The sequence below is a fragment of the Amborella trichopoda genome, chromosome 7 (assembly GCF_054954075.1).
Source record: "Amborella trichopoda isolate Santa Cruz 75 chromosome 7, AtrichopodaSantaCruz75HAP2 v2.0, whole genome shotgun sequence".
Lineage (NCBI taxonomy): Eukaryota > Viridiplantae > Streptophyta > Magnoliopsida > Amborellales > Amborellaceae > Amborella > Amborella trichopoda.
The window spans coordinates 6,231,287-6,303,375 of record NC_142342.1 but is presented as its reverse complement, the minus strand read 5'-3'; the positions used below and the strand labels follow the sequence as shown (position 1 = coordinate 6,303,375).

At 33.6% G+C, this 72,089-nt stretch overlaps 3 protein-coding genes across 5 annotated transcripts; 2 read left to right on the top strand and 1 right to left on the bottom strand.

Moving 5' to 3' along the window:
* Positions 1-7,580: 7,580 nt before the first annotated feature.
* Positions 7,581-17,138, top strand: PHR2 (photolyase/blue-light receptor 2). Its single transcript, XM_006854409.4, has 4 exons — positions 7,581-8,665; positions 16,067-16,296; positions 16,555-16,653; positions 16,845-17,138. Exons 1-4 carry the CDS (start codon positions 7,676-7,678, stop codon positions 16,924-16,926), a joined length of 1,401 nt encoding a protein of 466 aa, XP_006854471.1. The 5' UTR covers positions 7,581-7,675; the 3' UTR covers positions 16,927-17,138.
* Positions 17,139-50,496: 33,358 nt separating this feature from the next.
* Positions 50,497-59,168, top strand: LOC18444235 (putative protein phosphatase 2C 8). Of its 3 annotated transcripts, none has more exons than XM_006854410.4 (5): positions 50,497-51,067; positions 51,652-52,298; positions 55,714-56,058; positions 57,796-57,901; positions 58,716-59,168. In XM_006854410.4, exons 2-5 carry the CDS (start codon positions 51,789-51,791, stop codon positions 59,030-59,032), a joined length of 1,278 nt encoding a protein of 425 aa, XP_006854472.2. In that variant the 5' UTR covers positions 50,497-51,067; positions 51,652-51,788; the 3' UTR covers positions 59,033-59,168. The 3 variants fall into 3 exon arrangements, with proteins under 3 accessions (XP_006854472.2, XP_020529255.1, XP_020529256.1); XM_020673596.2 differs by having other exon boundaries at positions 50,503-51,012; XM_020673597.2 differs by having other exon boundaries at positions 50,513-50,989.
* A 3,975-nt stretch (positions 59,169-63,143) lies between these two features.
* Positions 63,144-64,915, bottom strand: LOC148781214 (uncharacterized). The gene is made up of 3 exons (XM_088872715.1): positions 64,525-64,915; positions 63,323-63,449; positions 63,144-63,216 (listed from the first exon to the last, which is right to left on the bottom strand). The coding sequence occupies exons 1-3, from the start codon at positions 64,913-64,915 to the stop codon at positions 63,144-63,146; spliced, it is 591 nt and encodes a 196-aa protein (XP_088728841.1).
* Between the last annotated feature and the right edge of the window lie 7,174 nt (positions 64,916-72,089).

Sequence of the window (72,089 nt, the reverse complement as noted above, 5' to 3'; positions counted from 1 at the left end):
GTGAATAAATGTGAGAAAGAAGAGATGAGGGGCTAGAATGAAATAAGCAAGGGTTTTTTTTATGCTGCTTGAAAGAAAAATGAAAAGATAGTCTACCATGTAATAAAATGGAGAATTAAGAGTCTGTACGATATTTTTCAAAAATTTTATTAGAAAATTGAGTGAAAAACCAACGGCCCCATAAAATTGGGTGAAAAACCAGCGCCCTGTAATATTTTCATTTATCTTCTCTTTCAAGTCTATCTACCTATGTTTTATTTCTCATTGCACAATTCTTTTCTTTCTATCCCTCATTGGAAAGGTTTTTATGCTTCCCCTAAAGCATAAAAGATATATACTTCCCCTTTTATCCAGGCGTCTAATTTAAATCAAGTGAAATTTGGTACGTGAAATCACCTCAATAATAAAATAAAATGACCAAATACCCTTGAACTTTCAAGGCATTTTAGTCATTTTATTTTATAGGGAATATTTTTTTATATTGTTTATAGGCACGAGTTCCAAGAGGATTGGACGCCCAAATTTTGGTATCAAAATATTTTGTATAAAAAATTAAAAATAAAATATTATAAAATAGACAGTTGGATAGGAGAAGTATATAAAGTTTATATTGTACAAGAAGCATAAAAGCTGGCTCATATCTCTATACCATTTTTCATTTATCTTCTCTTTATCTTTCTTACTTTTAAAATATATCTTTTAAAATCTTTCTTTATCAAGATTTTAAGGGATTTTAAAAAATAGAAACTCCCTCTCTCTTGCGTAACTCTCTCCCTCACACATCATTACATATCTATGCTATCTCTTGAGCATTATTTCTAAGAATCTCCTATCATATTTAAAAGGCACAAAAAATTTTAGGGGTTTTTTGAAAAAGAAAGTCCCTCTCCCTCTCACTCATGTAACTCTCTCACACACCCTAACATATCTCTCCCTATCTCTTAGGCATTATTGTTAAGAATCTCCTTCTATCCTATTTAAAAGGCACCAAAGACTTTAGGGATTTTGAAAAATAAAGTCTTTCTCTCTCCTCCAAGGTAACTCACTTTATCTCTATCTCCCTCATGTAATATAGGAAATAAATATATAGGAAATAAATTGTCCAGTTTGGCCTAAACTCATATAATGTTTAGGATACATAATCTCCCTGCGCTCTCATGAATTATGGCTCAATAATATAATATAGATATGGAGTTATATACTATGAGACCATTCATCATTTTTCAAGGAGGTCACGATCACTCCTAGTCATTAGATATCAAATTGGATAGTTTAGGATGAATCACAAAGTTCGAGAAATTTTTTGTTGAACTTTAAGTCTAATCCATAATATACTTACAACCACATGATTTAAAAGCTGACTAACGAGAGTGATTGTGACATTCTTGTATTAAAATAAATGATTTATTTGCACAAGTTTTCTTTATATATATATATATATATATATATATATATATATATATATATATATATATATATATATATACTATGCCAAAGCCAAAGAGACCACATAAACAATATTGGTTTACTTAAATTTGGACCATGGTATTGTCCATTTGCTTGAGTTTAGACCACTGTTAACCAAGGTCAAATGTCGCTAAAACTTTAATCAATTGTTGAGTGCAATTAAGTCAAAAGACTCGATTGCTTCTCTTGGCATATTGTCAAGCAAAATTATAAGCTATAGAGACAAAGCATATAATTTTCTCAAAAAAAGAAAAGAACATATACTTCATGATCCTCGTCAAAGTTTTTTTCTAATTAATTGGGGTCGGGTACACAAATTCTAGTCTGGCATACTCCTCTATTACGGATCATACTTTCAGGAAGCCATAAGTCTCCATATATTTTTCTCACTACTTCCATCCATGTCCTTTTTTAGTCTATCCCTTGCCCTTTTTTAGCTTAAAAAATGATATTTACGATGGATACATATACACAAACAACATCTTCACTATCTCAAGTAGGATTCTTGTTTTTTAGGTAATTCAATGGAAATGGGGTTCTTGATTCATATTAAAAATAACTCAAGACGTTATATTGTGTCGTCTAACTGCCTAGTCTTCCGCCCATCCCTCCAAGTTGGATTTTATTTCTCATTGTCGTCTTTACTTATTTTATTTATTTCCTAATTCATATATTTACTTTGATCTTACAACTAATAAATGAATTGTACAAGTTGAAGCTTTTAAATTGCACATCAAATTATTTTGAAAAATAGTTTAATAGGGTTGCAGCTTGTCAAAACATATAAACCCTCACCTCATAACTCATTGAAAATTGTAATTCAAATATTAGACAGCATTTACATCAATCATCTTGGCTTGAACATTATGGTTGTGAAAAAATAAAAAACATTTACATCAATCATCTTGGCTTGTGCATTATGGTTGTAAAAAAAAAAAAAAAGATTTCAACCACCTAAAATATTGTATTGAGCCACACTATTAATTAATTTTTAAAGCGTTTGCGTATTTTTATGGGCTTGTCCTTATGTAGAAGACAATTATGGGCCGCCTCTATCTCAGCTTGCATAATTGCATCTTCTCTTATTACTTCAAAAGCACGTATTTTCCGAATGTGCTTCTAACCCAGCAAGCTAATTTCCCTAATCTCTCTCTCTATCTTGGTTTATCTCTATCTTGTTTATGTCGGAAATGGAAAATTCTGCTTTCAAAACGTAGCCTAAACGTGTCATACAAATATTTCTCAATGCAGATCTTGCCTAGTGTTATCAAATTCACTTTGGATAATTTTAAGGGAAAATTTTGTATGGAACTCCGATTCTCGTATTGTTTCATGGTAGGCTCTCTTTTTGTTTTTTGTTTAAGCAGCATAAAAATTTCAATGCTTTGATTGATTTGAATCAATGCTTCAAAATATTTTAAAAAATATATCTTTATGTATAAAAATATATTAAAATAAAAAATTTTCAAAATAAAAAATAAAAGATAATTTTGTGCTTCGGCCAGAGAGGCCCAAGCAGATGGAAGCGGCCTGTTGGATACTCAAGCAAATTCAACAGAACTTTGCTCCGTCCGGGCCGGGCTGAAAATCAAAGGCTTTCGCAAAGCGAGTATGATGACGGTGATATTCCAGCCATTTGGGTATCATCTACATTGTCACAACGGGGATGTGTATGGTGATTACTGTCTTGTATCATTCCCATATACATCCTCTTCATAAGTACCATTCCCATATGCATCCTCTATATATATCTCGTATATTTTTGGATTAAGAAATCTCTCTTTCTCTCCTTTGAAATGTTAATAATACTCTCTCGCTGTCTATGGTCTTTAACCAAATCTTGGCTTTGAATTTGACCACCGAATTCTAAGGACTACAAGATACTGCATTAGTGAAAATCAAGCCAGGACCTACGTAGACTTTCTACAAATTAATTAATAGTGTGGCCCAATCCAATGTATAGGACTATTTTGCAGTAAAAATAAGTGTCTAGAGATCCGCAATATTTGTATTATTTTTTTAATTTTGAATTTCATTATTCGTGGCGAAAATTGATTTTAGTTCCATCACAATGATTTCTGCTGTCGAAAGTACTTTTTAAAAGGATTTCAAGTGGGGCTCTATTTTGTTTTCATAAATACTATGCCTTATATAAAAGGGTACGGTTTGTATAGAGCTTAAGCTTTAAACAATCAAAGTAAATCGCACCTTCAAATAGTGTCGACAAATGTGGTTTCAATATTGAAAATCTTTGTGATAGCCTGAAAATATATTTTCATCACTAATTATAAATTTTAAAGCTTCAAAAATAGTATAAATTGGATGTATGAAAACTTGAAAATCTTGAAAATTGATGGTCCAATAATGCATTATAAAGTACACTATTTCTAAAACTTGAAATCCCTCTCTTTATCGTGCCCATGTATCTTGAGGTCGAGATGATCAATTTGAAAGTATTTAGACATCAAAATAGCTTCTCCTAATGAAATTTTCGAGATGCGCCTTAATTTAATTGTTTAGTTGCACTTATATAAACTATTTCCTGGATAAAAACCTCATCCAATTAGTTTTTGTTAGGCCTAATTCTTAGAATGCATAAGTTGGGGGACTTCGAGAATGGCACCTCAAATGGGTTGTTGAGAGCACCCATGTGGTTGGTAGCTCTTCGGAAATATTGTGAAAATGACCCAAAATGCCCCTTTTTTTCTCCAAAATGACCAAAGTACCTTTAATTTCCTTAAATGCCCCTCTATCACAGTGCTAATTTCCTGTGAAAAAAACTCTACATTTCACAACTGCCCAAAAAGTCGATACCACTAAAACAGTTAATTTTGCTTTTGTAATTTCTAAGTTATTGAATTTGAGGACAATTTTGTTTCCATCTTTTTGTTTTTTTCATCTTCATTTGTTATTTTTAGGTTGGGTGTCATTTGTATAAGGTGAAAACCTTTAATAATCAAAGTTTCGAACGTATGAAAAGCTGCAGGTGTCGAAAACTATTATAATTGCCTAAAAATCAATTGTTATATTTAATTATGAAATTTAAAGTTAAAAAAATAGTGTATCAACATATCTATATATCCTTACATTTTTTGAAAATAGATGGTCTAGATAATGTGTTACAAGATATACTATTTTTAGGACCGAAAATCTTTTTTTTTCATATTGAAATGACAATTGTAACGTTTTTTTTTGTGGGTTTTAGAACAACCGTTTTTAGTGGATTTCTTGAGATGCACCATACTTCTATAGCATAAAGTCAATATTGTACACAAAAAATTTCTAATCTTTAGAAAATATTTTGATAAGGCTGCAACCCTATCAAAATAACTAAAGCTTCACCTCAAAACTCACTTAAAATTGCAATTATGGCATTAAAAAACATTCCAATAGGTAATATCAACATTGACCATCATGGCTATATATGTATAAAAAAAAATTCAAACCCCAAAAATAGTGTATATTGTAATACATTATCTAGACCATCTATTTCACCAAATAGTTGGGAAAAAGCTTCAATGACTATGATAATAAATAAGTTTTTACGGTTATGCAAGATTTGTACCTTTTTTAGCTTCAAATTTCATAATCCATGTTAGAAATTTATTTTAGAGCCATCATAGATATTCCGATGCCCAAAGTGCTTTCTGGATGAGGATTTAAAGTGAGGCCTTAATTTGTTTTATGAAAACCTAGGCCTTATAGAAATAGGTGTGGGCGTAACGGGTAGACAAATGGTCTGTGGATAAAAATAATGTTTACTTCCTTTATTCCACCGTTATATAATGGCTTGTTGCCATTTGTAAACCGAAATTGGTTTGCTTTCGGTTTTTGAAAAACTGATAAAGGGTAAAAATGTTTTCTTTTTTTTAAAAATATCGTTAAGAAGTGAAAAAAACAGACATGTTAGTAATAACAGAAAGTATTTGATATTTTGATAATAATGGTAATTAAATTGAATATTTACATAATTTTTCCTAAATTTAAATTTGAACGATATTGTTTATTTAGAAGTTTGAAAATTCACCAAGCTGCTTTGCAATCGCTCGAGTCGGCTCGAGTCCGTTCAACATTATAGAGAGGCGCTTCAGATAACATAATCTGGCACCGCCCCAGTACTTTAGAAACATTCACTATAGCGAACCTCGCAAGATTTAAGCAAACAAAATAGCCTGAATCTTGAAGTATTGGGCAATTCGCAATACAATATTGGACCCCTTTTTTTTTCCATTCTTGGTGCTTTCTTGCCTTGATTTAACCATTTGGTTTTTTGTGGACCAATAAAAGGAAAAAAAATTCATGTTTTAAATTAATTTTTTATTTTAAAATTCATATTGGTGGGATGGATCATTCACCCAAAAAATATGTATCAGATTGCTGGATCAACGATCTGAATCGGTCTGAATTAGTGATCCAAAAATTATTAAAAATAAAATAATGTAAAAATTAAAATAGAGGTTTATAGGTTGGGGATTTAGGGGGACATAAGCTTAAAAAAAAGAAAAAAATTATAAATTGTGGGGTTTTGTAGGGGTGGGGGGCGAAGAACCAAGCTGGACCCATACCATCTTGAATCCGGTTTGGTCCCGACCAATTCCCTCATGGATCAATGATCCAAATTAAGAATCACCGGATTCTAAAACAATGATTTAAACTTTAAATGAAAACATCTAAAAAAATGTAAAAAACAAATAGATTGTGTTATGTACAATCAACAATAATAGAAGCAGCAGAAATCATTATATTCATAGTAAACAACAAAATTGAGAAGTGGTTAATGATACAATCAACTAATTAATTAGAAAAAATGTCTCTATATCCTTTATTTTTAAATTTCATTTCTTGATAAACTCAATTTTTCAAAAGAAATCTTCTAACCCTTTGCTATTTTAAACCTATTTTTTAACCTAAATAAATGTGAGAAAGACATATTATTTTTAAACCCAATCATTCCTCTCTCTTTACTTATATACCTTAAACTTCTCTCTTTCTCTCTCTTCCTATGCCTCTCTCACTCTCTCTCTCCTCTTATGTTTCTCCAAACACCTATCTCTCTCCTCCTGAAAACCTCTCACCTCCATGAAGCCTTCTTTATCTCTAGAAGTTTGGGATGATGCCTTTTAGAAAGATATTTTTTTCTAGATTTGTTTGGCAAAAAAAAAAAAAAGTTCAAATTAGCTCAGGGGTTAAAATAAATAAAATCTACAATTTTTATACCCCAAGATATCTTTTAAAATTGTAGGTTTATTGTGAAATGAAACTTAAAAATAGAGGGTATGGAGATATTTTTTCAATTAATTATTGCTCATTATTCCATCACTAAAATCTATAAAATTCAAAGTTATTGAGAGCTCCAAATTGAAGTGATGATATTACTCTCAATTGAAACTCAATATGGTTCTACTTCTTCTATTTTTTTGTTTTGTTTCTTAACCCTTCTTTCAATTCTTCATTGTTTTTTCCTTTATATGCATATGATTTGATTTATTTTATCTGATATGTTTATTCATTCATTCAAAACTTATATCGAAATCTATCTAATTTGGTTTGGTGGGAAGTAAAAATTAGAAAATTAGGCTATACAGATAGTCCATATATAACTAATGACTATTATTTGGAAGAAAAGTGTATTGTGTATCGGGGGACAATTCTACAGTTGTATCGCATGACGCATCATGCACCTATCCTAAAGATGGACACAAGAAGGGGTAGTCCCACAAAGGACTAAAATGAACGGTCAAGAATTATTTTTCAAAAAAAATCATTCTTAAAATTTAAAATTTTAAGTTTTTATATATTAATAACCCTCTTATTGGAGATGGCATGTACCTAAAATATCAGATACAAAAATCCATTTCAAAAACAAATAATGGAGATAGGACGTACATCTACATATGAGTCGGCTGTGAGATAAACCGTGTCTATTTTTGAAACATTGTTTTATGCCTGGCAAAAAGCGGATGTCAATGTTATTATCAGAAAGTTAAGGGCATTTTTGTCACTTTCCGCAGAAAAAATAATCCAAACCTGCCGACCGATTTCCCCGTCCCGGAAGGTTAAGGCCATTTTCGTCATTTTTCCTTGAGAAGGATGCCCCCTCCTCCTTATCTCTGGAAGTTACCAGTGGTCTTGCTGTGTACTCTCTCTCTTCTCTCTCTCTAGGGCTGAAAGCTCAATTCCATACCATTTTGATTCTCTCTCTCTAACAATGGAATCAAACCCCCACAGTGACTCCAACCCCTCAGCCCCTGTTGAAGAGCAAGAAGAACAACAGGCCCAGAACACCCTTTCTCTCTCATCCTCAAACCTCACCACTCCCTATGCCTCCATCTCTCTCTCTCTTTCTTCTCTCTTCTCCTCATCCTCCATTCTCTCTTCCCCCAAGCCCCCCTTCAAGCCCTCCCAAACAGCCTGTTTCACCCATATCCCCCTAAAGCCCTCTGTCTCTCTACAATTCAGGAACCTCAATTTCTCCCAGGCCCCAAAATCCAACTCCAAATCCTCAATCTCAGCTGCTTCTCTCTCTACCCCGCTTTTCCAGACACCCCATCTCTCTTCTGAACCCTCGAACCCAGTTGGTGGTCGTAAATGCTCCATTGTTTGGTTTCGGAATGACCTTCGAGTCCATGACAATGAAGCTCTTAACTCTGCAAATGAAGAGTCTATCTCGCTCCTCCCTGTTTACATTTTCGATCCTCGAGACTATGGCAAATCGTCGTCAGGTTTCGATAAAACAGGCCCATATAGAGCCACCTTTCTCCTAGACTGTGTATCTAATTTGAGAGAGAATTTGAAGAAGAGAGGGTCTGATTTGGTGGTGAGGATTGGGAAACCAGAGAGTGTTTTGACGGAGTTGGTAAAAGCTGTTGGGGCTGATGGGGTTTATGCTCACATGGAGGTTTCGCATGATGAGGTGAAAGGGGAAGAGAGAGTGGAGAAGGTGATAAGGGAGAACGGGGTCGAGTGTAAGCTTTTTTGGGGGAGCACTTTGTACCATATTGAGGATTTGCCATTTGGGCTCGAGGATATGCCTTCGAATTATGGTGGCTTTAGAGAGAGAGTGAAGGGTTTAGCAGTGAGAAAGACAATAGAGGCATTGGATAGGTTGAAAGGGATGCCAAAAAGGGGGGGTGTAGAGCCTGGGGATTTGCCGACATTGATGGATTTGGGGTTGAGCCCTGCCTCAACTGTTTCAAAGGTCAGTCCTTTCTCTTTCTCACTAAATGTTCTCTCTAGAATTGAATGTCCCCCCTCTCTTTCTCTAGAATTGAGTATGTTTTAGTTCAATGACTGCCAAATATCTTGAAATTACTTCTGTTTGAGTTGTTTTTATGTATTGAAGTGCTTTTTCCTTCTGGTAGTTATAGAGTATGTTGTGACTTGTGAGTTAGCTGAGCAGTGTATCTAGTATAAGTTACATTTTGGTTCTAAGTGTGATAGCTGAATCTGTCGATGCAACAATGACATTTGATGCATTGTGTTGTCTCTGGCTTCAAAACACTAAAATTTGTGTATGTTGTAAGTTGTATGTGAATTCATGTACTCTCTCTCTTTCTCTGTGTGTGTGTGTGTAGTGATAGAAAGAACTCATTGTTATAATAGTCTTGGTTTGGCTCTATTTGTATTTATCTCTGCTGTATTTGTAAAATAAAGTGGTCCAATTTGTTTGTCATTGAATTTTAAGAGCCTCACTATTGTTGCAATAATACCAAATTTTTTGTTAATCATTTCTTCTTTTCTCTAAGCCTGACGATGTGGTATTTTGAGAGCCGTTGTTCCCTTTCTCTCTCTCTCTCTCTCTCTCTCTCTCTCTCTCTCTCTCTCTCCTTTCTCACACACACACACACATACGTGCAATGGGGATAATTTTATCTATCTCTGAAATGATGAAGTACTTCTCTGATGTAAATGAAGTTTGTACATATGCATCTTTTTTATGTAATCGTAACAATTTTCTATTGGCAATATAGTATTTCTTATATAGCTCTAAACATTTCGTGTATCACAATCTCTTAATCAGCTTTGGAACTTGTATTGTTGATTGAAGATGGCTTCTTGAAATTCTTAATTCTTGGTTTTGGATAAGGAAATATTTGTAACAAGTTCTCATCATGAGGAGCTCTCTCGAATATCACAACACATATCTCAAAACAAGTGTGCTTCTTTGATGGATATTTATCAGAACATGTGTGATTCGTGTTAGTGTTTTGGATGTTATTTTAGACAATTCTGTACTTTGGTTTGTTTTGGTAATTGTAAGAGCTTCTGAAAAATGGGAAACTTCAGTTTAATCTCGGATTGATTGGGTATGAGTGTCAAATATAGAGTGTTGTGTGCTTTGGGGCAAAGGTCTTCGAGCATGTTTGCATGTGGGAACAGACTACCACAGTCATGTATAATGGCTAGAAAACATCACCATGTGTAGAGTGCTGCTCTGGATGTTTGCATGTGGGAACATACTACCACAGTGATGTATAATGGCTAGAAAACATCACCATGTGTAGAGTGCTGCTCTGGGATATGTGCACCGTGTTATGATCTACATGTTTGAGTGTGTTTGACCTCTGATGGTGGAACCCCTTTGAGTACCCAAGATGTGATACATGCTAGGGTCCTTTCGTTTTCTGAAACACACTTTCAAAACCCTAGTAATTCATTGATCCCCATCTATTTCAAATAAATTTTACTATTATATACGCAAATCAGGAAAGACAGTGCATAGATGGCTTGGGACTTAAACCTTCAATTAGTGTTATGCCAAACGCTTACCAAGGATCTTGAGCAGAGGGAATTTGAACTTTTCCTATATAGGTAAGTCTCTTACGTGCTACACATAACCTTTCTGGTATTGTGTACATTCTAAAAGCCCACAATTTATAGCCCTCTGATCTTAAACACCCTAGAGAATACCCAATTCTCATAGGATGTGGACACACTTTCACACTCATATAGGTGAATTCATCAAGTGTGCTTCGCAATGCAGCAACCCAAGCTAGGTATGTATATGGACTGATTAAGAACAAACATCATTTGCACATCGTCCTTTATAGGTCACTGCACCACACAATCAGGAGGTCGATCAAACAAAATTAACTTTCTCAAGTTTGTGGTACTCCTAATGTCACACAAGTAACTTATTTTTCCCTTTGGATGTAAGATTCTGGATCTCCTAATATACCAGGCAGGGTTCCCCTCTCTTTCTGACTTGTCTTAAGTGGGCTTCAGCTCATCCCTCTTGCTGTTTTCTAGACTTGATTACTTGCATTGCGTTAAGTTTATGTTAATAATGGATTTGCCATGTTCTGGTATTACCAAACAATGGTCCACTTTTGAGTAATTGCTGCACATAACCACCTCAACAGTGCTGCTGTCTGGACTGCCCATTGTAGATTTTAATTTTTTGGAATTTACTCACGTGAATTAGAACTCGTAGAAAGCTATGGTGCACAACTTGCTGTATATTTTTGAGTGGTTTTTTTAAGAGATATGTGCTTTGGATTCATGTGTGGAAAACCATGATACATATTTTCCTAGAAAATATTGGATTTCCATTTTTTATATTCTATGATGATAGATTTGACATAAAGCGCATTCAGAAAGCCTTTTTCAAGAGCTCAACTCATGAACTTTATATGTTGGTGACTCTATGGTATGAGGCCCAAACTCCATGAGTTCCATTGAGGTACTGAATGCCTTAGTTACATGAAGAGCAAATCAGGTAATCTAGGTGCGCAAAGCAAATGACGTTAAAAGTTTGGACAAGAACACAAGAAGTTGGCGTCGATTGAAATCTCGGCAGGTTTTCAACTTAGGTGTGTTTGGAGTCCATTTGGTCCAAGTAAAATTGTCCGCAAGTTAAATGTACACAGGTACCTTGTAAACCAACTAATGAAGATTAGTTGCCTAGTATTATGACAGAATATTTTACATAAGAAAATACGGGATTCCTCATTTTTAAGGTAGACTTATTTGTGTGATGTTTGTATTTTTTTCCTTTTGAGGTTTCTCCTTATATTTGGTGATTACTAAAGTTTAGCCCTTTATTATTCTTTTTATTTTTTATTTTTATAGTCATTGGTTTCAGTGGATCTCTGGAATAAACGCTTCTCTCAACCATAGTCAGCTAGAAATTGTTGTTTGGCCATTTCACCAGTATTTGAGGATACTATTATTGTGAATTCATATAAAATATGTGTCGAAACTTAAGATGCATTTCTAGTACCATAAGAAATGTGTTTCAAGTTTTAGTAGAAACACATTTATAATACTACTAGTTGTTCTGGTCCCAAACCATTTTTTATTTACCCTCCTCCATCCAAGTGGAAAAAAAAGAATATTTTATTAGAAGGACTTATTCACATGTTCCTTCAAGCACTTAAATAAAATCTCCTTTAAGGCGTCTTTGATACTTTTGTTGTATCAAATTACTAAAATACCAAAATCTTTGTCCATAAATTAGGAACTTCGCCCCATAAATTAGGAACTTCGCCTTTAGAGAGGTTACATTGTAAGAGTGTTACTAACATTCACTGTACATGGTGAATTACATTAGTCGTCACACAGTTGTTGATAAAAATTGCCCCTTCATATTGAAAATTAAGTGTGGCATACGACTAATTTAGTGATTTGGCATACTCAAATTCCAAAGTAGCATTAAATACACATAGTTATTAGTGTTTACGGCCCCATTAACTTAATGCATATTACATCAGTATCTTGGTTAGTTTCAAAGTTTCCTTCACAATAAACACAACTATAATTAAATTCAGGAACAGTTAAATGTCTAAATCTTCTTGGTGAAAGATAAAGGCGTCCACAATTTATGGTGAATGTTAATATCAACCCTTAAAAAATTAATAGCATAACCAGAAAATACCTTGAATTTTTACCTCTTCTTTCAAAAGAACATTAGATTATATAAATATCAGTATGCATATCTATAGAACCAAACGTAAACTTCTTGTAAGGCAGGTCCATGGTGGTGTTCAAACCTGGATGTTGTGCTGCAGGTGTCAACTCCCTAGCTATCATCTAGGTGCCTAATTCCATGACTACATGATTGACTGACCGTATGCTACCCTGCTTTGGTTAGTTTCTGTATGAAGTTCCATAAAACTCCATGCTTTTGCGTTTGGGATTAAGCAAATATTTTTTTACTTTTTATTTCACACACAAAGCAGCAGCATTCCTTGTGTACATGAACACCTAAAAAGGCAAGGTGGCTTCCGAAGAGCCATTGACACACATCCCCTAAATCACCTAAAATTTACCAATAACCAGTTTCACATTTTTTGCAGCGGCATCCAGAGAAACCCTAAAATTCTGTTTTGAAGGGAAATAATAAAAACTAAGGGAAGAGTGCTAGGGATGGAAGGCATCATAGTTGTATTAATAGTTTACCTATGTGATACGTGTATTCTACCAATGTTGTCTCCACACACGTATCAATTCTACATCATTGTGATACTATTGTTAGCCAAGACGTGCTAAAAGATGCAACCGGAGCCTTTTTTGTTCTATTATTTCAATACCAATTAGGTACTGTATTCAATGCCCCATGCTAACTCCAAACAGTTATGCTATCAGCTCATATAGGGTGAGGTTTTGGTAAGGCCTCAAATGTATATGGCTGCATTTCAAAACCCTGCCAGGAAACTCATATTTGGTGCTGGAAAATAAGTTGATCCGCCAAAAGTCCATTTCCTCCATTGATTGTGGAATTTGGAACTCCAAAATATTGTAGATTTGGCGGATCTGGGAAGATGGTCCATTCTTAAGGGGTTGAAATCAAATTACAGATTCATTTACATCAAAGTGGAGATGACAGATTTGCAGTGTTTTTTACAGGGACTGGTTTTTCCAGTGAGATTTGGGTTGTGATTGTGTTCAACAAGGCCTTACGAAATGCTATCCCATTTGTGTATGTGAACCATAAAGTCTCATTTGAAATAGACAGTCTAGAGTGTCGCAAGATGGTCCATTTCTAAGGGCTTGAAATCAAATTTCAGATCCATTTACATCAAAGTGGGGATGACAGATTTGCAGTGTTTTTTAACACTGGGACTGGTTTTTCCAGTGAGATTTGGGTTGTGATTGTGTTCGACAAGGCCTTGCGAAATACTATCCCATTTGTGTATGTGAACCATTTAAAGTCTCACTTATCAAACTATTTGATAAATTCTAAAACGAAGTGAAGATATCGAGGGCTTGTTTGCAACATCATCGTCAAAGCTTTTTTCTAATTAATTGGTGCGGGCTATACGAATCATGATTCGTCATTCTGCTCTATTAAGGGTGATATCCTCAGTGAGACCATAAGTCCACATATCTTTTCTTAATACTTTCAATCATGTCCTTTTGGGCAAACCCCTTGTCCTTTTTGAGCTTCCACTTGAACTAACTCGTACCTCCTAACAGGTGTTGTACTGGGTAATGCCACACATGGCCAACCCACCTAACTCTATTCTCTGTCATCTTGTCGCCTATTAGTGCCACACCTAAATTTTTCCGAATGTATTCATTTCGAATTCTATCCCTTCTTGTCTTGGCCCTCATTCATCTCAACATCCTCATCTCCGTTACACTCATTCTATGGGTCTATTGTTTTTTGACCGCGCAACATTTTGTCTCATTGAGCGAAGCTCGTTGAACTTACCCTTTAGCTTCATTGGCATGCAATAATCACATAAAATTCCGGTTACACATCTCCACTTTGCCCACCTAACTCTAATTCTATGTGCGACATCTTTCCCAATCTCTCCATTTTCTTAGATTATCGACCCAAGATATCGAAAGTGCGTTCTTTTAGTATTTCTTGGCCGTCAATCTTAACTACTTCCTCGTCTCTACTCCTATTTTGGGCTGGAATAGACTATTTTTTCCAAAACTAATATACTCCAGATATTATAATTTTTTAGGTTATTTGGTCCATATCTTTTATTATGCCTAATATTATTTAATGTTTTAACTATTTTGGAGATTTTTAAACTATTTGGTCATATGTCTAATATTATTTAATGACTTAATTATTTGGGAGATTTTTCTACTGTTTGGTCATTTCTGTCTAGAAGCATGTAATTTTCAGCAAACTACTTCGAATATTAAGTACAGATGGCTTTTCAAAAAGATTATATGCCTCACCAATTTGAATCTCTTGCTCTCCTTTCTATCCCTTTCCTCCTCTCTCTCTCACTCTCTCTCTCTCTCTCTCTCTCTCTCTTGCTAACTTTCTATCCCCCCTTTCCAATTTATTCGATCTCTTATAGGCTGTGTTCTCACAGATGTTCCCATCTGTTTTTTGGTATAGGAGCTCCCCTAGTGGGTAGACAGTTTTTGAATAGAATGGATGTATTTTTTTGGAGCACCCCGGGCTGTGGGTTGCCTTAGTATCTCTCTCTTCTTCCATTCTCTTTTTGTTTTTGTTGCCCAAACTCTCTTGAGCGCTCAGTTTTTACACTGCCGAGTAGAGCCAAGTGGTTTTCTGTGATTTAGTTATATAGTAATATAATACAGATACCGTTCCTCAAAAAAGATAGACTTGTACGTAAAAATTATCTATAGTTTATCTCATTATGATGGACACTTCCAAACAATAGATAGTCCATTATCAGAACAGATTTTTTTGAAACAGTGAATTATTGGTGGTAACGAGCACATCCAAATAGGCCCTGAGGGTCTTGCTATAAGAACTACTAATTCTGTAGTGTACAATACTTATTCTTATTCTTACTTCTAAGCAATTTTCTATACAATTGTTCACAAAGTAGAGATCTGGACATTTTAAGGAGTTTCTGTACTAGGTTCTACGAATCATCTTGTTAGTTTCTTGTTCTAGACACAGCCACATTAAACTGCCATCTATGTTTGTCAGATTTTACCTTGCTGTTAGACTCGGCCAGATTTCAATTTTAAGGCAAAGAGGGCAAAGAGTAAGACTAGTCTAAGGTTTTGAGCTTATGGAAGTAATTCCTTTGTGTGGGGCTCTGAGATGTTTTTTTGCTGTTTCTTGAGAAGTCATTTGCAAGATGTATAAGAAAAAACAACATATTGAAATAAATACTTGCAAATAGAAGATGTTAGAGTCGTATATGCATTGCTTAAAATGGGATGTCAGGGCCCATTGGGCCTTTCCTTCGGGGGGGGCTCAAATCCAAACACATACTTTCCAGGCCTTTGTATCAGGCTTATGTCTGGTTCATGGACCTAGGGAGGCCCAAGCCCACTCACATGGGCTTGGGCCTTAAGAGCCCAATGGCAAAGAGGCCCACTGACAAAATTTCTGGAAATTCTATGCAGTACCTATTGGAGGACTGCGGTGTAGGGAAGGAGATGTTTTCCACGAGGTCAGTGCTCAGGAATCATTGATGAGTGTAGGTTGTACCATAAGGAACAGAAAGCAAGAGCAGAAATGGAGTGTGTTTATGATCTCTCTCTCTCTCTTTCTCTCAGTTTTGTTTCTTTTGCTGCTTGTATTCTTGAGTTGTTGTAGAGATCTCTACAGATTTCAATGGCGCAGCTATTCATTGTTTTTCATTTGAGCGCTGACTATTATGTACATAAATAGAGATTCTTATGTTTTCAATTTCATTGTTTTTGTCAGGATGGGAAGCCTGCAGCTAATGCTTCCCTTGTGGGGGGCGAAACCGAAGCCTTAGAAAGGCTCAAAAGATTTGCATCCGAATGCCTTGCACAGCCTTATAAAGGAGACAAGGCTAATGGCAGAGATAGTATTTATGGTGCCAACTTCTCATGCAAAATATCGCCTTGGCTCGCCATGGGTTGTCTCTCTCCACGCTTCATGTTCAATGAGCTTAAAAAAGGAGCCAAGAGGTGGGTTGTTATTATTATTATTATTATTATCTGAGTTGTTTTTCTTTTGAATAGTTTTCACTATTGCATTCTTTGAAATACAAAATGCAATGCCACCAATCAAAAAAGGAGTGAAGTTTTGAAATGCTATATTTTATGACCCACAACAAATTTGCATTAATTATTGACATGGTAACTTAGGTTCATATAAGGAGCTTAAGTGTCATTTTGATAATGTCAGATGTTCTCACTGTGTTTTGTGTAACTTGACTTTGGCAGAATGGGTTTTGCCTCTGTGAGTCAAAAGACGAATGAAGGTGCAACTGATGGTGGAATGAATTGGTTGATGTTTGAGCTCCTTTGGAGAGATTTCTTCAGGTATTGTCTACTTTAAATCCCCCCCGTCCCTCTCCCTCTCTCTCTCTCTCTGTGACTGTAGTTTAAGTGTCTCTTTTTGTAGTCTCTCTCGCTCTCTCTCTCTCTCTCTCTCTCTCTCTCTCTCTCACACACACACACACACAAAAACCATTTGGCTACTTGCTTGTTCATGTACTTGTCGGCTTTTTTAGGTTCATCACCAAGAAGTACAGCTCCAACAAGAAAAACATTGCTGCAACCCCTGCAACAGCCTGTACTGGTGCTCTTGCTTAGCTTCCTCTCAACCACTATGGTGGTGAAGGACACTTTTTTTGAAATGGTTGAAATATAAGTGGGTCATTCCATTGTGAAATTGCTCTGGAAAATTGAGGTTATTAATCTCTCTGAACAAAGATTAGTCCCAAAAAACACGAGAAAAATTTGTAGGTGTTTTTTTCTGCTTTCCAACTGAAGCCCAATTTTAATTTATCATTGCTTTTAAGAAAGGCTAAGTGAAGCAAAACAACTTTAAACAACAATATTCACGAAATCGAATTGGAATGGTTAACAGGACATGGGTCAAGAAGCGGTTTAACCATTTTAACCGGTAAACCAGTTGATTCAATTGCTTTAACTAGACAAGTTTCGGGTGGTTAACGAAGTATTGAAAAAAATAAAAAAAAAGATACAAAAATAAATCTATTAATATATGAAAAGCATATAAAGAATGATTAAAATAAAATACATTCAAATGAAGTTTAAAATTAATAAAAAAAAATGGATTTTAACGATTCGATTTGTGTTAAGGGGTATTTTTAAAATTTTATGAAAAAGGAAAAATTATAAAAGGGAATATTAATGACTATTTTTTTTTTAATCTTTACCATAATGTAAAAAAAATAAAGAATGCATTACAAATCAAATTTTTTATTTTTGAGAATTTATATATGTTTGTTTTTTGTTTTTTTTTTTTTTTTTGAAAATATTGGATGATTACCAAATCCGCCTGAAACTGCGAACGACAAATGGGACTTCACAATAGCAAAAAGCCCGGTCATATTGATATTTCAATCTAATCCACTAGAATAGAATTACCATCCGCCCAAAACTATGATTTTAACCAAAACTGTGATTCTCTGGCCACATTGGATTTGAGTTGGAATTTCATTTGAAGGGGAGAAGGCTATTTTGGGTTAGGGTCTTGCGGACCAGAATTGTCTCGAAAACGAAGATTTGAAATGATCCATAATTTATCTGAGTACTCGGTATAACTCACGCATTCATGTACAAACCAATGCAAACGAAGTCACACGAATTTATTTGGAAGTCGGGCTGTTTCCATCAGCTGGCCGGTGGGACAAGTATGGGATGTGTCCAGTGTTTCTCCCATTAATCATCAGGATCTATGCCGTATAGAGTGGCCGGTTCTGATCTAACAGGGGCGGTTAGCGGTTAGATCGTCTGGTTTTACGAACATTGCTGAACATTAAACAAAATACGAGAAGTAGGTTTAGATTTACACCCTTGGGGCCATTTGCATAGGCTGCTATTTATGTGTTATATTGCCATTTTTTTTTATAGAATGAGAAAGTAGGTCAGGGTTGGGGCTCGCAATGCCGTTTGGATCGGCTGCAATTTATGTTATAGTGCCGTTTCTTTTGTAGAATGAGAAAGTAGGTCAGGGCTAGTGCTGGCAATGGATTGGCGGCTTGGCCTGGCTGGGCTGGGTGACTATAGGACTGGCCCTGCATGGCCTTGCTTTCCCTTGTTTTTTCTCTTTTTTTTTCTTTTGAGTCTATCAGGCCCGGCTTGGCCAACCCAGTCTGGGTCAGGGCACCTTTGGTCCAATTGGGGTTGGGCACGAGCCAGCCCTATAGGGACTCCGGTGAGGCTTGGGTTAGGGTTTGCCTAGTTCAGGCCTGACTGGTTACCAACCCTACTTTGGACTGTGCCAATTTTTTGTTAGCTGTTGTTTCACTTATTTTCATGTTGATACATGATGCGGGGCTAATTTTCACTTTGATAGCCGTGCGGCCTCGACTCTTGGCCAGGTGCCGAGGGTCTAGTTCAGCCTACTTTGTGTGCACCCAACCAAAGAGCACACTCCACACTCACTCACAACAAAGGAACGAAGGCAGTGGCCCAAATTTATTTCAAGCCGTACACTTATACATGTGTATTGTTGTAGATGCTCACTAACGGTCTGGGCCTGATTTTATTTCAAACCCATGTCCTTGATTCATGGCGCCTGGCAGATCAACCCAGGTCGGTTGCAGTAACCATCTCAACCTTCTTAGCTGCCCACCTCTTCCTGGTGCAACTTCACTTTGAATTCAAATTTGGCGCTCACCTAGCTTTTAAACTCGACACCCATGGTCAGCGATCAGCCAACCATCGTTTGTGTACTCACATGGTTGTGGGGCCTAAGCCCACATTCACCAATGCTGTGCACCAGCCTTATTCGCTGAGGCTGCTCCGTCGACCAAAGGCTCGATCACCTCCCACATAAGGGGGGCGTTGGCTTAAAAAGCCGGCTGTCAAGTGTGGATACTCCGTACCACCAAGTAGCACAAGTATTCATAGCTTGTTGGATGGTTGGTGGCTTGAGTCGGGGTTCCTGGACCGAGGCCTCAACAAGCATTCATGCACCAAGCTGAGGCCCTAACAAGCCTCCCCCACCAACATTTCCTGATGTCCTCGTCGGAGCTCTAGCTAAGAGCTCTGGACTAGATCCTCGTACTCCCAAAGAATTACATTCCTCTCTTAACTAGCCTCCTTTTCGAGTAATGCTTACCATTTGACAAAGAACTCCACCCTGTATTGTTTTTCTTTTTCTTTCTTAATGCTTGCCCTCCACCCATCGAGCCTATATAGCCTCCACATTCCGCTCAAACTTAGTCCTCACATTAGGTGGTGTTCATGTAGCTTGAACCCTACTATTTTCATCCCAATGATAAGGCTTCGAAGATCTCACATGAAACACTGAATGCACCTTGATCCGGTCTTAAAAGGCCAACTTTCAACGAAGTTAGGTCCCCATGTACCAAAGTCCAATGTCGACTTCTGATCTTGAAGATTTAAAGTGGTGGCAACTTCAACAGTAATAATAATTAAAAAAAAAATCAAGAAAATAGACATACGACAGCTGACTTCAAATCTTCAAAATCCAAAGTAATGGTAATTTAGAGAAAAAAAAGATGAGAAAAAAGGGTATGCACATAAAATAAAAAAATTGAGGGGGGTCGCAGGGGGTAGGAGGGTTTTGGGATATTGAAACAGCATTTTCGAGTGAATTTTTTAGGTGCACCATAATTTGATTATTTAGGGCATCAACCATATATAAACCTTTTCCTATAGAAAAGGTAGGCGGAAGAATAGGTATATGTGTAAATTAAGAAAAGTTCAAATACACGGAAGAATGGGCATGTGTGTAAATTAAGAAAAGTTCAACTACGTTTGTAATTTTACAAATCTAAAAGAATGTTAGCTATTATTATTATTATTATTATTATCATCATTATCATCATCATCATCATCATCATCATCATCATCATCATCATCATCATCAAAGCTTTTTTTCAATTAATTGGGATCAGCTACCCGAATCCTTGTCCATCGTTTTGCTCTATTAAAGGTTATATCCTCAATTGAGGTCAGAAGTCCCCAAATCTTTTCTCACATGAAGGTTAGCTATAATTTCTCAAAATACTATTGTCACATTTTATATGTACTTGAAAATAATCATCCCAAGATTGAACATATGTCCAAATTTTGAAGGGTGAAACCTAAGTGTCGAATAACTCAAAAATCTATGTTTTTTGTTTAATAATTCATATGTGATTCCTTCCTTTTCTTGACAATATTTCATAATTTTATTGATCAAACGAAATTACAATGCAATTACACTAATAAAGCATCCAAAATGATGAGATCTTGCAATTCATATGATGATTCTTAGGTGGATTCTACCACTTTGTATAAAAAACAAATACCTAGTCATTCGCCCAAGAGAGTTAGTGCACATATGTTCTCAATGGAGCATCCTCAAGAGAGAGAGAGAGAGCTCTTGATTTATCATGTGAGTGTTTAAAACGAGAAATTGATTTATCATTTGAGTGTTTAAAACGAGAAATTTATAGTTCTAGGAGAAAAGATGAAAAAGTTTATACAAAGTTGTAACTTGATATTATTGAAACAAGATCCACCTCAAAAATCCAGGAAAAAAAAAGTGTTTTCAAGTTGGAAAACCTTCAAACTGATCATCTTGATCTCGAGATTCGTGGATATAAAAAAAAAAAAATTACAAGTCCTAAAAATAATTAATCTTGTAAAAATTATTTAAACTGTCAATTTTCAAGATTTTCAAGTGTCTATGAATCTATTCAATTTATGCTCTTTTTTATATTTAAAATTTATAATATTTTTAAAATTTTAAATTAATATTAATTTTAAAATTTTAAATTTTATAATTAAACATGAATTTTCAAATCATTATAAAGTTTTGAACTATATCTTCAAATAAAATTTAAAACATGCATTACTTATGTAGTACAAAGTGGGGACCTCATTTAAACCCCATATGCTTTCAAAGAAACTTTCCAATTGGACCAAATAGGTTGGGCCCTCGCTTTAAAGGACAATGAAATTATGTACCTAACTACCTATAAAAGAAGGAGGATGAAATTGTACGAAACCTAATTAGGTTGGAACTTATTAAGTTAGGTTAAAAGGCAATTACTTAGTGATTACGGTTAGATTTATACGGGGACACGTTATTGTCTCTCTCTTAAACTTGCAAATTGCAAAGAAACACACTAGGGCTATGATTCTTAGAGAGAGAAAGTGATTGATTAATGTGAATATTAGGCTCTCTCTCTTGCAAATAACAAAGCCACACGTTGGGGTCTCTAGGCATCCCTGGTTCCTAGAGAGTGAAATATATTGATTATATGTGAGTAAAAGAGTGTGCAAAGCTCCACGTTAGGCTTCTCTATGTTTTTTTAGAGAGAAAAGTAGTTGATTAATGTTAATGATTTTTTAGAGAGAGAAAGAGATTGATTAATGTGAGTAAAAGAGTGTGGAAAGGTCCACGTTAAGGGATATAGGCTTTCCTATGTTTTTTTAGAGAGAAAAAGTTGTTGATTATTATTAATAAAAGTGTATAAAGTGAAAAGAGAAAAACATTATCAGATCCCATAAAAAAATCTCAACTGTCCACGTCATTAGATCGTCACGCCTGTGTCCACATGGCGATGCTTCTTCAAAGATATTAGGGAAATTATTACAAATATATTTAATTTTCGTCTATTTAAAAAAAAAGTTCCGGATTTTCATAAATCTAGCCCACATCTTTTTTTTTTTAATTTTAGGTGTTTTTTTAACCAAAATAACATTCATAATAGCCGTAAAATTAACCCTCTTATATGGCATTTTATATATTGTAAGGAGTTGGAGTATTATTACAGCACTTGTAACACAACAATAATATCTCACCTTATAAACCTTATCCGAAACCATTTTTTCTTATAGTTATGTTTGTATTTACCTCTTATTTATCTTTTTAATTCTTTTATATTTATCTCTTCTATCACTCCATAATTCTTTAAATATTTATCTTTTATTTCTCTCTCTAAATCTTTTTTCTCAAAACATCTCTCTCCGACAGTTTAGAAAGAGAAAGAAGAGATAAATATTAAAAAGAATTAGAGAGATAAATATTAAAAAGAATTAGAAAGAGAAAGAAGAGATAAATATTAAAAAGAATTAAAAAGATAAATATTAAAAAGAATTAAAAAGATAAAGAATAAATAAATACAAACAAAACCGTAAAGAGGAAAAGGGTTTCGTATAGGGTTTATATAGTGCGATACTATTACGGTATTTCGAGTACCTTAATAATACTTAAAACTCCTTACCGCTTATAAAATGTCGTATAATATGAGTTAAGTTTTTACAGAACTTAAAGTACTGTAATGATGCTTCACGGCAATACGACTACTCTTAAAGTTATTTTGGTAAAAAAAACGACCCAAAATTGAAGAAAAATGGTGTGGATGAGATTTATGAAAATTGAAGTTTGTTTTTCTAAATAAAATTAAGATATATTTGTGACAATTTTTCAAGATACTATGATTTGAATTTGTAGTGTGAGTTTTTAGTGAGACTGAACACTCACATTATTTTTGTGCGGTCTCTTAGAGTTTAATAATCTCAACAATGACAACGACCTATACTTGGACCTTTTCTTTTTCAAAAAATATAAATGTTATCTTTTGAATTGTTTTCTCCACTGTCCATTTTAACTTTTAGTGGATGTAACATTCACATATATCTTAGAGGTGGACATTAAGTACATTTTAACTTTTAGTGGATGTAACATTCACATATATCTTAGAGGTGGACATTAAATACACAAGGTACTGGGTGCACCAAAACCGTGTCCCCAAACAAAAATGATGGATATTAAAATTCTTATATGGAAAATTGTTTCATGAGGGTTGGACTGTATTTCTACATGTGCGGTCCAAAGAGTGTAATACATCCATCTCATCCATCTTACGGATGGATGCAAGTAGGTGTTCCATCTAAAAATAATGGAAACTAACGGTCCAAATGTTTTTTTACTAGAATTATTATTTTTAGAATTTAAAATTTATTTTATTTTTCATATTCATGATCCCCATGTTGGAGATTGTATGTCTTTAAAAATTAAGTCTTAAAATCCATCTCAAAAATAGATTTATTAAGAGGTCTGCATTTCTACATATGCAGGCTTGGTCGCATAGAAACCGGGTCCATCTTATATTGAGATTCATGGCAAAATATAAAAGAAAAAACAGTACAATTGGCATACGACAGAGGTAAGGCGCACATTCAAATTTTATCATGGTATATAATTTTGATGTAAAATGTTCTTAGGATTATCTCAAAATCTATTTTTATATCTAATTATAAAATTTTAAATTTCAAAATTGGTTAAAATCAAGTAGATCTATCACATATGAAAATCTTGAAAATGGACGGTGTAGATAATATGTTACAAAATGCACTATTTATGAGACTTAAAATCTTTTTATTTTTCATAGTCATACATCCCGTTGTCGAGATGATCAATCAAAGGGTTTTTCAACATTAAAACCACCATTTCCGATGGATTTTTAAGGGGCATCCATAGTTCTACAATAAAAGGTAGCACCCTTATATAAACTTTTTCCGAGAAAAATAAGTAAAGTGTTTTTGTGAGGACATGACAACGAAGGGACACCTACCATACCAAAGAAGCGCTCATAAAATTATTTCTTATTAATGTAGTAATAGTTTGGTGTAGTGGTTTAAAAATTAGATTGGTGCCGGGCACCCCAAAAACCCATATGGATTGGTGAATTAACGATCTAGATCGGGAATCGGCCAAATCGGATGAATTAAGTCTTAAAAAAAATCCAAAAAAATATTAAAATTCATTCTAAATATTCTTATTTAGGAATCCAATAAAAAATTGGGGTACTACATTATTAACTTTTATTTTTTTCATCAACATGCGAAATGTGAATATTGAGATGTTCTTTCTCTGTATGAACTTATGTTAACTATTAAATTTACGTCGCACAAAATAAAAATCATAGAATTATCATGGATGAAGTATATAATCATACTAGACTACAATAAAGAATGGATTAAATCGATAAAAAAATGACCACCAAAATCTCGAATTGGCGAAAAACCCCAATCCGCCAAAAACAAACCCAAATTATTACAACCTAACTAATTATAATCCAAAATTATTACAACTTAACTAACTATAGTATTATATACTGAAATTGAAATTGTTGATTTATATTTTATAGTTTATTTTATTATAAAAATAATAACAAATCTAAAATATCTTATAATATCATCCAATTTAAAATGTTACAACTAGAAGAAAAAATAATACATCACATAATTTATAATGCAAATAAATTAAAATAAATAAAATAACAAATTTGGTTATCAATGTAGAAATAAATTCTAAAGTAGTATGAGTTAGTGTCATTTTTCTCTCTTAAAATATCCTCTAAATTAATATTTTTTAATATTCAATAAACGAGAGTTAGTATTATTTGTTGTTTTTTAATATCCTATGAGCTAGTACTAATTTTTAATCTCAATTAACTACTTAATTAATTATTAATCATATAATGAAATAATCTCGTGAGATAATAGCCTAATAGAATTTTTATGTTTCATTTGGGTAAGTAAATTTAGATTTTTTTTGGTGAAAGATAGGGGTGATGAGCACTCAATTATTATTTATAATATTTTTTTATTTTTTTTATCATATAATTTAATTACCACCACCGAGTCGATTCGTCATTTTTAAAATCCCTAATTATAACTATTAATTATAATATGTATTATAATATTAAATCAAATTAATTTAAAAATATTAAAAAAAACTTTCATATAATTTAAAAATAATTTAGGGTATATAAAAATAATTATATTGACATAAAATTAACATAATTATATTTAATTTATTCATATAAACAAACAACAATTTCATGTAATTATGTTAATTTTATGTCAATATAATTACTTTTATATACACTAAATTAATTTTGTAATTATATGTAATTAAATATTATATGTACTTTATATTTGTATATCATAAAAAATAAATAAATATATAATTAATCTTAAAAATGATTAAATCTTAAAAATAAATAAAAAGAATTATAGACTATTTCATTTGATAGATGTCATTATATAAGAGAGAGGTCTATTTATAAAATATTTAATTTATACACCCATTATACATATGAGAGAGAGAACTATTTATAAAGTATGTAATTTACTTTAGAGAAAAGTTTATATAGAGCCGAGGCTCTAAACAATCAAATTCGAGCCTACCTCAAAAATTTCACTAGAAGAAGTTTTTTTGATGCCCAAATATCCTCAAATTGATCATCACAACATCAAGATGCACGCACATGAGAAAAAAATGGGTTTCAAGTTTTGGAAATAGTGTATTTTATAATGTATTTTTGGACCGTCAACTTAAAGATTTTCAAGTTTTCATAGATCTCTCGATCTACATTATTTTTTAAGCTTTAAATTTTATAAATAAAGATGAAAATATATTTTAAAACTATCAAAAAGATTTTTGAAACCACATTTCTCAATACTATTTGAAGGTACGCTCTAATTTAATCGTTTAGAGCCTAGGCTCTATACAAACCGCACCCTTTATTTTATAGTATGCAATTTATTTTATACATATATAAAATATGTAATTCACTTTATACATTATACATATAAGATAGAGTTATTTATAAATTATGTAATTTACTTTATACATATACACCATTATATAACATTATACATATGAGATAGACTTATTTATAAATTATGTAATTTACTTTATACATATACACCATTATATAACATTATACATATGAGAAAGAGGGCTGTGTTTTAGGAATTATCCCATTGAAGAACATTAATATGGTATAAAGGTGGCTTCTCTTGAACGTCAGTGAGCTGGCACGTGGGTGAGGTGTGGAACACACTTAACATTGTATGCCCTTCTTTTTAAAATTTCCCCCCAACTGTGGCGACTCGCCAAATTCCCTCACTGAAGCGACTCGCCTTTGGACTTTTTAAAAATTTCCCCCCAGTAGCGACTCGCCAAATTTCCCTCACTATAGCGATTGGTTTCGCTTAAATTTCCCCCTGCAGACTTTTAAAAATTTCCCCCCACTGTAGTGACTTGCCAAATTTCCCTCATTGTAGCGACTCGCCCTTGGACTTTTTAAAAATTTCCCCCCAGTAGCGACTCGCCAGATTTCCCTCACTGTAGCGACTGTTCGGTTCGCTTCGCTTAAATTTCCCCCGCCGGTTCCCTTGTAGCGACTCGCCCTTGGACTTTTTAAAAATTTCCCCCCAATAGCGACTCGCCAAATTTCCCTCACTATAGTGACTCGTTGAGGTCGGTTCATTTCGCTTAAATTTCCCCCACCGATTCGCTTAAATTTCCCTCACTGTAGCGACTTGCCCAGTTATCGTAAATTTCGCCAAATTTCCTTCACTGTAGCAACTCATTGAGTTATCGTTGTGAGTCGTCGGTTCGCTTCTATCTTCTAGACACGCCCGATTTCCAATTATATGTCGTCAGTTCGCTTATGTCTTCTAGACACGCCCAATTTCCCCTGATTTCCCGTTATATGTCGCCGGTTCGCTTCTAGACATGCTCGATTTCCCGTTATACGCTAGGCATTATGATACTTAAGCACATTATTTTGGTTCGGCATTGTAATACTTTGCCCTACCCTTAGGGGTCGCAATGGGCTGGTTGGCCTAGCCCTAAAATACTGGGCTTGGGCTATAAAATGTGACCTGAGATCTGGGCCAGAGCCATGCCACCATGGCACAAGGGCCAGGCTTAGGCCATGGCTACATCAAGGCCGGCTTGGTTCGACCCTATTTTACTTTGTTGTTTTCTCTCTTATTTGTTTTAAATTGTATCTAACTGGCTCGGCCTAGTTCAACTCCTCTCTTTCTTTATTTCTCTCTTTTATTTTAACCGGCCCAGCCTATTGCTTATAGGGCTAGGGTCAGGGCTAGGCATGAGCCAACCATGTTGGGGTCAAGGTCGGGCTAGGGCCAAGGCTCATTTGGCTCTTGCATGCCAAGCCCCAGAATTATACTTTTATATGTGCATTTATGAACAAAAATCGGGAATGTTGAAAAAATAAAAAATATCGGGAACTAGCATGGTTGATGTGTTATTGGCATTGCACTGGCCATAGAACGAGTGACGGATATGATATATTAAAAAACTATCTTATCCAAAATTATGTAAAGAAAAAAGAAATTATTTGATATTGATTGGATTATATTTTAAAAATATAAATAATAGTTTAAAAAATAAAAATATTACAAATAAAAAAGGACCTAGTTGTTTGGCTTATATATTGTCCAACTACCTAGTAACAACAAGTTACATAGGCAGTCTATTTTCAATATTTTGAAGTGTTTATAAATATGTTCAACATGGACTGGTTATTGAATTGTAAAATTCATAATTTAAGTTGAATGTGAATTTTAAGCCATTATAAGCTTTTCAATACCAGAATTATTATCTTTCAGAAAAACATAAATGTGCCTTACTTTTATGGTATAAAGTGACACCTTATACAAACCTCACCCATGTACTAAATACAAAAAGTTTCCCAATAATAAAGCCATATGATAATCGTGCTATTATTGTAAGAGCATGTAATGATGTATATAATGGTAAATCTAGACATATAGTACTCAAACATAACTCCACAGAAAATTTAATAAGAGATAGGGGATAAATCTAGAATATGTGATGCTAAAGGAAAACTTGATTTATCATTTGATAAAAGGCCTTGCATGCGATCACATAATTAAAATGTCCAAGAGAATGGAGCTAGAGTCCACAAAGTAATCATCTACAGTGCAAACTCAACCTAGTCTTTTGTAACTTCAAAATTCGAGGTTCAATGTGGTCATAACAAGCAATACGTATAATTAGTTTAATTAGAAGATGAAATTTTATTTGAAGCACCCATTATCATATAGTTCATATGGTGAATAAGTTTAGTAATGAGCTGCATGTGACTGAGTTAAGCTTTTAATGATGTTTATGATTGTTTATAAGAAGGAATGTTTTAAATAAATAGGCACTCTGGATAGACACGCCTACACAAATGTGAAGTGAGGCCGCCTTTTATAAAATGAGATTCAAAAGTAATAAAATCAAAAGATAAGCACAATCCTTAAAATATGTTGACAACTAAGGACATCTTTAATTATATTCGTATCAGGAAAAGTCTGAAACGCCTATAGGCGTATTTGAATAGTATTTGGTTTACATTGAAAAACCGCAACATGGCAGAATATCGTGAATTTTGCGTGAAAAAATGACCGCAATGGTTTTACTATATCCATTGTGGTGCTGACGCATATATAATAGAATCAATGTGATCTTTTAATCCACACTATCTAAAAAAATTAGATGACATCGAGTCTATAGACGAAAACACTGTTCATTTTCGTCCATAAAACATAGTAAATGTGTTTATATTATTTTCTCATGAATCACTTTAGCCTTATATTTACCCACCATAATTTAGGAAAGGTCTCTATGCTTACCCCTACAACATAGAAGTTCTATCCTCCCCCTACCATCCAGCCATCCATTTTTTATCAAGAGAGTCACTCACCATTTGATCTTAGATCCGATGTCTCAAAGTATTTTACTTTTAGTTTTTTTAATACAATTTTTCTGAATATGAAATTTGGTACGTGCCATCTTCTCATTGTGGCGCACCTATAAAAAATATTAAAAATAATCTTTTGATAAAATATAATAACCAAAATACCCCTTAAATCTTCTAGAGGTACTTTAGTTATTTTATTTTATTGAAAAAAAAATTTATATATTTTTTGCTAGTACGAGTTTAAGAGAGGAATGAACGTCCAAATTTTGATCTCAAAATAGTTTATAGAAAAAAAATTAAAAATAAAATAATGTAGAGACTTGACATTGTGATTAGAACAATCTTAACCCTCCATTAAGAATGAACGGTTGGATAAAGGAAAAATATAACTTCTATGTTGTAGGGGAAGCATAAGAAGCTTACCTTTTTACAAGGGCAAAATTGGGTGGCTACATCTATTAGCTTCAAATAATGTCGAGAAATGTAGTTTCACTACTGGAAATCTTTGTGACAGCCTTAAAATATATTTTTATTTTTAATTATAAAATTTAAAGCTTCAAAAATAGTGTTGATGAAGCAGATCTATAAAACTTAAAACTCTTGAAAATTGATGACCCTAAAATATGTTATAAGATGTACTACTTTGAAAATTTGTAATCTATTTTTTTCTCACATCCATGCATCTTGATGTCAAGATGATCAATTTGACGACATTTGTGCATCGAAATCACCTCTCCTATTTAAATTTTTTATGTGAGCTTTAATTTGATTGTTTAGAGCCTCGGCTCTTTATAAACTTTATCTTTTAAAAACAAAAGGACACATTAGAAAAAGTAAGTTTATGCGCATGTCCATATTTGTGCAGATTTTATGTCGGGTTTATCCGCGAGTTATTATTTTTCGCAAATTTGTGTACGGTTGAATATATCAAACATTCGGACTATTTTTTATTTTATTTTTAATCTTTTGAAGTGTATGGAAGTTTGTTTAGGGAGACAAATTTAAAATTTGTTAGCAACATCGAACTACTCATCTTATTATTATCGTTTGATGTTAGAAACATCCCACCGCCTAGAGCAATTATCACTCTTTTTTTTGTTTGGTCTGAAGTTAGGAATATCGGATATTTGTCTTATCATTGTGTTTTTTACAGTCTTATATTTAAAATATCAGGCTACCTAATAGTCATATATTTCGCTTTGAAGAATGTCCAATGCCCGCAATATCGGTCCACTTTTTATCAGTCCGATATTTTCAATATTAGAGTGATCTTTAATTTTTTTTTACGACATCAAACAACCCATCTTAAGGGTAACTAACGTTGGACACATTGGATTGACCTACAAGCATCTCTATATTTTAACAAAATTAAATAAATAAAATAAAAAAATGATGTCATATTTCAAATATCCCTACACTTCAAAAATTTTTATAAAAAATTAAATAAAAAAAAAGTGCAATGTTTTAAACATCGAATATGAGACAAAACTGAAAAAAAAAATACAACAGTGGTGGGTTGGACCTCCCCATAAAATTTCCAAAATTTTGGACATGTGTGTAATACCCATTTTACTTGTGGTAAAGAAGTACTTTTTTTTCAAAAGTTTATAGAGGTTGTAACTTTATTTGTAGAAACATTATTACATTAATCTACATTGCCTGTTTGTTTAGATGGTATATATTTTAAAATGAAAAGTTTAATATATCGCAAAAATAAGGTTACCACCCTATATGGATTCCACCCCTTGGACCAAATAAAGTAGAAAAAGAGGGTTATATCCACTTGGTTAAAAGCAATATGTCATCCTTTGTCTCACTTATATCACAATGAGTATCACGATGAGGACGCACGTTTATAGTTATTTTTGGAGCATTGAGTTATGAAAATTAGTTTTCTCAAAAAAAAAAAAAAATTTATTTTAGTAGATTTTTTTTTGTATCTTTTTTATTTTTTTTCAACATTTTTTGACCACCCGAGACTTACTCGATTAGAGCAGTTGAATCGGCTGGTTTACCGGTTAAACCACTTCCAGGCTCATATCCGATTAACTATTTCGGTTCCATTTTGCGAACTAATGTTAAACATTACTTTTGAATATTAGGCTTATGTGATTGCAACCCGCATTGAATTTGAAATGGGAACTTTATGTAAATATCTTATATATTTTATAGTATTTTAAGATAGCACTCGTTTTCCATATTTGATGCCATCGAACTGAGTTTTCGTATTTTTTATTTTTTAAAAAAATGCCCTTCGTTCAAAACTCCAAATTCTGAACTAAGCATCTTTTTTTCATATATACATGAGTGAATATCCCTTGGAGCATTTTTTAAAAGAAAAAGTTCATAAAGGTTGCAACCTTAAAATGTAGAATTAAAGATACACATAAAAAATTTATCAGAAAAATATTGTTTTAATGTTGAAAAACCATCTAATTGATCATCTCAACATCAAGATGCATGAATATGAAAAAAAAAAGAAAAAATATTTTGAGTCTTAGAAATAGTGCATCTTGCAACACATTATCTAGACCGTCCATTTTCAATATTTTCATATGTTTATAGATCTACTAGATTTTAACCATTTTTTGAGTTTAAAATTTTATAATTAGATATGAAAGTAGATTTTCAGATAAATTGTTTACACCAAAATTACATGCTAGGATAAAATTAGGAGGTGCGCCTTAAATAGATTGTTTAAGGTTACAACCTTATAGAAACCACGTGTTTTTTTAAATTAGAAATATCTATAAAGAGACATTTTACCTTTTGTACAAAGAGGTTACAATCATTCTTGTCGCTTAGATTTCAAAATAGGTGGTTGTAAGAGTGCCATTGATTAGACACAAAGTTTAAAAAAAAAAATCTCGGCCCCAAGCCATCCAATTTGACATCGACCTCCTTGTACCAAAGGTAAATGGTCTTTGTAGACAATCTCTTTTAAAATTAAGCATTTTGAAACTTGAAGTTTTATATCGATAACACTTGTATTTTTGGAATGAAAAAGCAATTCCAACTTGAAGTTTAGAACCATGCAATTTTTTTAAAAAAAGGTTTAGAATTTCAAACCCCAATCATAAATTTCATACAGAAAAAAAGAGATAGTTTTAGAACTTGTATTCTTGAAAAAAAAAAAATAATAACATCAACATATTTTAAACAGTAAAAATATGTATAAAAGAAATGAATGCATTTATATTGTCTAGCACGTCTATACTAAATCACATTGAAGAAGGAGAATTTGCAAAATAAAAAGGATAGATTCACTATTTAACATTTAACCCATATATTGTACTTTAAATTGAAAATACCAATCAAAATAAATATACATAAAAAGAGTTAGAATATTTGAAAAAAAGTTAAAATGTTAAATTGTTGAAAAGTTAGGTGTATTCACCCAATCTAAATAGAAACGTATATCAAACTAGTATCAGTTATTGTCATAGAAATTACAGTGTAGTGAGCTGAAACCCTATATCACCACCAGGCGTTATTGTGATGGGGGAACCCTACATCACCACCATGCATTATTGTGATGCGGATAATTTTGAACCAAGGGAGAGAGTCTCTCGATATTTTCATCGAATTTTTTTTTCCACTATCTCAAGACTCTCTCAATTTCTTTTTCAGTATATTTTTTGGTTCTCAGTTTTAACCTCTCTTTCTCATACTCTCTCTTCTCTTCTGACATCCATCTTTCATTTTGCAAACAATCGATTACACTAAATCTTTTTCTCTCTATATATTACTCTCTACTAATAACATATTTTACTAAAGTTGTCTCATATATAAGTCAAAACTTCTAAGTTAATACAAAAATAAGTAAATAAAGTCTTACACTTTTCCGTCATGAGTAACAATCAGATCGAGAAACTTCTTGCATTGGCATTCAGTGGGTTGTTATATAGATAGACATGCACAATTCCTTTCAGAACTTTGGTGGTGCTTCCAGTTTTATCATTTCGATCTTGTTTCTTAAAATTTCAAGATTTTGGTCAAGGCGGATTTTAAAATTTTGGCCCTTTAGTGGAGCTCGTTCTCACTAGTTTGAATATGGTGTTAAATTAAGTTTCACTTTATGGCAGATGGTTTGCCGCCATGGCTTCATGTGTTCCCATCCCATTGCAATAATAATGATAAAATTAGAACCGATCATTAACACTAATAACTATAAGTAGTTTTTAATACTTTCATATATATTCAATCACCTTCAATATCTCAAATTCGAAAATCAAATAAAGAACATATGAATAAAATGCCCATCACACAAAAACTAAACACATTTATCCAATCATATTGCAAAATCTCACTTGTGCGATTCATTTGAAGAACATGAAACACAAGTAAAGAAATCTTTAAAGTTTGAGACTGCATCCATGACTCACACCAAAGGGGTTTTTAGGAACCAAAGGCATGGGCATATGTAGCCCATACAATGGACTCTTTTTTTTTTTTTTTTGGAGAAACAATAAAAGTTTTATTGCTTCCTGTAATAGTACCTTGCAAAATTGTAATAGCCAATTGGCTCTATTACATCTTACATCAAGACAGAAATAAAAGCCAATTATAGACAAATACTCATACACTTCGGATTACACAGTTATTAAACAATCAATGTCTACAACTGGTTTAGTAAGCCATCCGCTTCCATATTACACTCTCTATATACATGAAAAAAGGAGCACTCAATATCAACACAGCAGTCGAGCACCTCACGAACCAAACTATATAACTCCTTTTATCTACTTAATAATATTCAAGGAATCCCCTTCCACTATTATAGGCTTATGGAATCTTTTAACCAGTTTCACACCTTGGAGTAACGCTCTTAACCCTGCTTTATTTGCAGTCACTACTCCTATTGGACCATAGTATTTCAACAGTACATTATTTCCATACTCCCTAATAATATCTCCTATACCCGTTGGGCCTAGGTTCCTTATAGAACGACCATCAAAGTTTAACTTGATTCATCCCTCTACAGCACACTTCCAAATGCCCACCCTTGTCTCCTTCACTGCTAATTCTCATATTAAAATATGTAAGTTATATATTAAATCCATTCTCGAAGCACCCCACCACTCCTTATTAACAGCTAACCATTAATACTCGAATTCTTTCATTCAGCTCGATGAGTGATTTTGCCTTACTTTCAAAATATTTTCTATATCGTTGTCGTTCCTTCCAAAGCTCCCATACACAGTAAGTAGCCTTTAGAATTTTCCATATAGCCATTCCTTTCTTACTAAGTCCTACTACCAGCCACCAAAAAACTTTCAACCTGCATAGGGGTGTCAGGCTAGAACTCATACCCACATTGATTTTGCATAGCAACAATTAAGGAATAGGTGGTCAACAGATTCCTCATCCTTTTTACACATGATACAAACATTAACTAAAATTTTTCCACGTTTCCTCAGCATATCAACCGTTAATAATTTTCTCAACTTTAACAGCTACAAGAATGCTCTAACTTTCAAAGTTATTAGCCACTTCAGAATTTTTCCTTCTTGTAAATCAATCCATCTAATGTGATCATTAAATAACAATTTATACACTGAACTCACTGCATTGTTGTTATTTCTGCTAGGTTCCCACACAATTTTGTCATTCAAATCTGGACAATAGTAATATTGTTATAGCAACGGCAAACATTGTACATATTTTTTAACTACCTCATTCTTAACCCTTCTACAGGAGTAGCTAATGCCCTAATCTGAATTAAAACCTTGGCCTCAAACCATCTCACATACAATCTTACTTTTCGAATTGACTTTGGCAAATAAAAAGGGGAACTGGATTTTTAAAGGCATGCCCCTCGTTCATTTTCACAGCCAAAATCTAACACTATCTCTTTATACACCACCATCCTCATATATCTTAAGAAGAAATCTATATGAGTTATAATCCCCTTCCATATAAATGAGATCCTTTTTTTATTAGTGCCCTTAGCCACAATACCGTGCTCCAAATCTTCTCCATATTTCTCCTGAGAATACGTGTTCATAACTGATCCTTCTCCTTAGCACATCTCCACCACTATTTATTTAATAAACCACTATTTATAATTTTCACCTTGTTCATCCTTGTGCCTCCATCACAAATAGGAGTGCACATCTTCTCCCATTTAAGAAGATTGTATCTCTTCTTATCTTCACGTTCACCCCTTAGAAACTTTCTCATTAGACACTCAAGCATCTTAACAACATCACTATGCATCTTAAAAAGAGACATATAGTAGATTGGTAGATTTGCCAACGTTGCTTTTATCAATGTCACATGGCCCACTAAAGATAGCAATTTAAATTTCCAAGAATCAAGTTTATAATGCATTCTTTGAATAAGAGGATCCCAAAGAGCCGAGGTTCTAATATTTTCTGATAAATGTAGCTTTAGATATCTTATTGGAAAGCATCTTATCCCACAGTCAACCATTTCTACAAAATTGTTTAGCTTTACTTTCCACATAAGCCGCTCTTATAATATGTGATTTTTGTTTGTTAACTTTTTGCCATGTCATCACTTCAAAAACTTAAGAAATATCTTCAAAGTTTGGATCTCCAAGGCGCTAGCTCCACAAAAAACCAATGTCTCATCCACATATTGCATATGAGATACTATAGTCCCCATTGTTTTTAACTTGGAAGCCACTTTAACACCCATTTCAACCACAGATATGAGCATAACACTAAATATTTCACCCATTACTGTAAATAGGAAAGGGAACAGGTGATCCCCTTGTCTAATCACATGTGATGTTTTGAAAAAACCTTTGAGTTTACCCTTGATAAAAATAGTAGAATTTATTGTCTCTATGCAACCTTTTATCCACATTAACTACATATCACTAAAACATATTGCCTTCATAGTTTACAACAATATCCTCCACTCAACCTAGTCATAAACTTTCTCAATGTCTATTTTGTAAATACTGTCTATTTTTTATCAGTAATCCGAGAACTTATTACTTCTTACGCACATAAATACTATATGTGATTTGTCTGCTTTGGATAAATGCTGATTGGGGACCTTTAATTACCAAAGGCAAAACAATTTTTAATCTTCTCGCCAAACATTTGTAAGAATTTTGTAAAGATTGCATAAAAGGCTGGGTTTGATCACTTGAGCTTTCAATCACCCCTTTTTTGGGAATAAGGACAATAAAAATAGATTTGAGAATAATATTCAAAACACCCATATCATTTGAACTCATACATCATATTAATAACTTCAAACATCACCAAATCCCAATATTGTTGAAGAAAACCCAATGCAAAATCATCAGGTCCAGGGGCACAATCCCCTGCCAGACTAAAGATTGTTTCTTTAATTTCTACTTCAAAACAAGGTCTCTTGATCTAAATGCTCCATTCTAATGGAAGCTTATAAAATGGTACTTCACTAAAATCATGTTAAGGACAAACCCATATGAGAAAGCCTCTTGGAAATGCTTAACAATTGCATTTTCTAGACCTACTTCATTCCCATCCACAACCCCATCTATTTTTAATCCTTGAATACTATTTATATATTTCTTAACATTTGCAGTTGCATGGAAGAACCATGTATTCAAGTCCCCTTCTTTATGCCATCTAGTATGAATACATCACATTAGCCCTCAATCATTCATGCAATTCCTTATTTAGATTATTACGTATGGCTATGTCGTCCATCTCAATTACTACAAAATCTCATTCTTTTATTGAGTAAATCATGTATCTTTGGTATAGTCTCCTCCACCTTCAACTTATAATTAACAAAATTCATCTTTATCCACTCTATCAACTCCCTTTTCACACCTTGTAATTTTTTTGAGGTCATATAGCCAGACCACCCTTACACATCAATTCTACTCCAAACATCTATAATAAGATCATTCATAACTTTATCTTTTGTCCATGTCATTTCAAACATATAATAAGCCCTTCCTCTTATCAAAGGTTCACTTTCCCATATTAGAAATATATGATCAAAAGAAAGTTTTGGATGGGCACGAGCTGAACCCTGAGGAAATAGCTTAGACCAACCAGGATTGACCAAAAAATGATCCAATTAATGCATGATAGATTTAACAAATCAATTATTTAACCAGGTGAACCTAGCCCCAACCGCTGGAATATCCAGTAACTCAAAACTAGAAATGATATTTGAGAAAGATAAAATACACAAATTAATTCTATGCTCAAAACTAGACTCATCCGGCCATCCGATAATATTAAATCCCCCCAATGCACCAAGGTAAAGAAAAAAGCCCCCCAACTCTAGAAAGCTCAGCAAACAAGTGAAGCCTAAACACATGACTGTTAGGTCCATAAAATTTGAAACAATCAAATGAAAGCTAATATAAATATGTAGAAAAATAAACGAAATAGACCATGCATCCACACAAGACCATTCACATAACAAAACCGAGGGGTCACAAATAGTCCAAATGTGCCTCAACAAGGCAACAAAATCCTTAACATCAAAATTATATTGGTCTACTACCACATACAGATCTGACAACAAACATACTAGAACTAGAAATATGTGTTTCCTACAACAAAAGTAAATCAGGGCATTCTTTATTCTTTGACCATTTAGACAAAGTCATGCCTAGTAGCGTACCTGCTATTAGACATGGTCTGGGCACCGGAGTCATTCAGCTTCTGACCACGATCTTTCATCGCACTTTTTTTAGGCAACCTTTCCTTTATCAGCAACTCTCACCTTCATGATACTAGTTTTTTCATTCTTCTTCGGCAGCTTACTCGTTAGAATTGCTTCTACTGCTTCCACGATCTCCTCCACTAAATCTTTTGCCTAAATATGCATAGCCTCTAACATCTGGTCAACTTGAACACGTAATTCATTATTCACTTGTTCTACTGCCGAAACTATATGCAACGATAATACATCTACAACAGTCACCTCATTAGTCCATCACTGCATGTTTGCTTATTCACTAGCCTCATACACAATGATTGAGTATTCTTCTCCAGGTACTAAACCATCTTCTATTGTATCCATAACATTTTCTTCTATTTTCATGCACATGTCGATATCATTCAATGTGTAATAAGCTTGCTGAAAGACAGAACTTCAACATATTCATACTCTATTCCTATTTCCTCTTGTAAGACAATAACTTAAATATTTTCATTTCAAGGAGGATCCATCACACTCACCTTGATTTCTATGGATATATTTTTAAATTTACCATGATTTTGTTGGAGATATTTTTAGAAGGGTAGCCTCGAAAATCAGAGTAAGCTGCACTGCTAAACCATAATTAAAGATGCAATCAATTTGTCTAAAACCCTTGTGATAGCCTGAAAAGCTATTCTCATATCTAATTGTGAAATTTAAAGCTTAAAAAATATTGTTGATCGAGCATAAATATAAATATTTGAAAATCTTTAAAATAAATGGCTTAGAAGGCCTAACAAGATGTATTTCAAAGACCTGAATTTTTTTATTTTTTTTTTCAGTCTCTATGCATCTCGAGGTCGAGATGACCAATTTGAAGGTTTTATAATGTCGCAACAACCTTTTGTGGTGGGATTTACAACCTTTTGTGGTAGGATTTTGAGGTGCGCTTTATTTCTATGATATAAAGTTGAGACTTTATATGAACCTTTTCTTTTTTTTAAATTGTAGCATTTCACAATTCTTGTAAAAGAGAAACTGCAAAATTAAAATATAGAAAATTTTGAAAAGAAAATGAAAGAGATATTGTTTTTATATTTTTACAAGAATCTTTTATATTATTACAAAAATATTTAGTATTCTAATCAGAGTTATCAATTTTATATGGTGTTTGTCAATGATTGCATTCGTTTCACTTGAGTCTATCTTTTGAAATGAAAATCTGAATTTTTCGTTGCATTATAAAATTTCATTGTAGGGTTGAAATGAGGTTTGATAAAAGAACTTGAGTTTTACAATGTGATGGAGGTGGTGAATTTGCTAAAGAAGAATTTATTGATCATCTTAATGACAATTGAATCATGCAACAATTATCATGTTCGAGAAGCCCTGAGAAAAATGGAATAGGTAAAATGAAATATATAAGTATTATAGAATATAGCCTTACAACGATGTTTTATGCAAGAACTCTGAAATATCTTTGGGTTAAATCCTTTCCTACTGCAGTATTTGTTATCACTAGAATTCCCTCTACCAATTTAAAAATGGATTCACCATACTCATTATCGTTTGGACATTTACCAAACTACTCCTCACTTTGAGCATTTGGTTGTCAATGTTTTTTTATATTTTTGTGCTATAGTACTCAGCATAAGGGTTACAAATGTCTACAGCCAACGATAAGACAAGTATATATTTCTAAACATGTTGTATTTGATCAAAATAACTATCCTTATGCTAACCCCAATTCTTTATTTGATAGTGCTCATATTTAGGGGGAGTTATCTACTTATGCAAAATGGTCAGAATGTTATGAGTCTGACATACAGATTCTTTCTGATTCATCAATTCCACACAAACCATCAATACAGGACACCCTTGAGGTATATGACCTTTCAGGTCATTCTTTGCCCATCACCAATGACAGCTCTCCAACTTCTCTTTTAGAGGAATATGTCATCACTGTAACACCAATCCAATATGTCTAGGATGATGCAACTCACAATTATGGTGATGAGAATATTGTCACTCAAGAAACCAATCATTCTTGAAAATGTTGTCACTCAAGAAACCAATCATTCTAATTTTTTACCAGTCTCTAAGCAACCTCGACATTACATAGTCTCAAGATCTTAAATGGTATTCGAAGACCTCAGATTCACACATCCATTGTAGCAATCTCAAATGCTCCTACCTTTGAAGCTATCCCTTTTGAATCTAAAGCCATTAAGTCTGCATTGGGTCATCCGAGTTGGTATCATGAGATGGAAGAGGAAATTAAAGCCTTACATGTTAATTCAACTTGAGAGCTAGTTCCATGTCTTTTAGGTATGAATGTTGTTGGTTGTTGTTGAGTCTATAAGACTAAATTAAAGTTTGATGGTAGTCTTTCTAGACTTAAGGTCATACTAGTTGCTAAATGATATAATCAGGTTACTGGAATTGATTTCTCTGAAATATTCAATCCTATTATTAAGCCTAATAGTATTCAGATTGTGCTCACCATAGCTATTGTCCGCCACAAGCCTGTCAAACAGTTTGATGTCAAAAATGCTTTCAAGCATAGCTTTCTTAAGAAACATGTATTTATGGAACAACTTTATTGGGTGAGTATGACCATTAAAGGCCATATGAGTGCTTTTAAAATGAAATTATATAGTGGAACATGAATTCAGTGGGAGTGTGGTCCATTGTGGACCATGTTAAGCGAATGATGTTTGCTAATACTGGACTGTGCTTGACGTGCTAGATCCGTTTGGTTGAGGAAAACTCGTGTTACCTGGGCTTTGAGAAACATACCTATGAGGGTTATGTGAGTTATCCCTTAATGATGTCGGAGTATGCCCCGAAGAGCGAGCTAAGGGACTATGTGACCTTTGTGTGTAATGAAGGCCATCAGAGACGGGGCTAAAGCCTCATCATTTATATTATCACATGGCATACACATCAATAGCTGTTTTCAGGAAAGTGTATCACCTTCCAGGGTGAAGCGTGTGCATGTGTGAGAGATACCCCGTTGTGCACCATCGAGCTAGGGATTGCATCAAGTGATGATGACATTGGTTTCATCTCCAGGGGGACCTAAAATTCATATTCAGGGACTACAATCCTTGGCCTATTGGCTGATGACCCACTAATGATCCCCTGCATGGACTGTTAGTCATAGGCAACGCTTGATCGGTTTGAGAAAACATGTGTGGTTCGTACTTTGCCATTAGACATGGAGTGCCCCCGTGGATATTATTCTTAGACTATATGGATCATTTTCTCATCAAAGTTTTTAATTTAGTTTATTTTAATAATATATGATTTTTACAATTGTTGTTTGAATTTTTCTAAATCTCTAGATATTTTATTTATCAAATTTGAATTTATAAAAACAGATATATTGATTTTATAATGATTTAAATATTCAAATAATAATTTTGTGTATTTCTAAAAATATAAAAATAACTTAATTGCAAGGGATGCCCAATAGGGTTTTTGGGCCCACCATTGCATAATGAGTGGGGCCCATTATGTGCCATCATAGGTGGCACGCCCCACCTAGAGAACCTTCTAATTTTATAGTCAAGCTTTGAAGCATGAGAGATAAGAATATTGATTTTGGAAAGCTTAAGCCTTGAAAAAATTTTGAATGATATTTTGGTATGTATAAGAAGGCTTATGTATAAAATAAGAAAGGAGAATATTATGATATATTAATTTATTATATTGAATTAATTAATGGAAAAATAGTTTAGGAATGGGAGATAATGGTCTAGCACCTTCCATAGGATGTTGATGACCCATTTATGTGGAATAGGGAGCTCATATCTCTCACCCCACAAGTCACCCAAGATCAATGATGCGTAATCAATCACACATGAGTGGCAAGCAAAAAAAAACCCTAAGAAACTCTAATATTATTCAAAGCACTATAAAAAAGGATTGATCCCTATCCAAATATCTAAACCTTATCTCTTACCACAACTTTTCATCTCTCTCTCATCCATATAAGGGGCGGGCATGCCCTACTCTAGGGAAAAATTTCTCTCTTAATAAAGTTTTTCTCTCTCTCTTAAGAGACCCAAAGGGGCACGCCCCTCTCTCTCATTTTTTATATCTCTCTCATGATGGTTCTCTCAACTCCCCCATGATCTCTCTTCTCTCTTTGGGGTTTAGACTATAGGATTGTGGTATAAAAGAGAAACATCTCTCTCAAACTAAATTGCTAAGTGGATTCACCTAGGGTTTGAGTTTGTGATCAAAAGGATTTATGTTTCATTGGTGTAGTTTGTTCAAACTTGCTTTCTCAATTGATATTAAAGGTTGACCATTAGATCTCGTGTCATCGGAATGTGGTGACTTGGTGTGGAGTGTAAGAAGTTTGGTTTAGGTAATATTCGACACTATCTTTTGTTTCTTTCATATTTATTTATTATAACTTTTATTCCGTAGTATAGGTTGTGTTTTTTCTTTGTTAATGAAAAATGTGGTTTTGAATGGCTTCAAGTTCTTGAGATCCTATTATATATATAAATATATTTTTTTTAAGTTATTATATTGTAAAAAGACTTCTTGTAACTGATCTAGACCATGAAGAAAAGAAAAGAGCTGAAACGAAGAAAAAAAAAGAAGACACGATCAGGCTACTGTAATCGATTTATTTGAAACATTTAATGCTATTATTAAGCTTAGTAGTATTCAGATTGTGTTCACCATAGCTATTGTCCACGACGGGCCTGTCAAACAGCTTGATGTGAAAAATGATTTCCTGCATGGCTTTCTCAGAGAACCTGTATTTATGGAACAACCTCATAAATTTGTACGCTCAAAATATCTAAATCATGTTTGCAAATTAAAAAGAGTTTTATACGGTCTCAAGCAAGCATATCAAGTTTGGTTTGATCGATTTGGTGCCTATTTATTACTATTGGGATTTTATTGCAGCATAGTTGATTCATCTCTACTTGTTCGCGCATTATCCAATTCACTATTATCTTTCTCATTTATGTTGGTGTGTTACTAATGATAATTCAGATATTATAAAATGGTTTATTTTCTAACTTGGAAGGAAATTTGTAATTACATATCTTTGACCTTTTCACTACTTTCTTAGTATATAGATATCTTGTTTTTCAAGTAGAAATTTTTTCTCACAAAGTAAATATGCTTGGGATCTTTTTGATAGTGCTCAGATGATTGGTGCCAAACCCATTTCAACACCAATGGCAATAAAAAATAATTTTCACGAGAATTCTTATCCAATTCATGATCCATCTCTTTATCGAAGCATTATTGGTGCACTCCCATACATTACCATAACACGGCCAGACCTTTCCCGTAGTGTTAATACAATATATCAATTTATGTATGCCCCCTATAATTGCACATTTTCAAACAGTTAAGTGGATTCTTTGTAATCTCAATGGTACACAATCATGTAGTGTAATAATCTTATCTACTAGTTCCCTTGAGTTATATGACATCTCTTATGCAAACTGGGCTAGGTGTCCAATCACTCGTCGTTCAACTATTGGTTTCTGCACCTACTTCCAACTGCATATCTCAGAGCGTTAAGAAACATGCAAATGTGGCTCGTTCTAGTGCTGAAGAAGAATACTTAGCTATTGCATCCACTACTACAAAATTAATATGACTTTCTTTTATTTTTCAGGATATTGGGCTATTTCTTCCTCAGCCACCAATGTTTTTTTGTGACAATATTAATACTCTCTACATGACAATTAATCATATTTTTCATGTATAGATAAAGCACATTGAGTTAGACTCTCATTTTGTGCATGAAAATGTTGTTCTTGGATTACTTATCACTTGTTTTGTTCCTCTTGCAATCAAGTAGCTGATATTTTCACCAAACCTTTCCATGAGATGTTTTTCGAAATCTTTGCTTCCAACTCAGGTTTCAAATGCCTAATATTGCTCTTTCCTTTTTGAAAGGAGAATGTAACGAGATATGAAAGTGTATATTGCATATAATAAGATAGAAAATTATATATTATACTATTGTATTACTATTATATATACAATGAAATAACCACCACCATAGAGCATAGTTGTTTTTTTAAAAAAGTTCCTCTCTCTAGAACTACTAATTCCAAAATCAATGTCTTCATCTACAAAATACTGGTTTGGAACTATAAACTTTGAATTGGAGGGTCACATATATTTTCTTTTTTTTTTATGCATGAAAACACGGATCCAAGATTTATAATTCATACCAACGATAAGGCAACCAATCAAAATTGCCAATTCCAAGTGTTTTGTACATGAAAACATCGGTTCGGTACTAGCAGGTCTAACCTTGAAAAGAAGAGATTATTTTGGAAATGCTACCCTACATATAGGATGAGTTTTGTGAAACCAAAAAAATCAAATAATAAAAAATGGTATTTTATATTACATGACTATTTACTTTTTGGTGTGGTTTGGATAAGGTTGCAACCTAAACAATCAAAAACAAATAATTTGGGTGTAAAAAATTATTGGGATGGCTTGCAAATCTATTTACATCTCTAATTAAAAATTACAAACTTCAAAAATAGTTCAAATCAAGTAGATCTATAAACAAATAAAAATCTTAAAAATAGACGATCCAAATAATATTTTGCAAGATGCAATATTTTTGAGACTTGAAATCTTTTTTTTTCATATTCATACATCGAGATGATTAATTAGATGGTTTTTCAACATTAAAATGACATTTTCAAATGGATTTTTGATGTGCACTTTAATTTTACATTTTTAAATTTTAATTTTATATAAATTTTTTTCTTTACTTTCTCTACAAGAAGGTTATAATTAATAGGTGGACGTTACTTTCAACGAATTGAAATGCATCACAACTTTTGGCAACAAATATTTTGGACTTTATGCATGATTATTGACGTATCCCCAATCACCTAATTGTCATCCAATGATTACGAGTTTATATCTGACATACTTTTTCTAAAACCGCAATTTTGAGGGGAATTGGTCATAAATTCCTAAAAATTATAATGCATTCATTAATACTTCTAATCAAGCTAAATAAGTATTTTTTTCAGAAAAAAGAGAAAGATTATTTTCACTTGCAACATGTAAAAGAATTTAATTTTGAATTTCAAAACAATTACTTCATCTGGCCTTTGGACGTTTTCCTTCAATCTTAGGACGTTACCCTCCTCATTTTTTAAATATTTCCTTTTGGTTTTGGGGGAGTGATGTGCTCCCGCGGGAGCTGCTAAACCTATTGCCTACGGCCAAATTCCGTACGGGATAGCGATCTATAGAATTTTAAAGCTAAAATGTACGGCATATTGTGGCAATCTACTGTTCATTTACTCCCTCGGTTATAAAAACTGAACTTAGTTTTTAAGACCTTACATTTGGGAACAACTTCTTCAACCTATATATATTAAAGGGTGTGGTTTCATAAGGATGCAACATTAAACAATCCAATTAAGGTGTACCTTTAAATTTTATTATAACATGTATTTTTTGTGAAAATATTTTTTAGAATTATCTCAAAATCTATTGTCATTTTTAATTATAAAATTTTGAATTAAAAAAATAGTTAAAATCAACCAGATCTATAAACACATAAAAATTTGGAAAATGGATGGTTGCAAAATGCACTATTTTTTAGACTCAAAATCTTTTTCTTCTTTCATATTTATACATCTCGATACCGAGACGATTGATTAAAGGTTTTTTTAACATTAAAGTAACCTTTTTCGATGGAATTTTGAGGTGCATCTGTAGTTCTATATTTTAAGGTTGCAACCTTATATAAACTTTTTCCTATATTAAACGATTTGGTTTGTATAAGGCTACAGCCTTAAACAATCAAAGTAAGACACACCTTCAAATAGTATCAAAAGATGTTGTCTATGAAGATCTTGTGATAGCTTAAAAATTCATTTTCAATTCTAATCATAAATTTAAAGCTTAAAAAATAGTGAAATTGAGCAAATCTATGAGTACTTAAAAAATTTGAAAACTAGAGGTCTATAAATTGTATTGCAAGATGCATTATGTTTAAGACTTGAAATCTATTTTTTCTCATGGTTATATATCTTTAGGTCAACATGATGGATTGGAGGATTTTTGGGCATCAAAATAACCTCTTTTTAGTGGATTTTTGATGTGTGCTTTTATTTGATTGTTTAGGGTCACACCTTTATATGAACTTTTCCTATATTAAATTAAAAAAAAGTATACAATGAGACCAAGGTGATCACAATTAATCTTGACCATTGCATGTGAATTTGAATGACTTTATTTATTCCATTAACGAAGCTCAAACTTCAAAAGAAATTCTCTCCAATTTTGTGACACATACAAGCTATCATATTTCACATCGAATGGTTGTAAGTAATTGTGACTCGTTGTATCAAAAGTAAATAGTCTCATTGTATATAATCCGTTAAATTAATAAGAATTTTTTTCTCAATTGTGTCTTCTATGTATTTGAAAAAAATAAAAAAATTTGTTTCATGTGAGCCAAACCGCATTCTACATATGCGGTCCAGAAAGTGTAAAGCATCCATCTTAAAGATGGATGCAAGTAGGTGTTTCATCTAAAAACAATGGAAACTAACGGTTTAAATGTTTTTTTACTAGAAATTTTATTATTTCTAGTTTTTAAAATTTATTTATTTTTTCATATTCACGATCTTTGTGTTAGAGATTACATGTCCTTAAAATTTAAGTCTTAAAATATAGGAAAAATTACATACATATCCGTTGTACTTTGCGTTATTATGGATATACCAAATAGTTTATGTTATTACATGTCTGTCTGTTTTTTACCTTTTATAACACAATTTTTTTAAAAAGACAAATTTACTTTTTTTCGAGTGTTGAACAACCGAATTGAAGGGATTTTCGGATATTCAATATATGAAAATAGCCTGAAAATTTAACGTTCACATTTCTATTTTCGGATGTTGAACATCTGAAAATGGGATGTGCGAAATTTCAGAAGATTTCAGGTTATTTTAGGACAACCGAAAATGAGATTGTGAACGTGAAACTTTCAGGCTATTTTCAGATGTTGAACATTCGAAAAGCCTTTCAATTCGTTTATTCAACATGTGGAAAAAGTTAAAGTCGTCTTTTTTAAAATTTTACGTTATGAAAAGTAAAAAACGGACAGAGATATAATAATATAAACTATTCGATACATCCGTAATAACACAAAATATATCATATGTATATGTAAATTTTTCAAAAATCTATCTCATAAATACATTCACTTTTTGCCGCATATAAACTGGGTCCAAAAAATAATACTATAAGAAGGTTAAAAAGTTAAAACTTTTATTTAAAAATAATCATCTACTGATTCTCAAGTGGTTCCCACAATTTTAGATAAACAAGGGGCAGCATTGTCATTTTCATTGATTCACAATCTCACATCAATGAAATTAAAAAAAGTTCAAAAAGTAAAATTCAAACGAGCTATGACTCCTCATGAGTTGGACCTTCCAAGTACGAGCTCGTCTCAACGGCCTAGATCCCTCCACGTTAGCTCCAAATTCCACCTGTAAATTATCAACGTGTTCCGGCATGCGGCCACCGATCTAGGCACAACAAGTGTTGAATGTGGCGCGTCTCATCCAACGGGTCAGATTCTCTATGGAAATCTGCCGTCAATCGCCTGTCCCTTCGTGCCGCGTGGTAGGAGGCACAAACGGACGGTGAAGATCGCTAGTTGAGTCGTCTGGAGAAGTGACGCGGGACACGTGTTTGATCGGCTGAAAAGCGGTTGACGGAAGGAGTTGCGCTGTCGGACCATTTGCCGTTGGATGTCACGGCCAGCTCATCTGTACGGTCCAGATTCGTTTTAGACGATAAGGGAAGTTTTGGTGGGGGAAGGAACGAAAAAACCTGTGTAGCGGGAAAGTGGCTTTGGTGGGATTGAAAAACGTAGAATGACTAAAATGCCCCATTGTTTTCTAAGTATTCTAGTAGGACCAACGAATATATGAAACGAACATAAGCCCTCAATAAAGTGAAATGACAAATATGCCTTTTTGCCTCTTGAGAAATTTAGCTAAATGTTTTTTAAAATGTTTGTATTTTATATTCTTAACATATATACCAGCGTTTTAAAAAACGCCGAGTCGAACCGGACTCGCCCGGTTCGACTCGGAAATAGTGAAAAAGGAACCGAATCGCCCAAAAATCGGAAATCGTCCGGTTCTAGAGAGAACCGGATGATTCTGTACAGCGAATCGCCGATTCACTGTACGGAATCGGCTAGTCCGAACAGTGAATCGGCGATTCCGTAAGGATTTTTTTTTTTTTTTTTTTTTTTTTTTTTTTTTTTTTTTTTTTTTTTTTTTTTTTTTTTTTTTTTTTTTTTTTTTGGTAATCCCGATAGATTTTTTTGTAATCCATGATCGAATTTTTTGGTTTTTTGTAACCCATAATAGAATTTTTTGTAATCCATGATCGAAATGTTTGTTTTCTTTTCTTGTAATCCATGATCGATTTTTTTGTTTTTTTTTTTTTTTTTGTAACCCATGATAGAATTTTTTGTAACCCATGATAGAATTTTTTGTAATCCATGATCGAATGTTTTGTAATATATGATCGAAATGTTTGTTTTTTTTTTGTAATCCATGATCGAAATGTTTGTTTGTTTTTTTTTAATCCATGATTGAATTTTTTGTTTTTTGCTTTTTTTGTAACCCATGATAGAGTTTTTTGTAATCCATGATTGAATTTTTTGTAATCCATGATCGAACTATTTTTTTCTTTTTTTGTAATCCACGATTGAATTTTTTGTTTTTTTTGTTTGTTTTTTTTTGTAATCCATGATCGAATTTTATGTAATCCATGATCGAATTTTATGTAATCCATGATCGAATTTTATGTAATCCATGATCGAATTTTATGTAATCCATGATTGAATTTTTTGAAAATTTGTGATTTTTTTTGTTTAATCCATGATCGAATTTTTTTTTGTAATCCATGATAGAATTTTTTTGAAAATTTATTATTATTATTTTTTAATCCATATTATTCAAAGAGAAAACGAGAGAGATGATGATTCTGAGGCCACCCTATCCCAGCCATATTATTCACATATCGAGTCCCAACAGCAACAGTGTAGGGATGAGCACGAAATACTGTAAATTAAATGCTGAATGGCGGTTCATGCAGGGAAAGAACATATCAATATTCGCATATTCATTCAAAAACATGAAAATTCTTAATGGAGTACCCTCATTTTTTATTAAATTCCTAAAAACCAATATTTATAATGAATTTTAATAAATTTTTCGGATTTTTTTGAAGCTTTATTCTGACCGATTCACCCGATTTCGATCCGGATCGCCGATTCGCCGATCCGGATCGATTTTTGAAAAGCCCGATCCGGGTCACCGATCTGGTTTTTAAACCATTGATATATACTATACTCTTTCGGAAGCGTAGTTATTTCTACTACCTCAATGACATGACTGCTTGGGAGATTTTTTTTCAATATAAAATTTTTGAAACCTGAGAATCATTATATGATTATTGTCAAAAAAAAAAAAACTTGGATATTTGAGTTTTCTAACACTTGGCTCTTACTTTCCAAAAATTGGACGGTTCAAGTGCTTAGAGAGTACGTTAAGAAATTTTTTTATTTAGATTATTAAATTATATATTAAAAGGGTTATATTATAAAAATTTGGGGTCCTAAAATTAATTTTAAGTGGAGTTTTACGTGGAGGAGTAAATAAATAATACACCCCATGAGGGAGTAGAGTATCTTTTGGCTTGCATTTGTATACTACTTAGAGCCTATATATATAGTACTTGAAATTTTTTTTTGGTTTTTTGGACATTAAGCTCACATTTTGTGTATTTAAATTTGAAAAAAAGTTTATATAAAGTTACAACCTTAAAATGTGGAACTAAAGATGCACCTTAAAACTCCATAAGAAAATGTTGTTTTAATGTTGAAACACCCTATAATTAATCATCTTGATATCGAGATGTATGAATATGAAAAAAAAACATATTTCGAGTCCCATAAATAATGCATCTTCTAACACATTATCTAGACCGTCAATTTTCAAGATTTTCAAATGTTATAGATCTACTTGATTTTAATCATTTGTAAAATATAAAATTTTATAATTGATTTGAAAATAAATTTTTAAATAATCTAAGAACTAATTACACCAAAATTATATGTTATTATAAAATTTGGAGGTAAACCTTAATTGGATTGTTTAAACTTGCAACCTTATAAAAACCACACCCTTTCAATTTTGCTATGTATACAAACTTTTAGGTCTGACATAGAATCACCCTTGGGCTAAACTTTTTTGGTAAATACATATTCTAGTTAATAGAATCTCATTGACAATAACTCTGCTATAGTTAGTCCCAGGATGGTCATGCCAATCCCAAGCCCAAAAGGAGGAGGGTTGTGCTTGCTTGGCGGTCACCATAAAACTCTTGTCACATCCATTTTATGATCTTGAACCTCTAATGCATGCTCATGCGGGGGTTTATCTATGAATTCCATTACATGAGGGAGAATAGTTGTGACTTTGTACAAAAAGTAAAAAGACATAGTTAGCTCGCGGGAGAAGCCCACAAATGTAGAATTGTGGGCTCCTTAATAAATCTAATTTTGAGATGGATTTTTTGACTTAATCTTTAAGGATATGTAATATCTAATATGAAGATAATGAATATGAAAAAATAATAATTTTATTAAAAAAATATTTAGACCATTAGTTTTAACTATTTTTAAATGAAACACATATTTTACATCTATCTTAAAGATGAATACTTTATACTTTTGGATCTCATATATATAGAAATGCGGTCCAACCGGCATGAAACAATTTTCCAAAACAATTTCTCATACTCCATAGTTAAGCTTTTCTTTTTCTAGTATTAAAAGCATATAACAAAATGGGAGAGGTAGACAAGGGCAGTCCTGTCCATGCACTTTTTCAGCTGGGCGTGTCCAAGTGTCAAAAGATCTGGATTTCTTTGCCATATGGAAAATGTTGAGGGTAACACAGTCATTCTCTCTCTCTCCTCCCGAAGGTTTTCATTAAAGAGGGAGCAGAGCAGAGCTTTCTTCCACTTTCCGTGTTTTCATCGAATTGTAATGCCTGGGATTTTTCCATTAATTTGCCCTTTCTTCTGCAACCAAGGTTTCCATTTTTGGAAGGTTTTTGCAGAGATAGAAAGGAGTAAGTGAGAGAGAGAGGGGAGGAGCAAAAGAGAGAGAGCCGAGGCCATGGGTCTCCATATAAGGAAGGTCTTGGGGCAATAGTTTGTAGTGGAAAGCCTGGTGAAAGCTTTTCATTTATGGAAGGTTTCTTCATCAAAAGCTCAAATTGCACATTTACGCTTCTTCTTCTTCTTCTTCTTCTCCTTCTCGTCCTTTTGTTTTTGATCAACGGCCAGTCCTTTGTATCTCGAGGAAGCTCTAAAGGGAGTGCCCTTTGTTCTATTTGGAAAGTCATTGAACTGAGATAAAAGACTTGGAGCTGGTGAGCTAGGGCTTCGCTTTCTGGTAATTTTTAGGACAACGTTTCGAGAACGGAATAATTCTTTCTCTTTAGGCTAAGGTGAAGTTTGCAGAGATATTTCTTTTTTTCTATTTTGAAAGTGGGTTTTTTTATTTTTTTGACTATTTTAGGTTTCAGGGCAATGAACAAGGAACTGGAGAATGAGCTTTTAAAATCGAATTTGTTTGAAGTTTTGGAAAATCTATGGTTTCGACTTTGGAGGAAGTTTGATCTATTTTAGGAATTATTTCATTTTTGTTATTTTATAGGTGCTTTGCTCGTTTTTAGGGTGAGCAAGGAGCTCTATTTTTTAAAAAAAGATATTTTATAGCTATTACAGATCATTGAAGGTGGTTTTCGAGCTCCGAAGTTCTCTAGAGAGGTTTCTTAAAACGTTTTCCGGTAAATTTTCAAATTTTTTGGATATTGTTGATTCGGCAAATTTTCTCTTTTGATCTCCTGTTTAAAGCTTTTTTATAAAATTTCGTCTGTCTTTTAGTCGCAATCTGTTTTTATGACGTATGCTGTCTTTAGAAATTATTTTCCAAATGGTTTATTATGTTTTTTATTTTTTTCATTACTCCCTCTATATCATTACCTATATTCTAATTTCTAAATGAATCTTTTTTCCTCTGAAATTTCAGGTATTTTTCAGTACTGCAAGGTTCAGAAGAAGTTCAAGAAAATTTACTGAAGTTCTTGATTTGAATATCAAGGATCTTCACGCATTTTACAGTTTATTAACTCTGTTTGAGGTTATAGAACCAATTGCCGGAAACGAATGCAATCAATGGAAGCTTTAACGGCTACACCAGATGCTCATTGTAGTTCCTGCAACTTCTTGGACGAAAACCCTTCTCTCACTGCTCGCAGAAGGAGACTAGAGATCCGACGCCTCAAGCTCTTGACCTGCTCAGACACCGACGGAACCATGAAGAAGAGGAACCACCGTAGCGAGGCTGAGAGCGTATGCGAGGATAGTTTCATGGATAGATCAAAGGAGAATTGGGCTTCTGAGGAAGGCGAAGAGGGGGAGAGAGAGAAAGTGGGATTGAAAGAGGAGATAGAAGGTGGCGTGATAATGTTTTGCGAGGGTTCATCTTCTCTAACTTCTTCCTCATCTTGGAGCCCAAAGTCTGGTTGTGTATCAGTGATAGGGAGGAGGAGAGAGATGGAGGATGTTGTTACAGTGATGCCTGGTTTTCACACTGTATATGTGGTCGAGGAGTCGTGCATGCATGCGGTTCCCCTTCATTACTTTGCTGTATATGATGGCCACGGTGGCTCACAGGTGCTCTCTCTCTCTTGAAATCACTCACTCACTCTCTCTATAGCAGTGTTTCTTTCTCTAATCTTCTGAACTTTGAACTTTTGGGTTATGGGGGGGTGACCAAAGCAGCCCTCCTATTCTCTCTAAATGTCCATGAAACTCCCCAACTCTTTCTTTATTACATGTTTCACTTCTCTCTGGGTTGTTTTACCGTTTGAAACCACCTTATGCTGTGGAGGTCTTCCAATCTGAAAGCTGACCTACCCCAAAAAAAATGGGACTTCAAACTTGTGTGTTCCAGATGCACATATGTAAGGTGTGTACCTTATACCATAGAAGTGGGTGCATCTTGCGAAAGGGGTTCGGGTTGTGGCGGTAGACGTTGTGACACCTTAGAAAACAACTAACCATTTAAAAAACGTGTATTGGGCCTCTATTCCCTTATGAAAGATGCAATGAAAGATGCAGATTTTGGAAATCCTGTATGAAAATTTGTTACGTCTTTGTAAAATTTAAGTACAGATTTTGATATATGAATACTTGAAAATTTTGAGGGTGACCGGTTTAGATGATGTGTTACAAGATGCGCTATTTTCATTGTTGGGATTTTTTTTATTTTTTGAACCAACACATCTAGATGCTGAGGTAATCATTTTGGGGTTTTCTATTTTCGTTTTCTTTTTTTATTCAAGGTTGGAACGACCTTTCACAATGGACTTTTGAGGTGCCCCTTGTTCCAACCTGGTGAGCTTGATACTTCATAAACTTTCTTTTCCAAATCTTTTTAGGGTGCAGATTGTATAGGGTGTGAACTACAAACAAATAAAGTAAGACATCTCTAAATCTTAGTAATCTTAGTTTTGGTATAAGAAGCTCTTGAGATGAAATAAGAGTTTACTCACCCTAAATATGAAATTTAAAGCTTAATAAATAATGTAGTTCTTATTATAGAATTTGAAGCTCCAAAAATGGTGTAGATCGAATGGAACAGTAAGTACTGTAAATTTTAAAATTGGGATGGTCTAAATAATGTATTATATGATTCAATATTTTTAGGACTTGAAATCTTTTTTGTTTTGCATATTTATGCGTCTCGAGGTTGAGATGATTAATCGTTCAGTTTTTCGGTGTTGAAATAACCTTTTTGGAGTTTTGTGGTGTACCCTGCTTTTATAGGATTTCTGCTGTATAAGGTTGACACTTCATGTAAATTTTTCCATTTTGTTTTTCGTTAAAGATTTCTAGTAAAAATGGTATTGTCACAGTAAAAAAGGTCTTGTCACGAGTCTTGGATAATTACTATAATTACTCCAAGTCCAATAATTTTGCTAATGAAATCTTAACCAAATGTAACATTGAAAAAGACAGAAATATTCTTGTTCAAATGTAGTTCCCTCCCGGAATTCATTATAGCAATTTGTACTAGGGAACTAAACACACCATAAATCACCATAGATGCATTACCCAATGGATCCTTGAGTTAGGCCGTTAAAAATTAGGGCAGATTGCAAATCTAATGAACTGTGAAGAGATAAAATAAATGGTCCAAAAACCATGGTTCAAAATCCTTTCTCTTAGATTCATGGGGTTGACTTTAAGGGCTTGTTTGGATATACTCAGTATCTCAGATAACTCGCAGGTTTAATAAAGTTAATCTGGATAACAAATTAATTTGTTGGGCAATGCTTGTCATAAAGTTATTTTATGCAAACTTACAAACAACTATGCATATAGATGTCTTTTTGAAAAGCTGCTGCTTTTAGTTTATTCAAATTAATTTGATGAAAATAACTTGTTCTTCACCGGATATAGCTAAAAAAGTTGATAAGGTGAAAATTTGGAATATTTAAATAAGGACGCAGTTAGCATATGTGGCCAGCCCGCATATAGTAGAAATGTCGGCTTGGCAATAAATATGTTTTTTAAATATAATTTGATCCTAATTTTTAGAAAATATATAATCTGTAACATGGAGATCATGAATATGAAAAAATAAATAAATTTTGAAAACTAGAAAGAATAATTATATTAAGAAAACATTTGGACCGTTGGTTACAATTGTTTTTAGATGGACCACCTATTTGCATCCATCTTTAGGATGGATGCTTTATACCTCTGGACTGCATATTGTAGAAATGCGGTCCAGCCCACATGAAACAATTGTTCTTTAAATAATGTTATACATAATACTAGATAAGTAAAGTACTCCAACAACTAAGAAAATATCATTATTCAGATTATATTAATTTCGATGAGGTAAATCTTTTCCAGATAGAATGAATTGTCATCCACTTAGGCCCTAATAAAATGTATATTTCTAATATCAATCTCTAAGATGGATTTTTTGAGGAGACCGCATTTGAATCGGTGGGCTCACTGATGTACCTTGAACTCTGTTTATTGAATTTCGTATTCATTCACTATTGGTGAATGGTAATGTTCTTTTGTGTAGTTACCAAATGTGCTTGCATGGTGAATCTTGGACTTCTAATATTGCTACAAGACTTGGAACTGGAAATCTATGGTTTAGTTTAAAATTTAAATTAGATTGGGTTCTTTCTCTGCCTTGTTATGTACCTGTGTTTACATGAAAAGAATCTGCCTATGCTGCATAAAAATCAGAGATCTTTGTATTCCCTTCTATTTTGTATAGTTCCCTTGTTTTTCCCCTTTCCATTATTTTCACCTTTTCTTCCTCCTCTTCCTCACCCCTCCCCATACCCCGCCCTCCCCACCTCTCCCCATCCCCACCGCCATTAAAAAAAAGAAGGAAGAAGAAAACAATTTGAAAATTTTCCAAATGAACTTGTCGAAATATCCCTACTAACAAGATTCTATCTTTAACTGAAAATATACACATTATGTCCAGATTTTTGACAAAGCCTAAAAACCCCAAAATCCAAAATCAAGGCCCAAATTATCAAATTATAGAAACGGGCAAGCTTGCGAAAGGGCAGGTAACCTTAGGTACAAAAAGGTCATAGTCAACTTGCCACCATAGATGAAATTGGATGTTGGGCGTGTGCCATTAATTGTTCATAACATGTGAGTATTTTTCCTCTATGTCCCTGTGGTGAAATGAGACACCCTAGCAGTTTGATGTGAAATTTGATTGCTTTTGTGAAATATTATATCTTATGAAAACAATCCTATAATATGCAATTGCTTAAAAATTTGTGAGATAGTCAAAATTTTAAATTTATCCACGAAATATGGTTAGTGTCAATGCCATTAACAAAGCGCACAAAAGTTAAACCCAAAGCCCATAAACCCATTTAAATCTTATATCTTTAGTTTCTACTTCTTTTACGGTGTTGAATATTGGAACTGGACTTGAGATGTGAAATTTGAAAAAACATTTCCTATTTTTTATCACAAGCCAAATATCCTAAGTAATTCACAGAAAAATTAAACATCTCTTGTTTTCTTTTTACAGGCTTCCCAGTTTTGTAAAGACCGATTTCATGAGGCCTTAGCGGAGGAGCTAAAGGGCATTGACTGCCTCACCATTGGTGCTGGTGAGTGGAGCAAAGTGATGGCTGCTTGTTTTCAAAGGATGGATGTTGACGTGGGAGGGCTTTGTCGAAGTGGTGTTTGCAATGATGTGGAATCGGAGTCCCAGTGTGAGTCTTGTCATGATACAATAGCTCCAGGAAACGTAGGATCAACGGCTGTGATTGCCCTTGTGACCCCTTTACAACTTGTTGTAGCTAATTGCGGCGACTCGAGGGCAGTTCTCTCTAGGGGTGGCAAGGCCATTCCCCTGTCCTCAGATCATAGGGTAATAGTTCCTGACATTGCATCTCTCTCTGTCTCACTCTCTCTCTCTCTCTCACTCTCTCTCTCTCTCTCTCACACACACACACACACACACGCACATGCACCTACAAAACACACATTCTTCTATCTATTAGTTAAATTGCCATCTATCCTTCAGCGAGGTAGTAGGTCTTATGTAAATAATGTTGATAAGATTTTTTTTTATATTAGTGGGTAATAGCCACCAGATGATTATGTCAAGCAAGTGGTTTCATATAGGATTATAGGAAAGCATGCACTTTATATTCATGGCCCATCTTGAGATGGTAAGTTTGTCTCAGTTATTGAAACAAAGTCCTTCCAATTGTTATAATTAGTAAGCAAATTTCTCGTTAAGAAATGTAGAGCACATTTCACATTCACCATCAGTGTAGTTTTCAGATTGGTTTGGTTGTAGTGGGCATTTATGGTCCTTGAATCCTGTTATAATTTAAAACACAGTTTGCGTAAATGACAACCCAAAAAGTAAGGATCCAACGCTCAAGCTGCTGCTCCTGAAATTGCTGATTTTTATTGCGATTATTTTGTATTATAGAGATAGATTATACTTGTGTATTATATTAATCATCCAGATTATCAAAGAGTTTGGTTACAAGAGTACAAGGTCATCAGTTTGTCCTTGAGATTCTTGGTTACAAGAGCACAAGACATGTACCACCTTTAGAAGTTGAAAGCCTAAGTACTCACTTATATACATCCGCTGGACACACTACATTCTGGAACACATGCCAGAGTAATTACGAATTGATCTTTTTATCATAATTGGTACAAGCCAGATGAGTTAAAGTCTGATCCTTTCAATAAAAGGGGTTCAGACCTGTTTACCTGGGATGACATTAATAATACTAAGTGAGTAACTTCAAATTTGACTGAGCATGTGGGGTTCACCTGTGTTTCTTGCATGTGGACATTGGCAGCTGTTTCACTTACTTTTCTACTTTTGCTTTTACATTGAACGCGCTTATAGTACTATTATTACCATGGTTGTTATTGCTTTTGTTATTCTTCTGCTTTGTGTGGCTTCTTTATTTAAAGGTCGCCAGGCTGGTATTCTCTCTTTTGCATTGATCTTGTTTTTGGATTTGAAAGTCCCTCCTTTTGAACAACCTCTGCCGTGTGCCTTTAAATATAGTCATTTGCTACACTTGGTCAACCAAGCAGATACCCCCCCGCGTGGCCCCCACCCACCCAAAAAAAAAAAAAAAAACAAATATCAGAACCGCCCAATCAAATTCAGGCATAATTGGGGTTCTTTAAACTTCTTCCTCTCTTGTGGGTCTTCTATTACTCCATCAAACTCATGATATAGGCATGTCCCCCTCTCTCCCCCGCACAACCACCCCAAACCCCCCAACCCCCATCCCCACCCCACACATAACACAAAAAAAAAAATAAAAAAAGAAAAAAAAGGAAAAAAAAGAACCACAATATACAGATTTGTGCGTGTGCACCTATGGCATACATGAGAAAGAGAGGTGTCTTAAGTGTGTGCGCACCTATGGCATACAAGAGAAAGGGAGGGAAGTAAGTTGTGTTTTGAAATTTTAGTGCAGATTTGGCTGGCATTATGAGTTATCAGGGTATTTGCTAGTGCTTGCTAGTTAGTATTTGTTATGAGAGATCGCCCAGTTGATAAGTTATCTGTTTCTGTTGATCTATTGATGGATGATATTATTTTCACTGGTTTGTATTTGAACAGCCAGAGCGCGAGGATGAGCTTCGCAGGATAGAGGCAGCTGGTGGTCGTGTTCTTTTTTGGGATGGGTATCGTGTCGGAGGGTTCCTTGCCGTGTCAAGATCAATAGGTATGTATTGGTTTCTATTCAATTTTTTACTATGTTTTGAATGTGATCTTTGCTCACCTCTCTATGAATATAGGGTCTATTTGTTTTGCATGTAAGACATATAATGTTTGCTATGAATTCATCATCCACTGTTCATCAACTGATATAATGTTTGCTGTGAATTAACCATCCACTGTTCATCATCAGTTGATGACGATGGGCAATGGATGGCTGGACATGAGCCTGATATTTTACATATTTCGTTGATTGAAATTTTATACATGATCATCTGATACAATTAGGGATTTAGCTCTTAAGCTTGGGAATAGAAGAACTGTTTTCTGGATCATCGAATTTTTATGCAAAGCATGATACACGCCACTGTTTTAGAAACATGTTTACCGTTCAGTTACTCCAAATGACTTCAAAATTCAAATGCTTTTTGGCTCTTCATTCCATATATTGCCTTTCTTATTTTATGTTTCCTTTGATGGCAGGGAACATTATTTTGTTATGTCTGGCCCCCGTAACACTATTCTCTTCTCCAACCCTTGACCAAAACTTTTAAATATTTTCTCATTGAAATTGGCCTCCACCTCTAAATTTTTTGTTCATAACCAAAAAATCAAAGCTCCCATTCTGTCGAACTTGCTACGTATTATTCGTCTATGTCACTAGCAAAGATGGATCGAATGGAGGCACATATTAATCACACCCGGATTCTTTTACACGTAGTACGTGGAACTGAATTCTTTTTTTTTTTTCAGGACACTAATACGAAATTTTGCCCGTCCTGTTCCCTCAGACCAATTACAACCTTTTTCTTATCTTATAGGTGACAGATACTTGAAACAATATGTGATCTCCGATCCGGAAGTGACATGCACTGAGAGAAGCGAAGACGATGAGTTTCTTATATTAGCAAGCGATGGCTTGTGGGATGTTGTCCCTAACGACGTGGCCTGCGCGGTGGTCCGCAAGTGTCTTGGTACCCACCGACGGCCTCACCACCGAGGCAAGACTACTAGGTCGGGTGTAGAGGCTGCTGCCGCCATGTTGACTAACATAGCCATGGCAAGGGGTAGCGATGACAATATAAGCATTGTGGTGGTCAATTTGCGAGAGGGCAGTGCACCCCGTCAGGTCGAGTAAGTTCTCGACTTGGGCCAGTAGTTACTCATCTTTTTTTTTTTTTTAATGATTTTTCCTTGTGTATAGAGAGATTAGGTGGCAGGGCAGACCTACCTCCCTACAATTTTTCAATGCATATCAGCTTTCACATGTCCAATTTTGTTCAGAGAATTGGATGCTTATCATGGTGTCTGTGCTTCATTGTGGATGATCAATGTTTAAAAATCGCTATTCCGAATAGCAATCAAGTCTGCCTAACGGTTCCATGTTTTAGATTCTCCTGTTTGACAGACTTTCTTAGTGCTGTCATAGATCATAGTTATTAAGGCTGGACTGGTTATCGGATCGGCCGGGATGATGCTCAATACCTATGGTAGAAACTTGGTGGGCTTTGTTAAGAAGTGGTTAGAATCAATATTGATTGATTTAGATCTATTAGATCAGTAAAACTGGTTTCATTAGTAAATTTTTATTATTTAATGTTTTTAAATGATTATGTCGGATGAGTTGGCGGATTGGTTTTGACTTGACCAAAGTCCTGTTAGTGGCCATTGTTACTAGTTCAATGCGTGGCTGTGTTGGTTTTGGCTGGGCCAAAGTCTTCTTAGTGTTTGGTCCACTTAGTGGCCGTGGATATTGGTTAATGTGTGGGTGGGTTGGTTTTGACTGGATCAAAGTCGTTTCAATTGCTGGTGCATTGGTAACTTTGCTTTATAGATATAACTTGACATGACTGGGGAATTGTCCAAATATGCTATTGATGGCTTGATTCAAATCAAAGCTTTGGATAATATTTTAAAAAAATAAAAAAAATAAAATTTTGTTCAATTTTATTTTGTTTATTGAATCTGTTTTAACTCTGATTTATCAAAACTGGTGAAATATTAATTGTGAATGAGTTTTTAGCTAATCTGTTTTTACTTTGGACAAGCTCGGTTGAGGCACCAGGCGGTAGTCCGACCAGATGCACACATCGGGCTGCCCAATCTTGATAATTACATTTGAAGTATTAGGGTGCTTTCACCTTGGCCGATTTAATATCAATAGTGTATACAGCTTCAATCTTAATTTTTGTTTTGCTTTCTTTATGCTACTATGCATCGGGAATTCATATACGCCACTATAATTCGTTAATGTAGGGGGTAATTTCATTCATGTAGTGAGTGAGTATTTGTTTGTTTGATGTATATTTGATGGCTGAGGTTTTTTTTTATTATTATTATTTTATCACAAATTATATGAACATGGAATTTAGTGGGTCATTATCCGATTGCGATTGCGGTGCACTTCATCATCATCATTGTAGCTTAAAAAATATTCATATGAGAAAAAAATACCAAACTAGTAAAACTTTTCTTAAAAAATATTCCTAAATGAAAAAAAGACCAAACTACTATTAAACTTTTCAGGTGTATTTTTGTCATTTTATTTATTTAAAATATTTTCTCTATATTTTTTTTTGTCGCTGTGACCCAATGACATGACTTAAATTTTGTGTCAATACGATTTGTATAAAAAATAATATTAGCCGTTACATTGTGATTGATAACATCCCATCAACCACACAGAATTAGGTATTTGAGCGCTGATCTTGACGGATGGCTTGGTCTTCCAATTCTTTTTAGATGAGATTTGGGACTTTTGGGGCATATCCTCACTTTGTGGGGGTGCACATTTTTTTTTAGTAAGAAAACATAAGATGGTAGTTTACATCCTCTCTCAACGTGGGTGTATAGGGTTGGCAATCGGGTTGGGTTGACTTGAACCAGGTCTGGGTCTGGATCCAAGTGACTTGGACTCGATGTAGGTCTGATCCGGTCTATGTCCATGGCATGGACTTTTAGTGGGTTGGGTAGTGGTCTTGTGAACTGCATAAGATATATATGCTAGATAAAATATAAAATAAATTTTTTATTTTCTAATTTATAGATTCAGGTCTGGGTCAATGTGCAAGCTAGTTAAGAGGTCGACCCGGACTTGAACCGACCTGTTGCCACCCCACCTACATGGAAGTGATAGAAAGGTCTTTTAACTTTTTGTCAAGAAAAAAATACCAGAATACCTTAGTAAGTTGCAAGGACATTGGGTATTTAGGTATTTGGTGTGCCTTGGCAAGGTAGTTTGGACCTCATTTCTTCTCAACATAATTTGTGAAAAATTTTAAATGCTGTACTGGATGTGAGATCGTACCTAAAATTAGACAAGATGTTTATTTAGATCAGGTTAGTGGGTCTAGTTGTCATGTATGTATGTTTTATATGTTGGTGGTGTTATAGATGGTGGTCTTTATGTGAAGTATTATTTAGTTTTACTCGGAATATTGTTTATATTTGGAGGTTGAGTGTGAATGAATTGTACATTGTTTGATAGTGTTGTTAAACTGAAATTGGGTATTAGATTGGTGCTCTGCTATGCCAATATGGATCAGCAATTGGTTAATACTGGGAAGAATATATTGTAAAATTTAAGTTAGGGTGGAATCTGACTTTGATTATTTATCCTCCTTACACAATTGATTGGTTTCATAAAGAATATATAAAAAGAAAAATATCTTCATTCCTTTTATTTTTAGGTTTCATTTCGCAATAGAGTATATATTGAGGCATAAAAATTTTAGATTTTATTTTTTTTAACCTTTGGAGTTAATTTAAATTTGTCTTTTAGGCCAAACAAATTTAAAAAGATGTGTTTTTTCTAAAAGCTATCTTTTCAAACTTTTAGAGAGAGAAGGGTTTTATGGAGATGAGAGATTATTGGAAAGAGAGATGTTTAAAGAAACATGGGAGGAGAGAGAGATACAAGAAGAGAGAGATAAAAGTTTGGAGTATATAAGTGAAGAGATAAAAGATTGGGTTTAAAAACAGAGAATGTTTTTTTCACATATGTTTAGGTTAAAAATTAGGTTTAATGTGGTCAGGGTTGGAAGATATTTTTTAAAACTTTGGTTTATCAAGAAATGAAATTTAAGAATATGGGGTATTGAGATATTTTTATTTTATATAAAAACATCTTTTTATTTGAAAAACATGGAAGTCAAAATCTCATAGTTAGATTCAAAGTTTAAAAAGAAATTTTTTAACTTTATGATACACTTCAAGCTGTTCAATTGACTTCTTCTGATGGTGCGGAGTAGTTGTGATCTTGTAACAAGTACAAGTGATTTTATACTTCTTCTGATGGTGCGGAGTAGTTGTGATCTTGTAACAAGTACAAGTGATTTTATAGTATACAATCTCATTTTGTAATAAAGTTGCACAAATTTCATCGAGTCGGATTGATTATCATCATGAGTCGGATTGATTCTCATCTTTAAAAGGGAAACAAGGGCGAGGCACCTTTGCACCAATGTGCAGTGCAGAGTGTCGGACCTGTGCAGGCTTCGCGTCTTTCGTGCAAGCGCTCTAATTTCTCTTGTATGAATATAAGATATGAGAGTATTAAATGCTACTCATGTCTTGCTCGAGTTTTCAATGTGGAATAAAACCCCACCTCTCTCTCTTCATTAAACTCGCGAAAAAATATGTAAAACCATAGTATTTTTCAGAACTGAAAACATTAAGATGATGTTAACTTGCATGTTGTTCACAAAGGCAATCTTATGGAACCGCTTTCGGGTTAGTAGTGTAAAGATCTAATACTTGAGTACTTGGATTACTAATTTTTGACTTCTTTTAATAAGTTTTTTATTCCAAATTTAAGAACAACATTTCCCTTCTTTAATAATAGTTCAAAAGAAGTGAAATGTTGTTTAACCAGGAAATTTTTTTTGTTTTTTTTTAGCACTTTTAAGAACTGTGATGTTCTTTTGTTTCGTAACTTCCAAAATTCTCTTTTTTGCGAACCACATCACGATTGCAAGACTACCGTGATGGTGCACAACTTAATAACCCGTCACAGAACTATCACTACTGTATAGTGAAGGGTATTTTAGAATTAGCAATCCAAGGGGTATGAATGAGATTCTAAAATAAATGGTTTTCTTTTCAAAATTCTAAGGGAAAAAAAAGAATTTTTTTTATAAAGTTTTTTGAATTTATTATGGTGTTATCAAGATTTTTATACGCACTAGAACTTTTTTATTTATTTTTTATTTACCAATGTTCAAAGCTTTTATTAAAAGGTTAAAAGGAGATTACATCGTCAAAATAGTAAGAGAGTCAAGATCAACTCCTTTTTTAACCAGTGCATCAGCAACCCCATTAGCTCTAAAAACATGGGAGAAGGTAACAGATAAAGATGCAACAACATCCATAATCTGTAGCCATCAAGAGCGAAGTTCTTAAGGAAAAGACTTTTGTCTTTTTACACCACCTGATTAGATTCAATGGATCTCTCTCAATTAGGCAAGTAGTGCCCAAGTTGCGGTGTATGAAAGTTAGCAAGCCTCTAAGTAGAGCACTCATCTCTGCAAAGTTTGCAGTTGCCAAACCTATTGGGCCTGCATAGGATAAGACAGTATTATCAAAACAAATACGAATAACACCTCCAATGCCAGTTGACCTAGGTTACCTATCCAGTCAAAATTGATTTTAAGGTAGTTCATTGGAGGAGCAAACCACAATGCGGGACAGTGAGTCAAGAAGTGTGCAATAGATTCACCATCTTGTTTACAAAGTAAACAAATATTTGACAAAATTTTACCCCTATTCATAAGGTTGTCTATTGTTAAAATTTTATGTTGTGCCGCTAACCATATAAAGACTTGTACCTTATGTAGGATTGGCCGTTTCCAAATTTGAGAAATTTCAGAGCAGGACGATCTATAACGATCATGAAAGAACAAGTTGTAGCACGGCTTAACTGAGAAAATACCATCACTCTCAATCTCCCAGACTAACTCATCTTCCGCATCTTGTGAAATATAAACTTTGTCCAATATTTTCATCAGAGAACACCATTGAGAAAAAATAACATCATTTAACCGTCTGTATACTTGATATTCCAAGAAATCCCATGTCCTCTTCTTTCCACAGCATCACCAATAAGCATGTTTGGTTTAGAGACCACACGGAAAAGATGGGGGAAAGCAACTTTTAAGGGGAACTCTCCAATTCAGTTATGATGCCGGAACATAACATGTCGGCCACTTCTAACATTCCATTTGAAATATCCTGTGATCATGGGTCTACAATTGAAGATGGCTTTCCATATATAAGAAATGTCCTTCCCTCTACCACCACCAAGCCATAGATTGTAACTGTCCAACCCATACTTAGAGAGTAGCACTTGGTACCAAAGATTATCTTTAAAATAGGCACTACGCCACCACCATTTACACAAAAGTGCCTTAATAAATTTTCTGACATTCCGAATGCCCAGACCACCTTCACGTTTGGGGGTACACACTCTGTCCCATCAGACCAAATGAAATTTTCTATGTTTTTCACATGAACCCCATAGAAAATCTCTTATCATCTTCGCAATCATTTTCCCTACCGAGGCAGAAACTTGAATCAAAGACATCTAATACACTGGAAGATTGGACAAACATGATCTCAGCAGCGTAACCTTACCCCCCAAAGATAGGTATTTGTACTTCCATAAATCAAGTTTAACTTGCACTCTTTCAATAACCTTATCCCACACAGCATTAGGGAATTTAGAATCAGTGATTGGTAAGCTCAGATAGAATATGGGAAAGGAACCCACTTTACATCCCACCACTCTTGCTAGATTTTCTGCCACATTTTCTTCACAGTTAATGGTCACCAGGGAAGATTTATGAAGATTAACTTTAATCCTGATAACCATTTCACATATCTCTAAAAATCTAGCTATATTTTCCAACTGCACTGCCTTTGCAACACAAAAAACAAGTGTATCATCTACATTTTGAATATGAGATACAGTGATATCAGAGTTTGCTATTTTGAAATCGTCACGTCTTTCGACTTTACTCAACATTAGGCTAAAGCATTATGTGTAAATAAAATGAAATTACCAGAGATAATGGTGACTATCTTTACAAATGATTTCTTTTTTTTAAATAAAAATGTACGCATACTCTACTTTTTATAAAGTCAAATCATTTATTGAAAACTAACTTATTCAATATTTATTTATTTATTAATATATAACATTCCGTCAAATCATCTCTTGAAAACTGACCACCTTATTCAACAATTTATATTTTTTCTATCAACTTTTCCGAGGACGGGTTGTATTTACCACTTACTACAGTATGTTGCTCCATTATTAATTGATGCATTCAACTCTTCTAGCACATACCCGTTGACCCATACTCTTCTAGCCCAACCCCATTCTCAACAATATGGGCCTCAGCTTCGGGCCAAACTATCCATATCGTTCTTAGGTAATGTATTTAGAATAAAAGCAAGCAATTCATAATCAGATGAGTTCAATTAGGGATGTTATTGGTTCAGTGGCTACCACTCAAATGAAAAAGGTTAAAAAACCCAAAAATACCTTAAAAGCCAAGTTGCATTTTCATTGTAATACAGCAATCTTGTACTTCCATTTTCATTTTAATATAACAATCTTGTGGTAGGGGTGGCAATTGGGACCCATGGACCTAAGACCCAACGGGTAGAACTGACCCCGGGTCCAGGTCTGAGTCCGAGTTCATGTAGTTCCTCTTGTTATTTTTCGAGTTAAATATACGTGTTTTTAATGTAAAATTGACTTTAAGGTCAAGTCCAAGTCCTCCATAATCAACTTGGGTCTAGGGATTGGGACCCGGACCCAACTACGTTCCATAGCCACCCCAATCTGTACATTACTCAGGGCTGAGTTACTAATGCTCGCGCCAAGCCTGGGTCAGAGGCTCAAGCCGAGTTTAAAAACATTGATGCGTTACAATTTATCAACGCCATCGTTGATAAGAAGTTAGAGAAGATGGTGGATATGGTCGATTATACCATATACTCAACGAGTCATACTTCCTATTTATTAATGAAAAGAGAAAATGAGTAACAAATCATATTTATTTGTCATCAAAATGAAAACTAAGGAAAGATGCGCAAATTAATAACTGTTCTATTCGTTATTGGGTATAGAAACTAATGAAAGTTCCACAATTAAGTGTATATTTTCGTATAAGGAGGTCCAATTATTTTTATCATTCGATGTGAAATCCAATAAATTGAAGTGTGTCACAACATTCGTGAAGTTTTATTTTAGATATTGTACCTAATCAATGGTATATCCTCAACACGTCCAATGGTCAATAATGATTGTGACCGCCTTATATGAAAAATAAATAGTCTTATTGTATACATTTTCTCAATTGAATCATGTTATTTTCTCATGGGAAACCTTCGACCTTGGACATGTGCAGAGGGAGAGAGGACTTGATCAACACAGAGACAGGGATAGACATGGGACATTGATTGAGAGAGCGTAGGACCACCTGAAAATGACCGAAGAGGTTGGTTCCACTCTCTTTCCATCACCATCTATCTACTGATTTAGATGGTAATGAAAACCAATGATACAATAAAAAATTTGAAAAAGGTGAAATTAATCAAACTGCTCCATGCACAAAGAAAGCAATAAATTATTGAGCAAATCTAAAGATTCAAAGCTCCCCCTGAGCTCCTAGTTACCTAATTCTTTAGTTGTCATTAAATCTTTCTCTTACATTTTGTAATGTTGCCCTAGTCTAGAAGAAAAAAGATTTTTCCTAGGGTTCGTAATGTAAAAAAAGTATGGGAAATTAAATCTGGTTTCTTTCAATCTCTCCCCCAGTTAATCTCTCTCCATCTTTGAACATATCTTCCCCTCAAATCTTAATTCCCATAAAAATAGGAAATTTTTCATTTTATCAACTCCTCCACAACTCACCCATAACCTCATGTACAACCCAATGTTTTTACCTTATCAACTCCTACACAACTCACCCATAACCTAACTAAATAACCCTTTTCAAACTTTCTTATTTTCTCTTATAAATCTATTCTTTAGGATTTTCTCTCACCAGTGTACATCCCACCCAACGTCCTACCCATCTTTATTTTCTTAAATCATTTAACCCATTTGATTTCCTCCATGAAAATAGGACACCCATAGAATCTCACGTGATCTACTGTCATATATAGGTTCAACACAAAATAAGAAATTAACTAATAAAGAAATCAAAAAATTTAAGTTAATTCTAATGCATAAATATTGAACACCCACCTTAAATAAAATAAATAAATCCAAATCATTGAAAACTAATTTCTAAATAAATAAACGCCTCAGATGCACAGTTACTCTTCATTTAACTCTACCCGTTATTTTAAGACACACGAGTTGTTTTTGATAGATTGTATTTTTTTGGGAATATATTGCTTTTATTTTTTAATACCCTTTAGATTCCTGATCTAGTTATACTTTTAATGTGTTTATCTCTAAATCAAAATTCATAGATGTTTAATCAACAACGAGAATGGATTAAGTTATACAAGTTTTTCTTTGAAAAGTTTTTTATATTTGCAAAAAGATAACATAAGAATATATATTGGTTCCATTATAAAAACGTGATTTTTTTGAAGATCTCTTGAAAAATTCAAAGCTCTGAATGGTTTTTTGGAAAAGCATGATTTTTTGAAAAAAATCATAATTTAATCAGATATTTACTAAGTATAGTTAGGACACGACAACGATAGACTCCTATTTAAATGGAAAATTATACACCATAATATTGAAGATCGTTTGGTGCAATGCCTTGAAGCCAGCTTTTGGCTGAATGCGTAAGGGAAAAAAAAAAAAAAAAAAACTAAGAAGAAGGAAAATGACCTCTACCCTCCTCCCTGAAATTTCCATCCCTATTAGTTTCTGGAGTTCACCAAAATCTCTTGTACCCCCTCACGTTTAAAATTTTGGTACCTTTAGCTCCCTAATTATGTTTTTGTTTGTTCTTTTTATAAATTTAAGATTTTTATTTTACAAAATGCCAAACCTTCCATTAGTCAACTTCCTTTCATTTCTCTTTCGTTACTTAAAACCAATCTTACATCCATAGACCTCCACTCTATAAATTTAGACATGAAAAGAAAATAAATTTTTTTAATATTATGACCTATTTTACAATTGCATCAATATCTTTTATTATTATTATTTATTTATTCTTTTAATTAAAGGAATTTCTCAAAATACCTATAAGAGATGAATTATTTAATAATTAATATATTGTTGTTGTTTTTTTTATAATAATAATAATTATTATTAATTATAATCGTTATTATTATTGTTATTATCATCATCATCAATAAAATTTGTATATCAAGTCACAAAAAAAAATATGAATGACTAATGTATTGGTTTGGCATTTTGTCTAATGGTCCTAGTGTTTTAAACTTGAAGGGGTATAAGGGATTTTGATGATCCCAATGGACTAATAAGAATAGAAATTTCGGGGAGGGGGTAGATGTCATTTTCCAAAAAATAATAAAAACAAAAGGGCCAAAACCCATGTTATATGATGATTAGAAACCTTTAAGCCCAATGTCTCATGGGTTAGTTGAATTCAATTATTTTATGGTTCTTGGTTTAGATTAACTCTTCTTCTTGTTTTAGTTTGATAGGCCTGTCCCTTTTAAATTTCACATAAAACAACTGATTAAATTTATCATTTTGTGGTTTTTGGTCTAGATTCATGCTTCTTCTTGTTTTTGTTTGAGGTCTCATGATTTATTTCATGGTTCTTGGTATATTATGAGGTTCTTGGGTTGGTTTTGTCTTATGATATTTGTCTCTCCCTTGATTTCACCTGAGAGGGTAGTAGTTAATTTTAGTTATTTATGCAGTTTCTATAAAGTTTAAGCTTTAGGAAAATGAAGTAAAGCCTCACCTTTAATCATCGTCAAAAAATAAGCATAAGAAATCTCCATGATGCTTTTAAAATCAATTTACAATATTGACTAGGAAGTTAAAAACATGTAAATATCTTGGGGATCATGAACAGTTATTTTTAAGGCGAAATTTTTGATCTAGATAATATGTTGTAATATATACTATATTTAGGAGCTTGAAATCCGTTTTTTTTTTTCATAACCAATAATAGTCAAGCCCAAGATGATCAATTTGCAGATTTTCCAATATCAAAACCACAATTTTCAGTGAGTTTTGTGGTAAGGGTGTACTTATTTTGATAGGGCTGCAGCCCTATAAAAACATTTTCCCTCCTTTTAATTGACTAAGGATTAAAGAGACCAATTTTAAAAGAAAGAAACAGAAAAACCTTATATGAAGTAGACATCTTAAAATATAGAAATAAAGTGCACTTTTAAAATTCACCAAAAAATATTATTTTGATGTTTGAAAAAATCTAATTGATCCTACCGACATTGAAATGTATAGACATGAAGAAGAAAAGATATTTCAAGTCTTAAAAATAATACATCTTAAAACGTATTATATAAACAACCTATTTTCAATATTTTCATGTATTTATAGATTTGCCTTTGGTTGTCCACTCTAAACCGAAGCGAAACAAAAAAAATGCAGTCAGATTCGGCCCGCTTCGTGTGGATTGAACCGAAAAATAGACCGAAGAGTTCAAGGGCAAAAATGAAAATATTCAATCTCTCTTTTGAGGGCAAAATTGGTATTTCCTTTAAACTTTACAGTGTTAGCGTCTTGGCCACTTGGGCATCAGACCTCTCTCTCTCTTCAAAAAACCCAAACGGTGCCCAAAGTTTTTTATGACTGAAAATTCTTCTTCTCTCTAACATTATTCCATATTATTGGGTATTCGAATATTCCCAAAACATACCCTAATTTTGGATTTTTCCACACTATATGCCCAAATTTTGGGGCTTCTCTCTAAATTATTTTTCTGTTAGTGAGAAATATTGTAAATTAATGTGCTCAATCTACTTGTATGGCATATATATATCTTTATTAAGTTTGTGCATCTTGTACAATTTTTTATTTTTATATTATAAATGGATGTTGTGTGCTTCTCTAGTTATCTTATACTGATTTTTCCATTTGTTGGTGTTTCTTTTTATTATTAATTTGTGTAGTTGTTAATCTTTTTTGTTTGTGTTTTTTTTTATTTGTTTATTATGCTTATGACTCAAATGTTACTGCCATGAACGTAGGAGACTTAGGGAAACAGAACACTTGTCTACCACTCTACCTCATTTATATCGATCAAACTAAAACTTATAAAAACTACCACTCCACATTTTTAAATTTTTACAAACTTATAAAAATATATTTCTATTTTTTAAATGTTTTTTTTAAAAAATCGAAGTCTTTCCCTATATCAACCGAAACACCACATTGCTTCACTTTTCATACCAAACCGAAACAAAACGAAAATTTTATCGAGAGACAATCCATGTGGTGGTCTGACTATGGACCGCTCCTTTGGCCTTTCTAGTCCAAAAGAAAAACCGGCTCTGGTTAAAACTAGTCAAAGTTGTGTTTTGAACGGTTTTGGCTAATCCGACTAACTACTTTCAACTGGTTCAACTGGTTGGGCAAGATTTTTTTTTTTTAATGTATTACATACTTTTAAGGTATTCATATTTTTTCATATTTAAAAATTCGATCAAATCAGTTTGACCAACAATCGGACTGGTTTTGATTAGACCAATATGCTAGTTAGCTTGGTGATCGATCGGTTCTTCATAAGGTGGATCATGTCACCTCCTCATTTCAAAGAGCAACCTCATTTTCAGAGTTGTGCCTCCACCCTAATCTGTATTCTTCAAAACATTGTACAATATTTCCTCAATTATCTTCATTTGAGACTTTCTTTTGCTACTTCTCATTTGGATTGTTGTTTGTTTGTTGGACAATTTCTGATTATCTTATTTGTTACTCCCTCAATGCTGGACAATGTATATGCCCTTTCTTTTGATTTCTCTTTATACATGCTCTGATTATGGATAGCACAAACAGCTATGTATACTTTCTCCTTTGTTAGTTTCTTTGTAAACATGTTCACAAGTCATTTCTATTTTGCAAATTTAATTTTTCATATGAAAAATGCATTTGTTCTGTGGCATCTTATACAATTTTTCGATTTTAAGGAATTGTTGATCGAATCGGTTGGATCATATTTTCAAAAAAAAAAAAAAAAAAAAATGGTTTAATAAAATAAATTATATTATAAAGGAATACGGTTGAGGTTAAGGTTACCACCTGTAGCTCTGTTTCCATTCCTATCAATGTTAACCCCTTTCGAAAACTACTAACGTTTCAAAAAGCTACTACTGCACTACTAACATTCAATATATATATATATATATATATATATAGAGAGAAAGAGTGTGAGAGAAAAAAAAGATGTTAGGGTGAGCCCACTAGCTCACATAATAGTATAAGCTCAATGGTCCAGATTGAATCTGAACCAATCTGATAGTCAAGAGTGTTTGAATTTTAGTTTTTTTTTATAATTCCAAATCACTTGAAATTTTAGGTGAGTGTCTTTCTCATTAAGCCGCACCTAATAAAAATATATATAAAAAAAATCTATAAAATAAAAAATGACCAAAATACCCCCAAAAATTTACAGGGGTATTTTGGTCATTTGTTCATATAAAATATTTTTTTTAATATTTTTTGAATATTCGTTTTTTTTTTTTTTTTTTATCAAAATTCACGATCGTTAGATCGGCCCACATTCAATCTGAACCATTGAACTCATTTTTTCTTATGAGCCCATTAGCTCACATAAGCTTTTTCATATATATATGAAGATACTACAAAACGTTTATAAGTGAAAATGAACAGTGATTTCGCCTACCTTCATCACCATCCAAAGTTCATCGCACGGTCACGATTGTCCAGTAGTGTTTTATTTTTTATTTTTTTCTACAAATCGGAATGATCTGAAATTTGGAGCGTGTGTTTATAAAAAATAGACGAATCTACGAAAAATATCAAAAAAATATTTTACATGAAAAAAATGATGAAAATACCCCTGAAAAGTTCTGGGGGTATTTTGGTTAATATTTTTTACGAATTATTATTTTTATATTTTTATTAGGTGCGCCTTACTTAGATGTATATATGCTCCAAATTTCAAGTCATTATGACTTGTAGAAAAAAAATAAAAATAAAAATGAACGCTATTAGACAATCGTGACCGTGTGATGAACTTTAGACGGTGATATGGGTA

Bases quoted from the DNA above. Each gene is read 5' to 3' on its own strand.
- PHR2 (XM_006854409.4), top strand. From the start codon at position 7,676: ATGGAATCAAACCCCCACAGTGACTCCAACCCCTCAGCCCCTGTTGAA. The intron at 8,666-16,066 runs GTCAGTCCTTTC...TGTTTTTGTCAG, and splicing joins CTGCCTCAACTGTTTCAAAG to GATGGGAAGCCTGCAGCTAA. The intron at 16,297-16,554 runs GTGGGTTGTTAT...TGACTTTGGCAG, and splicing joins CTTAAAAAAGGAGCCAAGAG to AATGGGTTTTGCCTCTGTGA.
- LOC18444235 (XM_006854410.4), top strand. From the start codon at position 51,789: ATGCAATCAATGGAAGCTTTAACGGCTACACCAGATGCTCATTGTAGT. The intron at 52,299-55,713 runs GTGCTCTCTCTC...TTCTTTTTACAG, and splicing joins ATGGCCACGGTGGCTCACAG to GCTTCCCAGTTTTGTAAAGA. The intron at 56,059-57,795 runs GTAATAGTTCCT...GTATTTGAACAG, and splicing joins CCCTGTCCTCAGATCATAGG to CCAGAGCGCGAGGATGAGCT.
- LOC148781214 (XM_088872715.1), bottom strand. From the start codon at position 64,915: ATGTTGAGTAAAGTCGAAAGACGTGACGATTTCAAAATAGCAAACTCT. The intron at 63,450-64,524 runs GTAAGGTTACGC...TATCCTATGCAG, and splicing joins CAAATACCTATCTTTGGGGG to GCCCAATAGGTTTGGCAACT. The intron at 63,217-63,322 runs GTGGTGTAAAAA...CCATGTTTTTAG, and splicing joins GATCCATTGAATCTAATCAG to AGCTAATGGGGTTGCTGATG.